Here is a 72,089-nt window from a genome sequence, read left to right as displayed (position 1 = left end):
CGAGCAGGAATTGTCTGCTGCTCGACATGCCGTTGAGACCCTGGCCACCCAAGTCTCCAACCTCACAGAACAGGTTCACCATCTCCGCCTCGATCCACCGGCCACTTCCAGGGCTTTCGAATCTCCGGAGCCCAGAATCAATAACCCGCCGTGTTACTCTGGGGAGCCCACTGAATGCCGCTCGTTCCTCACCCAGTGTGATATTGTGTTTTCTCTCCAGCCCAACACTTACTCCAGGAGCACTGCTCGTGTCGCCTACGTCATATCTCTCCTTACTGGACGGGCTCGTGAGTGGGGCACGGCAATCTGGGAGGCAAGGGCTGAGTGTACTAACCAGTATCAGGACTTTAAGGAGGAGATGATACGGGTTTTTGATCGATCTGTTTTTGGGGAGGAGGCTTCCAGGGCCCTGTCTTCCCTATGTCAAGGTAATCGATCCATAACAGACTACTCTATTGAGTTTCGCACTCTTGTGGCTGGAACGAGCCGGCTTTGCTCGCTCGTTTTCTGGAGGGTCTCCGCGCAGAGGTAAAGGATGAGATTCTCTCCCGGGAGGTTCCTTCCAGCGTGGATTCCTTGATTGAACTCGCTATTCGCATTGAGCGACGGGTTGATCTTCGTCACCGAGCTCGTGGAAAGGAGCTCGCGTTCTCCGTTGCCCCCCTCTCCGCATCACTACCATCTTCCTCTGCCGGCTCGGGTGCTGAGCCTATGCAGCTGGGAGGTATCCGCATCTCGACTAAGGAGAGGGAACGGAGAATCACCAACCGCCTCTGTCTCTATTGCGGTTCTGCTGGTCATTTTGTCACTTCATGTCCAGTAAAAGTCAGAGCTCATCAGTAAGCGGAGGGCTACTGGTGAGCGCTACTACTCCTGTCTCTCCTTCAAGATCCTGCACTACCTTGTCGGTCCATCTACGCTGGACCGGTTCGTCAGCTTCCTGCAGTGCCTTAATAGACTCTGGGGCGGAGGGCTGTTTTATGGACGAGACCTGGGCTCGGGAACATGACATTCCTCTCAGACAGTTAAGGGAGTCCACGGCCTTGTTCGCCCTGGATGGTAGTCCTCTCCCCAGGATTCAGCGTGAGACGCTACCTTTAACCCTCACTGTTTCTGGTAATCATAGCGAAACCATTTCTTTTTAAATTTTTCGTTCACCTTTTACACCTGTTGTTTTGGGCCATCCATGGCTAGTTTGTCATAATCCTTCCATTAATTGGTCTAGTAATTCTATCCTCTCCTGGAACGTCTCTTGTCATGTGAAATGTTTAATGTCTGCTATCCCTCCTGTTTCCTCTGTCTCTTCTTCACAGGAGGAGCCTGGTGATTTGACAGGGGTGCCGGAGGAATATCACGATCTGCGCACGGTGTTCAGTCGGTCCAGGGCCACCTCTCTTCCCCCACACCGGTCGTATGATTGTAGTATTGATCTCCTTCCGGGAACCACTCCCCCCCGGGGTAGACTATACTCTCTGTCGGCTCCCGAACGTAAGGCTCTCGAAGATTATTTGTCTGTAGCTCTTGCCGCCGGTACCATAGTCCCCTCCTCCTCTCCCGCCGGAGCGGGGTTTTTTTTTGTTAAGAAGAAGGACGGGTCCCTGCGCCCCTGCATAGATTATCGAGGGCTGAATGACATAACAGTGAAGAATCGTTATCCGCTTCCTCTTATGTCTTCAGCCTTCGAGATCCTGCAGGGAGCCAGGTTTTTCACTAAGTTGGACCTTCGTAACGCTTACCATCTCGTGCGCATCAGGGAGGGGGACGAGTGGAAGACGGCGTTTAACACTCCGTTAGGGCACTTTGAATACCGGGTTCTTCCTTTCGGTCTCGCTAACGCTCCAGCTGTCTTTCAGGCATTAGTCAATGATGTCCTGAGAGACATGCTGAACATCTTTGTTTTCGTTTACCTTGACGATATCCTGATTTTTTCACCGTCACTCCAGATTCATGTTCAGCACGTTCGACGTGTCCTCCAGCGCCTTTTAGAGAATTGTCTTTTTGTGAAGGCTGAGAAGTGCTCTTTTCATGCCTCCTCCGTCACATTTCTCGGTTCTGTTATTTCCGCTGAAGGCATTAAGATGGATCCCGCTAAGGTCCAAGCTGTCATTGATTGGCCCGTTCCTAAGTCACGCGTCGAGCTGCAGCGCTTTCTCGGCTTCGCGAACTTCTATCGTCGTTTCATCCGTAATTTCGGTCAGGTGGCAGCTCCTCTCACAGCCCTTACTTCTGTCAAGACGTGCTTTAAGTGGTCCGTTTCCGCCCAGGGAGCTTTTGATCTCCTCAAGAATCGTTTTACATCCGCACCTATCCTTGTTACACCTGACGTCACTAGACAGTTCGTTGTCGAGGTTGACGCGTCAGAGGTGGGCGTGGGAGCCATTCTTTCTCAGCGCTCCCTCTCTGACGACAAGGTCCACCCTTGCGCGTATTTTTCTCATCGCCTGTCGCCGTCGGAACGTAACTATGATGTGGGAAACCGCGAACTGCTCGCCATCCGCTTAGCCCTAGGCGAATGGCGACAGTGGTTGGAGGGGGCGACCGTTCCTTTTGTCGTTTGGACTGACCATAGGAACCTTGAGTACATCCGTTCTGCCAAACGACTTAATGCGCGTCAGGCGCGCTGGGCGCTGTTTTTCGCTCGTTTCGAGTTCGTGATTTCTTATCGTCCGGGCTCTAAGAACACCAAGCCTGATGCTTTATCTCGTCTCTTCAGTTCTTCAGTAGCCTCCACTGACCCCGAGGGGATTCTCCCTGAGGGGCGTGTTGTCGGGTTGACTGTCTGGGGAATTGAGAGGCAGGTAAAGCAAGCACTCACTCAAACTCCGTCGCCGCACGCTTGTCCTAGGAACCTTCTTTTCGTTCCCGTTCCTACTCGTCTGGCCGTTCTTCAGTGGGCTCACTCTGCCAAGTTAGCCGGCCATCCTGGCGTTCGGGGTACGCTTGCTTCCATTCGCCAGCGTTTTTGGTGGCCCACCCGGGAGCATGACAGGCGTCGCTTCGTGGCTGCTTGTTCGGTCTGCGCGCAGACTAAGTCCGGTAACTCCCCTCCTGCCGGCCGTCTCAGGCCGCTTCCCATTCCCTCTCGACCGTGGTCTCACATCGCCTTAGATTTTGTCACCGGACTGCCTTCGTCAGCGGGGAAGACTGTTATTCTTACGGTTGTCGACAGGTTCTCTAAGGCGGCTCATTTTATTCCCCTTGCTAAGCTTCCTTCTGCTAAAGAGACGGCACAAATCATCATCGAGAATGTTTTCAGAATTCATGGCCTTCCGTCAGACGTCGTTTCGGACAGAGGTCCGCAATTCACGTCTCAATTTTGGAGGGAGTTTTGCCGTTTGATTGGGGCTTCCGTCAGTCTCTCTTCCGGCTTTCACCCCCAGTCTAACGGTCAAGCAGAACGGGCCAATCAGACTATTGGTTGCATCTTACGCAGTCTTTCCTTTCGCAACCCTGCGTCTTGGTCAGAACAGCTCCCCTGGGCAGAATACGCCCACAACTCGCTTCCTTCGTCTGCGACCGGGCTATCTCCTTTTCAGAGTAGCCTCGGGTACCAGCCTCCGCTGTTCTCATCTCAGTTCGCCGAGTCCAGCGTCCCCTCCGCTCAGGCTTTTGTCCAACGTTGCGAGCGCACCTGGAAGAGGGTCAGGTCTGCACTTTGCCGTTATAGGGCGCAGACTGTGAGAGCTGCTAATAAGCGTAGAACTAAGAGTCCTAGATATTGTCGCGGTCAGAGAGTTTGGCTCTCCACTCAGAACCTTCCCCTTAAGACCGCTTCTCGCAAGTTGACCCCGCGGTTCATTGGTCCGTTCCGTATTTCTCGGATCATTAATCCTGTCGCAGTGCGACTTCTTCTTCCGCGATATCTTCGTCGCGTCCACCCGGTCTTCCATGTCTCCTGTGTCAAGCCCGTTCTTCGCGCCCCCGCTCGTCTTCCCCCCCCCCCCATCCTTGTCGAGGGCGCACCCATCTACAGGGTCCGTAGGATTTTGGACATGCGTCCTCGGGGCCGTGGTCATCAGTACCTAGTAGATTGGGAGGGGTACGGTCCTGAGGAGAGGAGTTGGGTTCCCTCTCGGGACGTGCTGGACCGTGCGCTGATCGATGATTTCCTCCGTTGCCGCCAGGCTTCCTCCTCGAGTGCGCCAGGAGGCGCTCGGTGAGTGGGGGGGTACTGTCATGTATTGTCATGTTGTGTCTTGTTTCTGTCCTTTCCCTTCACCCTGTCTCCCTCTGCTGGTCGTTATTAGGTTACCTTTTCTCCCCCTCTTTCCCCCAGCTGTTCCTTGTCTCCTCCTAACTACCTCGTCACCCCTTTTCCCACCTGTTCCCTTTTTTCCCTCTGATTAGTCCTCTATATCTCTCTCTGTTTTTGTTCCTGTCTTTGTCGGATTCTTGTTTGTGTTTTTCATGCCTGAACCAGACTATCGTCATGTTTGCTGCAACCTTGTCCTGTCCTGTCGGAATCTGCCGGTCCATCTGAGCCTACCTATGTTTTGTTATTAAAGAAGTTCTGTTTACGTTAATTCGCTTTTGGGTCCTCATAACACCTAGCCTATAAATTAAAGTTTACAACGTAGGTGAACAATTCAAGACAAAGATTTGAGGTGACAGACAGTGGCACATGGACAGAAAGAGACACATTCAATACCACCGTACACACTCTTGCCTGCATCTAGTTGATCTAGGGTGTAATCATTAGTCCAGCAGTTTCTAACGAGGACAAAGTCAGGTATGTTTATCCTTGTTTTGATCCGTTTGCTTCTGTCTAAGAAACATTTTTCAACAGAATTGGCGGAATGAATACATCCCTGGTCACACGCAAGCATTTAACTGCCACATACAAACAGCTTGTTGTATTCCTTCTCGCATCTACTCCTTATTTCACCTTTTCCCTTCACTTGTGGACTTCAATGCACAACACATCAGCTGTGTGTGACCAGGCAAAAAAAACTTTCCAAGTCAAACCTTCATATTATAACCACTACCCACAGCCTACATTGTTGTCACCATATTAGCTAAAGTAACATCATAGTCAACATAGCTAATAGACCTAACGCGTCAGGAAACCCGCTACAATCATGCAGTACAGTGTAACATTACAGTCAGTAAGCAGTTTAGCAGTTACACCCCCGGCGGGCCCCGGTGACAATAAATGAGTGAAACCAAAAGTTTACCTTGACTTTGAAGATTTCCAGTGTTGGATAGTCATATCCAGCTAGCTAACATAGCCTCCCTCTTTTTGCACAGGGTGTTTGAGTATGCTAAACTAGCTAGCCGTATTTGCTAGCTAACTAAGTGAAGTGAAAGTGAAAAAAATTAAAAATAATCTCTCTCTCTCTCTCTCTCACTCTCTTGCTCTTCCTTAATTGTTTTATAAATGAATTTGTTAAAAACTGTACAATTATTGTCTTTCTCTCTCTTTGAGTCAACCACTCACCACATTTTATGAACTGCAGTGCTAGCTACACTACATGACTAAAAGTATGTGGACACCTGCTAGTCGAACATCTCATTCCAAAATCATGGGTATTAATATGGAGTTGGCACCCCTTTTGCTGCTATAACAGCCTGCTCTCTTCTGGGAAGGCTTTCCACTAAATGTTGGAACATTGCTGCGGGAACTTGCTTCTATTCAGCCACGAGCATTAGTGAGATCGGGCACGGAAGTTTGCCGATTATGCCTGGCTAGCAGTCAGTGTTCCAATTCATCCCAAAGGTGTTTGATGGGGTTGAGGTCAGGGCACTGTGAAGGCCAGTCAAGTTCCTTCCACACCGATCTCAACAAACCATTTCTGTATAGACCTCGCTTTGTGCAATGGGGCATTGTCATGCTGAAACAGGAAAGAGCCTTCCCCAAACTGTTACCACAAAGTTGGAAGCACATAATCCTCTAGAATGTCATTGTATGCTGTAGCATTAAGATTTATCTTCAATGGAACTAAGGAGCCTAGCCCGAACCCTGAAAAACAGCCCCAGACCATTATTCCTCCTCCACCAAACTTTACAGTTGGCACTATGCATTTAGGCAGGTAGCATTCTCCTGGCATCCGCTAAACCCAGATCCGTTGGACTGCCAGATGGTGAAGTGTGATTCATCACTCCAGAGAACACATTTCCAGTGCTTCAGTGGCTGCGAGGTTCACACCATCCAGCTGACGCTTGGCAATGCGTTTGGTGATCTTAGGCTTATGTGCAGCTGGTCAGACGTGGAAACCCATTTCCTGAAGCTCCTGACGAACAGTTTTTGTGCTGACGTTGCTTCCAGAGGCAGATTGGAAATCACTAGTGAGTGCTGCAACAGACGATTTTCATTCGCTGTGCTTATTCGCTAGCATTCTGAGGTCCCGTTTTGTGAGCTTGTGTGGCCTACTACTTCGTGGCTGACCAGTTGTTGCTCCTAGATGTTTCCACTTCACAATAACAGCACTTACAGTTGAGCTCTTCAGTAAGGACATTCTACTGCCATTGTTTGTCTATGGAGATTGTATGTCTGTGTGCTCTATTTTATACACCTGTCAGCAACGGGTTTGTCTTAAATAGCCAAAACCACTCATTTGAAAGGGTGTCCACATACATTGCAAAACAGTGTGCTTTAATAAATGATTTGGTGACGTGAATATAGTTTGTATAGTTCTTTCTAAAAATATGAACTTTTTTAATGTTTCACCATTTTTTTTATGAAATTCACTGTGGAAGATGGTCCTCCCCTTCCTCCTCTGAGGAGCCTCCACTGCTGTTGACATGTAGAGTAAATGTGAGTCATTGATTATTTATGACATGCTCAGGTATGACCTTAAATTACCATACCTAGGGTTGTTTAATAACATATGACGATCCATACCGTAATGGTCCAACTTCTGCATAAACTTGTAATAACAAATCATGCTTGGGCCATCTCTAAGCTTCAATAAACTTAGAGACTAGTAATCATTTTGGTACTCGATATACAGTGTTTTACCCTTCACTGCACTCACTGCTGCAGTAGCAGCAAATATCCTGATTTCTGTCAGTCCTGATATAATGCTCCCTGGTTGGGAGACAAACTCACAGACACAAGTTGGTGTATGTCTGTAGAGTCACCACAGAGTAAAGTTAGATTGTGTTTGACACCCCTATGTGCTGGGGACATTTGCTGTGTCTCTGTCTGCACAGACCTGCCACCACCATTTTCTAAGAGCCTCTCTCTCCCTCTCTCTCTCTCTCTTTCTCTCTCTCCTTTGACGAGAGGTGCTGTCAGTGATACAGCAGCTGCATTTGACTAATATCCCCAAAAGGAGGGATTTGGGACCGCTAAATTGCATTCCTCTGTAAAAGAGATACATTTTAAAATGTTGTTTACTATAATCTGTTCCTTGCCAGTGTGGTGAATATCGAATGTGTTTATGCATAGAGAGTGAGACAGAGCCTGTTATTGGAGTCGGTGTTGCCCTCACCGTGTTAAATGGATCTGACTAAACCTGTCCCTCTCTGGCGTGTCCCAGATGGCACCCTATTCCCTACGGGCCCTTGTCAAAAGTAATGCACTACATAGAGAATAGGGTGCCATTTGGGAACCTTTTAGGCACATAATGTACCTAAATGAAATCCTGTTTAACTCCCTTTCTGAATATGAATTAGCATCCAACAAATATTATGCTGAATGAAAACAACAAATGCTTTATTTGCTAATGCATCTTCAATATTTAGAGCACTTATTTGACGTATAAGTGATAGGTCTATCCCTGGAAAAAATGGTTCAGCAGGCGGGTATAAAGGAAACAGTCTGTGGTTGAGTCGTGACAACCTGAGCTCTCAGTGTATTAGGACCCTGGCTGTGTCCTAAATGGCTCCCAATTCCCCATGGGCCCTGGCCAGAAGTAGTGCACTATATAGGTTATAAGGTGTCATTTGGGATGCAGCATCATGCCCTCTTCCCGAAAGCCCTATTTCCCCAGAAACCTCTGTTCTGTAATATTGAAGTCTGACTACCTGAAGGGACAATGCGCCCGCACTCTTTTTCAAGCCTCTTCAAAAAGGAGAGAGTCTAGAGGAAATGAGTGTGGCACGATGCTACCTCGCCATCCGAACCAAGCATCTTGTCAAGTTCTCTAGTTCAAAAAAAGACACCGGGGTTCTTCTGTTACAATACCTTTCCCTCGGAAGTTAAAAGTCTTCTTGGTAACCTTCTGTTTCAGATACAGCTTCATCATCCCTCAAGGAGAATTTCACCTGGCCCATTGCACGCTTGTTTGAAAGTCTGTTTATTTCAAAATCAATGTCCAATTCTATTCTTTAGTGTTGTGCCATGTGGTGGGTGAATAGATCAGTACATCTCAGCTCTTTTGCACATGTTCTAAAACATACTTGTTTCCCTTTTGGGGTTAGGCAGACAAAACACGAAGGAAGTGCTCGATTATACCTCCCTCTGATGGTACAGAGTACGAGAAATTCCCAAACTTTTGAAAATGGCTTCATTGTGAGGTAGAATAATCCTATTGCCGTATCACCTCCTTTCCGCCAAGAAGGAAAAAAGGCCATCACTGCAGAACGTGGAACGACTTGTACTAACTTCTATATCGCCTAAGAACTGTCATTTTTTTCCCTAGATAAGATAATGAGATTTCTCTAGAGGAAACCTCACAGTGAACAGCTTGAGAGATGTGATGTGCTTTGACAAGGCAATTTTTTTTCTCAGGCTGTGGGGCATTGTATACGGGAATGGCGGTCTAAACTGAGCTTATCTCAGTGCATCCTCTCTGGGCTCATTGTAACCCAGGACAGGTGTGTTTCTCCGTTCCCCCCCACGGGTAAGAGAGCGCAGGCGGCCACATCAGACGGAGAGAAATGAATCATCAAGAGACTGTGCCTGTCTGACGTGTGGATGTTGTCTCAGCGTGTCGTACAGCAGAATTATCGACAAGCTGCTGTTCCGCAGCATCAGTCAAAGTCGAGAGGGATGCAGTATACGTTTACAGTTTGACAGATGAAAGTTGATTCGGGTTCACTTTTGTATTCTCACATATTTTCTGTAGACAGAATGAATCAGGCAGTGATGTTAGCACAGAAGTACAGTATGGCTCCTGTAATATTTTGCTTGTCTGATCCTGAGACAATGAGGCATGAAAGTTTACATCTCTCCTCCGGAACATTGTAAAGCAGCACTTGTAAAATATTTATTAATTTCAGCTCCCGGACGATGGTTTTGATGTGATAAGATGTACCTTTTGTATGCCTCAAGGATATTCAAATACTTTTGGGTCAGGCATTTGCTATTAGTGTCAACTGAGATTAGAGAGTTTATTTGTGAGGTGAAAATGGATGACTTAGAACTAACACTATTTTAAATAGAATATCTGAGTGGAGAATGTATGAATAGGGATTGACCCTTGACCCTTGACCGTTGACCTGTTGGCCATTGATTATGAGTGTCATATAATTAATATAATGTCAGATTATTGGTTTCCAGGGTCATTTTCCAATTCCCAGTCTCATTCACAGCATCTTTCACGGTTCTCTGGTAATATGAGAAAACATGTCAGAGTGATCGCATCTGTGGACCCCATGCTGCACTCTCTGAGAATATTCAGCTTCTCATCCACAACCTACGTGATAAAAAGAGAGATAGAAATTGAGATAGAGAGGAGGCAGTTGTTTCAAAACTCTAAGCACATTAAAAAAATAGATATATTTTACCAGGCAAGTTGACTAAGAACCCATTCTCATTTACAGAAACAACCTGGAGAATAGTTACAGGGATGAATGAGACAATTGTTAACTGGGGATGATTAGGTGGCCATGATGGTACGAAGGCCAGATTGGAATTTAGCCAGGACACCGGGGTTAACACCCCTACTCTTACAATAAGTGCCATGGGATCTTTAGTGACCACAGAGAGTCAGGACAACCATTGAATGTCCCATCTGAAAAACAGCACCCTACACAGGGCAATGTCCCCAATCACTGCCCTGGGATATATATTTTTTTTTTTAGGCCAGAGGAAAGGGGGCCTTCTACTGGCCCTCCAACACCACTTCCAGCAGCATCTGGTCTCCCATCCGGGGATTGAACAGGACCAACCCTGCTGAGCTTCAGAAGCAAGCAGTGGGATCTTGGTCACCAAAATCTTGGCCACTTTTTTACCAAATTTACTCGGTGTTTCATCTAGAAATATGTGTCACATAGTAACGGATGTTCATATAAAGTATGCACCTTTCACAATGCAATGCTCACATTATTTTAATATGATTATCTTCTCTTTTGCTAAAATAAATGTTACTATTACTTAATCTGACTGCTACTGAATGACCACTTAAACATTTGGTAAACCTTCCATGGAAAATGGTTTGTTTACTACAGATTTTGAAAACTACGTAATGAAAATGTGTTTCTGTAAAGTAGAAAAATAAAATGTATGATATACATACTCGAATGTTCTGCTATGATGATGACTATTTTGATTTTACTTCACAGTAATTTTAAGCTTCTAACAAATCAAATTTGATTGGTCATGTACACAAATTATCAGATGTTAGAGCAGGTGCAGTGAAATTCTTGTATTTCCAGCTCCTACAGTTCACACTGCTTTACTAACATTGCATTGGCAAACACAGTGCTGTAATATACCATTTACATAGCAAACACATATCCTCGGTGAAAACAGGCCACACATTTTGGTATGTGACCCCAGTGGGAATTGAACCCAGAACTCTGGTGTTGCTAGTGCCTTGTGAACTGAGGCACATACAGTACCACTACAAAACAGAAGTACGAAACAATACTGTAAAATACAATACACGATTACAGTACATGTGGAAGGAATAAAACACTCCTTCCGTGGCCTCCAACTACTCCTAAACGCTAGTTAAACTAAATGCATGCATTTCAACCAATCGCTGCCTGCACACTCCCTCCCGAATAGCATCACTACTCTGGACGGTTCTGACTTAGAATATGTGGACAACTACAAATACCTAGGGGTCTGGCCAGACTGTAACTCTCCTTCCAGACTCACATTAAACATCTCCAATCCAAAAATAAATCTAGAGCCGGCTTCCTATTTCGAAACAAAGCCTCCTTCATCAACTCTGCCAAACATACCCTTGTAAAACTGACTATCCTACCGATCCTCGACTTCGATGATGTCATTTACAAAATAGCCTCCAACACTCTACTCAGCAAACTGGATGCAGTCTATCAAAGTCACCAAAGCCTTTTTTTGTCACCAAAGCCCCATATACCCACCACCACTGCAACCTGTATGCTCTCGTCAGCTAGCCCTCGCTGCATATTCGTCGCCAGACCCACTGGCTCCAGGTCATCTATAAGTCTTTGCTAGGTAAAGCTCCGCCTTATCTCAGCTCACTGGTCACCATAACAACACCCACACGTAGCACGCGCTCCAGCAGGTATATCTCACTGGTCATCCCCAAAGCCAACAACTCCTTTGGCCGCCTTTCCTTCCAGTTCTCTGCTGTCAATGACTGGAACGAATTGCAAAAATCGCTGAAGTTGGAGACTTAAATCTCCCTCACTAACTTTAAGCATCAGCTATCTGAGCAGTTTACCGATCGCTGCAGCTGTGCACAGCCCATCTGTAAATAGCCCATCCAATCTACCATCCTCCTACCCATATTGTTTTTATTTACTTTTCTGCTCTTTTGCACACCAGTATTTCTACTTGTACATCATCATCTGTACATCTATCACTCCACTTAATTTGCTAAGTTGGAATTACTTTGCTACTATGGCCTATTTGTTGCCTTACTTCCTCACGCCATTTGCACACACTGTTTATAGACTTTTTCTATTGTGTTATTGACTGTACATTTGTTGATTCCATGTGTGACTCTGTGTTGTTGATTGTGTCACACTGCTTTGCCATTTCTTGGCCAGGTCGCAGTTGTAAATGAGAACTTGTTCTCAACTGGCCTACCTGGTTAAATAAAGGTTAAATTCAAAAATGTAATTTAATATTTTTTTTATTATTACCCATGAGCTCATCACCCTCCTCCAGGCCATGGATGAGGAATACAATGATTTCAATCCAGACCTATGTCAGGCTTGGATTCACCATGCCAAAATGATTTTCCCCAGGTGCATGAACAATTAATATATTTACTGTAATGTCGATGAGAATCTATAGCCAAATGCTCAAGACAGTTTCTTTAATATATTTAATTTGATCACATTGTGAAAGATTTCACACCTGATCACACCTTTGATTACACATGGAATATAAATTATGGAAATCTATTAATGGTAGAGCAAGTGTATTGCCTAATGTGAAAACAGTATAATAGCATAGTACATTTAAAAGGCAATTATGAAACATGTAAATTACTTTTTTTTCTCCTATTGGATTAACTGGTCGCTAAAATGAGTAAATTGAGAAGATATGATTATGTTGTGTTTTGGTGAATTAAACCAAAATGGGTGACTTAGAACCACCACTATTCTAAATAGACTATCTGAGTGGGGAATATATAAATAGAGATTGACCCTTGACCTTTGACCTTTGACCATTGGCCATTGATTATGAGTGTCATATAATTCACATGATGTCAGATTATTGGCTTCCAGGGTCATTTTCCAACTCATAACATTTAATTCCCAGTCTCATTCTCAGCTTCTTTCACACTTCGCTGGTAATGTGAGAAAAAAGTAATAGCATCTGTGGACGGCATGCTGAGCTCTCTGAGAATATGCCATTTCTCATCCACAACCTGAGAAAGAGAGAGAGAGAGATGGAGATGGAGAGAATGAGGATAAGAGACACCGATGGAGTATGGTAATTGAGGTAGTTTAGGGAGAGAGGGACACAGAAGAGATGCACTGACACAGAAGACACATGGATAAAACGTGTGAGATGAAAAAGAGAGAATGTAAGACAAAAGGGCACACACATAGAGGTTTGTTTATGACTGTTTAGTTGTATCACTGTGGAGGTCACAAAGATAAGGCTAGTTTTCATAACTGTGTTGGACAGAGTGATATCCGCTAACGACAGATCCGAAATGCAATGTAGAAGGCTGTTGGGTACATCTTAAACTATTTAGTTACAAACATCTGCTGCTCATTTAGTGGACTTACTGTAAAAAAATTTTTTTTTTAAATCTCACCTTTGTTTATTATCTATTTCACTTGCCAATAAACCCTTTGAATGGATTTGAATATAATTGAGAGAGAGAGGGAGAGAGAGAGAGAGAGAGAGAGAGAAAATAGTGTAGAGATTGATATTAGCACAGAGACCAATACATATTTTATTTGTTCTTGGTGGCCAGATTTGTGTAGAGTAAAAGATAAGTCACATTTCTCTCTCTTTCTCTCTCGCTCTCGGTCTCTCGCTCTCTACTTGTGTGTTCTGGCTGTGGAGTATCAAAGCCTGATCTACCATCCTGGCACCACCATCCCAGATCACATAGACCCACATCACACAATGGGTCAGACCTGGTCTGCTGTATGTTTCATATCTTATCTGTTTTGGAGTAAACACAGACCTAGCTGTGATGTTTGAGCAAGAGCACTCTCCTGTATGACTCAGCTATTGTCCAGAAAGCCAATCAATACTGGTTGTTCAATGGCAAGCCAAGCTCTCCAATTGCTCCCTGCTGAGACATACTACCCAGCTAGCACATAACGTTCTGAGAACCATACGTTTCTTAGAGCTTGGTGAAAGTGTGTTGTCCTATGGTTATTTTGCATAAAACATTCCTCCAATGTTCTGGGAATGGTGCAGGATACACAGCTAGCACATACTGTTCTGAAAACCATACGTTTCTTAGGTGTGAATTTCAGTACTTCAGCATAACATTTTCTACAGGTTACCTTGTGGTTCTATTTAAAGTCATGTTCTCAGGCCATTAAGAGAACTTTCCATAAAAAAGCAACAAAACATTAGTAATGTTCAAAGAACTTGATAAGAATGTTATTTTAAAACACATGCATTCCCGTTCTCAGTATCAACAAAACTCTCTCTATCCTCTATCTCGTTGAGTGTGTTCAGGTGAGTTGTCCGCACCCACTCAATGACCACACCTGATATTAATGAAATGGGGTGTGTTTGAATAGACTAAAATGAACACGTTTGTATGAGTTTAAAAAAACATGGCATGTTAGCTCCATCGTGGTGCCACAGTGGACTAATTCCATGATTAGAAAACAGAAGATAATAGGTTCGAATCTCACAATCAAACAGATGATGTGTTTGCATGATTAATGCCTAAGCAAATTAATTTGTGTGTCCTATCTGTGCTTGGAGTTCAAAACAATGAATCCAAACTATTGCTAGCAGTGTTATTAAAAGTCTTGTGTTCTCAGAACCTATAATTTAATAATAATAATACAGTTTTTCTCAATTGCTAAGACACAATTTCTGAATCCTTGCTCCATTTCCTGAAAACATTCCACACAAAACCTCATCTTCAAGCACTATTTGCATAACCTCTGACTCCTCTGGCAAAATGAAACATTCGCCTCAAAACAGTTTTACCTGTGTTCAAAATCAAACGCTGCTCTCAAATCATAAACAAAGTGATCAAAATGATATACACTCTCAAGCAGTCAGTAAACAATACACCGAAAAATAGAAAACACATTGTTCAAAACATACAATTCTCAGGGAGAAGTACATTTTTTATCAAAAAAAATATTAATATTTTTCCATCATTGTCTTTTGATGAACAAAAACATGTTCTATCATAGTAGCTCAAAATGTATCAGAAATTACTACTCTGCTTTGCTTTTTGGAATTTTGTTTTTTGTTCTTCCTCCTCCTTGTACCCCTATTTTTACAGTACTGTACCCTGCATCTCACAAACTTGTCCTTTGTCTCTGTGATACTGTAATTATTGTTCTTTGTTGATATGAACCTGCAACCAGTCAAAATCTATTGAGCAGTCAGTACTGTTAATAAATGGAAAGCACAATGTTCAGGGCCATACAAGTCATCCATTGTACAGTATATAGCCTACAATGCACTGTACTACAGTATCTATTCTCAGACTTTCTCCTTCCCATCTTCACCAACCTGTTTGCTCTCTGAACTGGTTTATATTGGTTGTGTCACATCATTTGAAACAGGTTAAATACATTTTGAGTGGTTGTGTTCAATCAATGACATATGTTCTCTATTTATATTTGATTGTTGCCACTTGTGTTTACCAGTATGGATGACATGTGCATGAGAGTGCATAATGTGTTTTGAGAATGAGAATGTGTTTGGAGTTTTGCTGAAAAGTCTAAGTGAGATCTGCAAATTGTGTTTTTTCATGTGAAATGGTTTAAGGTATTGACAACAGACTGCATAACTGGCTAAATGAGTCCAGGCAACTGAGAAATCTGTTCAGCTAATGGGTTTTAGTGTTTTAGCAATTGAGAAAAACTGTAATAACCTATAGTTTACGTTAATAAAACCTCCCAGGAAAACCTTCAGGGAACCATAGTAAAAGGTTCTCAGAACCACCCTGCAACTTAAAATTGCAGGGTGGACAGGCTAAATTTTCACTTCCGTTCTCAGAACGATTAAAAAACATTCAGTTTTACCGGTCAGGAAACTTCTGCCTTTGTTCCCAGAACCAATGGAAAACCAAAAACTTACGGTCCCACACAATTTCCAAGGAACCACATGTGCTAGCTGGGTAGTATGTTTACCCAGCATCCCCTTTAGCAAAGGGAGAAAACTGCTCTGTAAACCGCCAACTAAAGCACTCCTTTTCACCAGGGCTCCATCCCAAATGACACTCAAATCAAATCAAATTGTACTGATCACATACACGTGATTAGCAGATGTTATTGTGGGTGTAGCGAAATGCTTGTGATTCTAGCTCTGACTGCAGTAATCTCTACAAGTAATATCTAACAAATTACACAACATATATAATAAACAAATCTAAGTAGGAATGAATTAAGACAATTACTGTTTTTTACAATCACTTTGACACTAATTTTGGAACCTTCATGTCATTTTTCAAAACTCTAGACACAAAACTCACAACCAATGATCAAAATGCACATTTTTCAAAACTCTAACACTTCTTCCAATTGCTTGGCTACAATACAAATAAAGCTAAGATCAATTTGTTCATTGAACTACAGTTTTTTACAATCACTTTGGCACTAATTTCAGAACCTTATTATTATTTTTCAAAACTCTAGACACAAAGCTCAAAATGGTCATCGCTTGTAACACAGGCTGTCCAATGTTCAAAACACTGTACATTAGGTACACCTATCTAGTAGTGGGTAGGACCCCCTTTTGCCTCCACAACAGCCTGAATTATTCACAGTGTTGTACGTTAAGAGATGCCCTTCTGCACACCACTGTTTTAAACAACTGTTATTTGAGCATTTGTGGCCTTACTGTTAGCTTGAATGAGTGGACATTCTCCTCTGACCTCTCTCATTAACAAGGTGTTTTTGCCCACAGAACTGCCGCTCACTGAATGTGTTTTGTTTATCGCACCATTCTCTGTAAACTCTAGGGACTGTAGTGTGTAAAAATCCCAGGAGGGCAGCTGTTTCTGAGATGCTGGAATCACCACGTGTGGCATCAACAATCATACCACGGTCAAAGTTGCTTGGATTACTCATCTTGCCTGTTCTAATGTTTCGTCGAACAACATCTAAAGCTCTCTACTCTATATACTCTATATATTGAGTTGCAGGCAGCCACATGATTCGCTGTTCGAATGTAACCTTCCTTGATGGGCTAAATCAGGTCTGTAGAGCTGATGGCGTGACCTATGTCATTGTGTGGGATAATGTCATGTTCCACCATGCTCAGAATGGTGCAAGCATGGTTTCAGGCCCAACCACAATTTACCACCCTGTACTAACCCCCATACTCTCCTTTCCTAAAACCCGATTGAGGAATTTTTCTCCACATGGAGGTGGAAGGTATATGATAGGCGCCCTCACGAACAAGCCGCCCTTCTCCAGGCCATGGATGACTCATGCAATGACATCACGGCAGACCAGTGTCAGGCCTGGATTCGCCATTCCCAAAGATTCTTCCCAAGATGTTTGGCTAATGAAAACATCCATTGTGATCTGGATCAGAACCTATGGCCAAATCCACAAGACAGGGTTGAGGGAAATATAGAAGTACAGTAATCAATCCTTTGTTTTGCTTTTTACAGTAAGCCAGGTGAGGAAAACTACAGTTGACATTTTACTGTAGTTAAAAAAAAAAAAATTGTAGCTAATTATTTTTGCTTTGATTCAAAGAAACCTATGTTGTGATTTTATTGTATTTCATCAATACATTTCACATTTTCTTCAATGATTCCACTGTGTCTGTAGTATTCTCTTTACTATTCCTTTTACAATGATGTATTTACGTGTAGTAGCATGATGAAACATGTATCACATTCTGCACTACAATATTTAATGATTGTACGAACAACTACACAGTGAAACTATCGATATCTTCTGTGTGGGTGATCTAAATGAATGTTCCTATGGTATTTCATGATAAATTAGTTATTTGAACCAATGATTCTGCAAGTGCAAGGTTTCTTTAAAGATATGAATGCACAATGCAATGTTTTGAACATTGGACAGCCTGTGATGACCGTTTTGAGTTTTGTGTCTGAAATTAGTGCCAAAGTGATTGTAAAAAACTGTAAGACCCTTGTCTATTTGTTGTGCACTACTTTGACCGGGTTCAAAAGTAGTGCACTATATAGGGAATAGGGTGCCATTTGGAATGTAGCCGAGGTGTCTGTGATTTAATCCACGTTTGGTAAATGTCTGAATGGGATGGGGCCGTTTGAAGACGTGAGCTGGCAGTCAGACAGGGCTGGCAGCTGTTTAAACAGTCGACCAGAGAGTGAGGCTCTCTCTCCTTTTGTGAGAGGGGTTGTAGTGTTTGGACGTTTTTTTAAAACAAAGGCTGTGTTGGAGATTAGGAGCTGTGTGTGTGTGTGTGTGTGTGTGTGTGTGTGTGTGTGTGTGTGTGTGTGTGTGTGTGTGTGTGTGTGTGTGTGTGTGTGTGTGTGTGTGTTTGTGTGTGTGTGTGGCTCTGCTCCTCGCTGCCATGAGGGAGAATGGAGGGAAGGAGGATGGGAAAAGTTTTCCCTTAAGATGAATATTTGGGTAAAATGAAAGAGATGACAAATGGCTCAAGCAGCGAGGGGAGTGAGATGACTGGGGATGTTCGAGGAGGACAGATTTATTGAGTGTTAGGAACAGAGTGGTGGTGAGAGTGAGAAGAGTGCTGTTATCAGTACCATGGCCTGCTGGCTGGTGTTAGTTATCCCATCCTCTCATAAAGCCTTGCTATGCTGATTGATACAGGTTTATCTCTGTGTTACCAGTAGGGCTAACGAGGCAAGTCAGTTAAGAACAAATTCTAATTTACAATGACGGCCTACCCCGGCCAAACCCTAACCCAGACAATGCTGGGTCAATTGTGCACCTCTCTATGGGACTCCCGACCAATTGTGATTCAGCCTGGAATCGAACCAGGGTCTGTAGTGATGCCCCTAGCACTGACATTAGACCTCTGCACCCCTCGGGAGCCCCATATATACTCATATCCTCTAGGAGAGAATACGATGCTGTTGATTGACCACACATGAAATGAGCTCTCACCACAGCACACAACATCACATTAGCAAGTGGTAGAATCCTACAGTACATACAGTAACTGAGCTGGCATGGCTATTAGTGTGTGACGGGAATGGTGATTCATTCCCATGATGCCCTTCATGCTAAAAAGAGGAAGCTGATTGGGCATTTGGATGGGCAGGCAGGGCAGGCAGTGAATGGGAGGTCATTTATGAGTTCCCCTGGAAACCCAATTAAGCTGTTGAAGAGAAGACAGGATGATAAAAGGTCATTTTGTTCTGTTTGACCTTATGGAACTCTATAATGGAGAGGGCCCTCCCTCCTTTTCCCTGTCTTTATCTCCTGAACACCCCTCATCCTCTGTTCTCCCTTTGACTCTCTCTCTCTCTCTCTCTCTCTCTCTCTCTCTCTCTCTCTCGATGTATCGCCCTCTTTCTTTCTCTACAAATACGCATCAGCTCTCCCCTACAGACTAATAAATACATTTGAGATAAAGCTTCAAAAAGTTTGCTGCTGGACACCAGTTGCGATGTGAAAGAGCAATGGTAATCCATACATTCTCACTATTAGTGTGTGTGTGTATGCATGTATTTGTGTGTGTGTGTGTGTTGTTTGCCTGCCGCGTGTGTGTGTTTGGGTGTGTGAAAAGCATAATTTCACAGAAGAGGTAATGTCAGACAAACGATGTGGCCGGGGAGAAAAACGCTTATCAGGCACAGTATAGCACTGGAGCAGGAGGCCATAAAGCAAGGGAGGACTAGGAAACAGAAACAAATAAGGAGAGAGAAAGAGAGCAGGAGTAAATAGATAAATGGACCATGGAGAGCAGCCATTACTCATGTTTACAGGTTGGTGACACTAGGGTTTTATTTATCTCTTAACCACAGGGAAATGCTCAATGGTAATGGTGTGTTAGTGAATCGAATTAGACTTGGCTGGCAATGTGAGGCCTTTTGACACACACTTACACACGAGCACACATACACATGTGCAATATGCTTGCACACACACCTACACATCATACAAATGTAACATTTCAGACACACACACACACGCACGCACGCACGCACACACACACACACACACACACACACACACACACACACACACACACACACACACACACACACACACACACACACACACACACACACACACACACACACACACAAAGGCTTTGTATATTCACACACATATGCACACACACACACACACACAAACACACAAACACACAAACACACGTGCACACACATACATGCAAGCACACTAGCATTAATCATTGTCTCTTCTCAGTCTAGTGGGGCAGGGTTAAACAAGATCAATGTTAAATTGTATGTGTTTGCGTGTGCTTGCATGTGTGTCCTGAAAATGAATGTGCTTGCACGTGCATGTGCTAATTTGTGTAAATAGACGGGGGAGTTCTTAACTGCTCTGTTTTTGTTTTCATTGTGTTTAGCCTAATTGTGTTTTGTGGCAGGCTTATGAAGCTAGCGCCCGCAGCTTAATTTATTAGCATGGTTTCTCTAATCCTCTGGATATTCAAATTTGACACCCATAAATATAGACCTATAAATACAGATTCCTCCCTCGTAGTGGCTCCAAAGTCCATGACGAGGACTTTCTTAGCCTGCACAGTATGTCTCACAGTGTCTTAACCACAATCCACTTGTAGTCGCTTGGGCAAATATATATATATCTGTAAATTGTTATCATCGTTTGATCAGAGGTGGATTGTGCTGTCAGACAGTATCTGCTAGTATCTGCTCAATTACTGTAACAGTCTGGCCCTAACTTAACTCAAACTTTTAAATTTTCCTTAGGAATGTAGTGAAGTAAAAGTAAAAGTTGTCAAAAATATAAATACTAAAGTAAAGTACAGATACCCCAAAAAAAGACTTTCAAGTATTTTTACTTAACTACTTTACACAACTGATCTTCTCTCAAAAACAACATGGTTTCTGTGTTTTTATATTACCCTTATGGAGATACTCCCATTCAAATCCTCTACCTTTCTCTACTCTTCCCTAGCTTTAATCCTTTCCTCTGATCCAGAGACCCGAATAGCAAAGCTCACATAAAATCAATGCAGTTGTCTCACTGTGCCTAATTACTGGTGCCTGGATAAGACAATGTACGTGCAGAGGGTGCTTGGTTGTCTGAAGGTGTTGCACAGCTTATACCCAGGCAATATCCCAAGGGTAGGGAGAGTTAGAGAATTTAAAATGGTATTTCCTTACAAAAAAAAACATGTAACATTTGCAATTTCACAAGCAAAATTGCTTTTTTTAAAATGTGAAATAGATGTTTTCACATGTTGAACTTAAATTTCACATTTTAAACCATATTTTCACATCTATTATATTTAGAGTTATTTTAACACCACTTTTTCACACGTAAGGAGAATAACATGTTTTCACATCACATGTAAATTGTAGTTTTAAAATGTTAAACCCGTTCATATGTGAGAATCGTATCAAGTTCACGTTAGGGTTCTATTCAATGAGATCTGCTTTAGCCTACATCTACATAGCAGTTGTTTTGACAGTGTCGGAGGTGAAACTGCGTTATAGCTGTCAAATCCACGAATGGCCACTGGCATTATACCTATAGCGGACATTGCCATTACCAGAAATTCTATGCAGCTGTGTTTACAAGTTCGAACACTGGAATGTGAGACCTCGATAAGGATGATTATTTTGTTGAATTCTTTTTTAATTTGAAGGTAATTATTTCTACATAGCCTACACTTTCTCGTTCTGAACTTCTAACGCAAGTGTGTGGCGGGTGTGGCGGGTGTGGCTTCATGACAATGACTGCAAGAGCAGATGCTCACTGAAATGAAGGCACAGTTCCATGTCCGCCAACGCCAAAACATCTGCTATGCTGGTTGCTGCTATCGCCAGTTAACGCTTGATCTGATTGAGTTTAGGTCTAAAACTTTCACATGTGATTGTGAGATTTTCACAGTTAAAAGTTTTTCACATGTGGAACAGCAAATTATATTTTTTTACACGTGATCTTGCAAATCCACATGTTAAAGTGAACATCGAATATGCAGTTTCACATGACAGAAAACTCCACATTTACTCCAACGTTTGTAAGCAAAGTAAATGTAAACAAGCACTGTAATGCCTAAACACATGGTTAAAACTATCATTTTGATATCATGGATGGTCGGTCTTTGGATCAATAGTGTATTCTATGGATTCCAGGAGCAAGTATGGGCACACTCAATGCGGAAACACAGCACCCTGCATCCCTCTGCTGGTTTGCATTTGAAGCTAAGTAGGGTCAGTCCCTGGATGGAAGACCAGATGTAGCTGGAAATTGTGAAAAATGTCAAGTGAAAAAAAAAACGTAAGGTGGATATTTTTTTTACATGTGAAACTTCACACGTTTCCGAAAAACACTCGTCTGACTCATGTGAAAATGTCATATGTGGAATATACACTACCATTCAAAAGTTTGGGCTCACTTAGAAATGTCCTTGTTTTTGAAAGAGAAGCACATTTCCTTGTCCACTAAAATAACATCAAATTGATCAGAAATACAGTGTAGACATTGTTAATGTTGTAAATGACTATTGTAGCTGGAAACGGCAGATTTATGTTATGGAATACCTACATAGGCTTACAGAGGCCCATTATCTGCAACCATCACTCCTGTGTTCCAGTGGCACGTTGTGTTAGCTAATACAAACACCAGTCTCAATGTCAACAGTGAAGAGGTGACTCTGGGATGCTGGCCTTCTTGGCAGAGCTGCAAAGAAAAAGCAATATATCTCAGACTGGCCAATAGAAAGAAAAGATTAAGATGGACAAAATAACACCGACACTGGACAGAGAAACTCTAGAAGGCCGGCATCCCGGAGTCGCCTCTTCACTGTTGACATTGAGACTGGTGTTTTGCGGGTACTATCTAATGAAGCTGCCAGTTGAGTGAGGACTTGTGAGGCATCTGTTTCTCAAACTAGACACTCTAATGCACTGGGGCCTCCCACTCCTCTTTCTATTATGGTTAGGGCCAGTTTGCGCTGTTCTGTGGAGGGAGTAGTACACAGCGTTGTATGAGATCTACAGTTTCTTGGCAGTTTCTTGGCAATTTCTCGCATGGAATAGTTTTAATTCCTCAGAACTTTCAGAAGAAAGGTCTTTCTTTCTGGCAATTTTGAGCCTGTAATCGAACCCACAAATGCTGATGCTCCAGATACTCAACTAGTCTAAAGAAGGCCAGTTTTATTGCTTCTTAAATCAGTACAACAGTTTTCAGCTGTGCTAACATTACAAAATAGTTTTCTAATGATAAATTAGCCTTTTAAAATTATGAACTTGGATTAGCTAACACAAGAGTGATGGTTGCTGATAAAGGGCATCTGTACGCCTATGTAGATATTCCATAAAAAATCTGCTGTTTCCAGCTACAATAGTCATTTACAACATGAACAATGTCCAAATTGTATTTCTGATCAATTTTATGTTATTTTAATGGACCAAAAAATGTGTTTTCCTTTCAAAAACAAGGACATTTTAAGTGTCCCCAACGGTAGTGTATTTAATTGATAGATTTTCTTTTAAATCACATTGTTCACATGATTTTTCATGTTTTTTTTGTTGTTGTAAGGTTTGGTATTCTGATGACAGTCCAGGTATCTTCCAGTAAGACAGATGTGCTGTTGGAAATCCTGCTACTAATAACAGTATTCGGGATAACAGCACATTTTGTTATTTCGTTTGCTGTGAGCATGTTGGTTTTTGTGCGGACCTGAAGTCCTCACAAGGATAGTAAAATAAGGACAATTTGCCGGTACCCACAAGAGAAAATACTATTTTTGGCTTAGGGGTTATGTTTAGGACAGTGGGGGCTCTTCAGAGGAGGAAGGGGAGGACCATTCTCCTCAATGAATTTAAGAAAAAAAAATGTAAACATTAAAAAGCTAGTTTCTCTCCACCTCTGGGTACATTGACTTCAAAACCAAACCTAGGAGGCTCGTGGTTCTCATCCGCTTCCATAGACCTACGCAGTCATTATGACAACTTGAATGGGAATTGTTTGGTCCCCGCAAGGATAGTAAATCAAAAGTGTGTGTGTGTTTAGTTTTACTATCCTTGTTGGGACCAAACAATTCTCATTCAAGTTGTCAAGGAAAATGTTGCTGTTCCCTACAAGGAAAAACTTCATTTTAGGCTTAGGGGTTAGGTTTAGGAAGACAATTAGGGTTAGGGTTAGAAGTAGTTAGATTTGGGGTAAGGGTTAGGTTTGGGGTTAGGTTAAGGGTTAGAGTTAGGCTTAGGGTTAGAGGTTAGGGAAAATAGGATTTTGTTTGGTCCCTACAAGGATAGTAAAACAAACGTGTGTGTGTGTGTGCGCCAGGAAGGATTGTGTGCATGAGTGTCTGTCAAGTCATCTCTGTTCTATCCCTGGCGTTGTTTCCTTTTTCTTAACACATCCCCTGTCAGCCAGCTGTCCAGGTGGACATTTTGAGTGGTGCTACCTGCAGGCTTGTTGAATTTCCAGTCATTTCATTGGAGTCGGTCCACTCCATTGGTCGAGGATGCTCTGCAGGATGTTATGTACTTCAGAAAAAGTCAAATATGTCCAGAGATCTCTCCAGTAGATAACAGGTATAAAGCTGCTGTGTTTTGAGACAGTGGTTTTATTGGTCTGTGTGAATTTGAGATTGATTTGTAGCGTATTGGGACTAGAGGTCAATTTGATGTAAAAAGTACTATCTTTTTATGGCTACTGTTTGTTTCAGGTACCTTGAGGGCATTATTCAAATGTAACATTTATCCTGGGGGGAGTGTGTTGTGATGTGTTTATGTGTTGTGTTTATCTGTGCATTTGTGTATGTGTGTGTGTGTGTGTGTGTGTGTGTGTGTGTGTGTGTGTGTGTGTGTGTGTGTGTGTGTGTGTGTGTGTGTGTGTGTGTGTGTGTGTGTGTGTGTGTGTGTGTGTGTGTGTGTGTGTGTGTGTGTGTGTGTGTGATTAACAAAGACAGTGTGCCCTGCAATCGATGTGAGGTGAACTGAGGCCATGGTCAACTCTACCTCACTCACATAAAAATTCCGCCAGAATCACATACATCCCTCCTCCATAACCCTGAGGTGCCTGCAGACCCCTGCAGAGTGGAGAGGGATTACCCTTCTCCGGTGGTGTTTCGTACCAGTTTGAGGTGCATCAGTAAGACAGGTATTGATTGGCCAGTTCGATCTGTGATCTGTTTATGCTGAGTGGATCTGCACATCCCCAGAGACCTGTGTGATAGAAACAGATTGCATCCCAAATGGCACCCTATTCCCTATATAATGCATCTACTTTTGACCAAGTATGTCAGCCTGGACTCAGGAGTAGACGTCATATAGTACAAATCCAGGACACTCAAATTAGTGGTATGTGTCATGTTTGGTATCGTATGTATTGAATAATTTGTGGATGTCCATCATCCATTTCGTATGATATATTACGTATTACGATCTGTTGTGGCTAACGTTGGCTAGGTGGCAAACACTAACGTTAGCTAAGTGGCTAACATTAGCTAGGCTAGGGGTTAAGGTTAGGGTTAGGGTTAAGGTTAGGGTTAGGAGTTAGGTTAAAGGGTTAAAGGGCTAAGGTTAGGGTTAGGGGAAGGGTTAGCTAACATGCTAAGTAGTTGCAAAGTAGCTAAAAGTGAATAAGTAGAGTGGTTGCAAATGTGATAATTAGCTAAAATGCTCAAGTTAAGACTCAAACACCCAATCTATGGGTTTCTAGACATTAGCGTTATACAACTACTCATCCACCTCGATCAACCACACTAATTTCATTTTTGCCTTAAGTAACCTTCTGTCTTATGTACCAAACGTACCAGTCTCCTAGATTTTCATTGACTATGTTACGTTTTAATCAATGAGACCAGTAATGCACTACTACTTTCTCTGTAAGAGTAGATTTGCATTGATCTGGTTTATGTGGTTTTTTTGTAATCATTTCTTGGCTGTTTCCATTAGGTTTTGCTTAGCTTTAGGTTTTACATCTAGCCCTAGTCAGAGCTGAAGTATGGGAGGTTCAGCCAAGTTCAAGCTACAATTTAGAGGAGCAAATAGAAAGAAATCTTTACAACCATTGAATCAATATGTTTTGACCATGACAGTTTACAATCTAAGGTAATAGCAAGTAATTGAGTCACCTCAACTTGCTCAACAGCTGCACCATTCATTACCAGATTCAGCTGAGGTCTAGAACTTAGGGAATGATTTGTACCAAATACAATGCTCTTAGATTTAGAGATGTTCAGGACCAGTTAATTACTGGCCACCCATTCGAAAACTGACTGCAAAATTAGGGATAAGCCTCCATCACTGCACTGCAGACAGGCTCCCAGATTGCCATGGTGACTGTCGTGTTGTTGGATGGAAGCTGTCGTTTCGTTTGTTTCCGCTTGAGGAATGTTGCAGCTAGAATTGTTGTGGTGAGGGTTGACATAATTGGCCCTCTGTGTGCCTGCGTGTGTGTGTGTGTGTGTGTGTGTGTGTGTGTGTGTGTGTGTGTGTGTGTGTGTGTGTGTGTGTGTGTGTGTGTGTGTGTGTGTGTGTGTTGTGTGTGTGTGTGTGTGTGTTGTGTGTGTGAGAGAGAGAGAGAGAGAGAGAGAGAGAGAGAGAGAGAGAGAGAGATCTTTTCCTTCCTCCTCCATATGGTGTGTGTGAAGCAGTGGCGGATGGTACCCTTTATGAGGGAGGATGATACATCTTATTTCTATTACAGCATTTTGTATGACTGCCATTCATATTCCATTGCCCCGGCTCACTGTAACATTGATAGGTTTAGGCTACTACATGTACCCATCATGAGGTTGCTACAACCTAGCCTATGAATGAAAGTGAATGAATGAACGTATGTGAACAGGTCAAGAGAATTTTGAGCAATCAAGGTGACAGACTGTGACACATTCAATATCGCCTGCATAGTCTTGCCTGCATCTAGTTGATCTAGGGTGTAATCATTAGTCCAACAGTTGCAAGTGTGAGTTTCTATTGGACAAATTCAGATATGTTTATCCCCATTTCTTTCCATTTGCTTCAGTTTAAGAAACGTTTTTCAACAGAATCGGCAGAATTAATGCACCCCTGATGACACGCAAACACAGTTCCATTTCACAGCAGTGACATAAAAACAGCTGGATCACTTTGCTCATTTTATATATAATTGCTTCTTGCAACTTTCTAAGTGCTCTCTTCCCCTCACATTTTCCCTACGCTTGTGGACTTCAGTGCACAACACATCAGCTGTCTGTAACCAGGTGAAAAACACTTTCCAAGCCAAACCTTCATATCATACACACGGCCTACATTATTGTCATGTTAACATATCTACTATAACTAACGTATTAGTAAACCCACTACAATAATACAGTACAGTGAACAGTCAGCAAGCAGTTTAGCAGTTACACCGGCAGGCTCAGGTGGCAATAAATTAATAAAACTTGAATGAGTTCCAATGTTGGATAGCCATAGTCAGCTAGCTAACATTGCATCCCTCTATGTTTGAGCCGGGTGTTTGGGTAGGCTACACTAGCTAGCTTCATTCGCTAGCTAAGTGAAAATGAAAGTAAAAAAAAATACAACCAACTATAGCTAGCTCTCTCTCTCTCTGTCTCTCTCTCTCTCCTGCTTCTCCTTAATTTTGTAAGAAATTCATTTGTTACAATTTTTTCAACTATTGTCTTTCTCTGTTTGAGTCAACTACTAACCACATTGTATACACTGCAGTGCTAGAGAGCTGTAGCTTATGCTTTCAGTACTAGATTCATTCTCTGATCGTTTGATTGGGTGGACAACATGTCAGTTCATGCTGCAAGAACTCTGATCGGTTGGAGTACATTCTCCGGAAGTTGTCATAATTACTGTGTAAGTCTATGGAAGGGAGAGAACCATGAGCCTCCTAGGTTTTGTATGGAAGTCAATGTACCCAGAGGAGGACTGAAGCAAGCTCTCCACCGTTACACCAAGGTGCTACACTACAGAGTGCTGCTGAGGCTACTGTAGACCTTCATTGCAAAAATGTGTGTTTTAATCAATTATTTGGTGACATGAATATATTTAGTATAGTTTTATTAGTCAAGATTTATCTTAAAATCTTTTTTGATAAAAACTTTTTTTTCACTGAGGAGGGGTCCTACCCTAGTATGAAGTGCATGTTTATGTGTGACATCTCTCCCTTCCTCCCCCTTCTTCACACTCGTGATTCATTCAGACTCACACTGACAGATTGTACACTTCAGCAAGCAATTGTTTAAAAAGGAACTAAACCGGAAAACCAAAAACTTGGTTGAAAACAGCCTATGTGGCATTGGTAGTAATCTATTCTAGTCCCAAAATTGACTGAAAAGTGTAAATAGGGTTACTTTGGTCATAAAGTCAGTATTTTACAATACTAGAATGTCTGAGATTTAGAGGATTCGGGATGTCTCTGCCTTTCTTGGCATATTTGAGGGTTGGGTTTGATTGCAAGTAATTCCAAATAACACGTGGGTGTTAGTTCATAAATTCTCTCTTGGGACGCACACGTACCATGGTAAAATGAGTTCGATGTTGGATATCTCTATGTGGCTAGTTAGTGACCATCAATACATTACACAATGTACATACAGTATTAGTCAAAAGTTTGGACACACCTACAAATAAAGAAAAACCCTTGAATGACTGGTACTGTACATGGGACAATATTCTTACATTTAAAAGTTCCACATTTCAATGGCTTAAAAACCTCAAACCAATTGTAAAAATGTTTCTGTAAAAAATATTGAAAGCATTTAATGAGAAAACTAAAAGGTGTGCAACATGAAAATATTGTCCCGTGTACGCTTGCTAGTTACTTCCAGCCACGAATGAGAGAACGTCTCACTCTGACCATTTTGCTCGCCGTAGCAGAGCTGGTTAGACTGTTAACTAGTTATATCAACCTGGTTTGAGAGAATTTACAATGATTCTGTACGTCATTCCGGGACACTCTATTTAGTATGGTATGTATTCATTTGTGAATATCCATCACCCATTTTGTATGATATGTTATGAATTAAAATTCATATTATGTGTTACAAATTTGCAAAACGTAGAGGTTTTGTGGATGTGGTTGCTCGGCCCGGCACACATCCCTTTGTAGACAAACTAATGTGATGGCCGGTCAATCTCCCTCTCAACACGTCAATCTACTGGAGAAGTGGAATAACTCCCTCCCACTTGGTGACATTAAAGCACAATTTGTAAGTGTGTTTTTATATATGTGTGTGTGTGTGTGTGTGTGTGTGTGTGTGTGTGTGTGTGTGTGTGTGTGTGTGTGTGTGTGTGTGTGTGTGTGTGTGTGTGTGTGCGCATGTGTGTGTGCGCGCGTGTGTGTGGGTGTGCGTGTGTGCGTGGGTGTGGGTGTGTGTATTCAGTGTATCGATGTGTTCAGAAGTTGCGTAATTAACTATAATTCCAATGCAGCTACATTTTTTAAATATAATTATTGTGATTAAAGTACATAGAGTGCCTAGTGTAAGTCTACACATCCCTTTGACAGTCTCCTCATTTTGCTGCCTTAAAATGCTGTGCAAGGTTGGTAGGAATCTTATTCAAAATGATTCACAGCTGTAATGGCTGCCAAAGGTGCTTCCACCAAGTATTAACTTCTGGGGTGTGAAGATATACATCCTCATTTTATATTTCTTAGTGAAATGGAACATTTTCTATAATTATTTATTTCACTGAAATTGTGGAGTAGGTTGTGTAGATCAGTAGGAAAGAAAACAAATGCAATCTCTTTTTCGATGACATTTTAAGGCAGCAAAATGTGAAGACTGTACGAGGGGTGTGTAGACTAGGCACTGTATTCTCTCCATGATCAAAGCCAAGGACTGAAGCTGTGGGAGGAAAGCAGTGATATTGACAGTGAGCCCGACAAACAGACTCGGGGGCAGAGCAGACAAGACAATCTGAAGGGAGACTGTTCTTTAATCTCACTGTGCTCTACGTCACCATGCCAAATATGCTTCCCAAATTGCACCTTATTCCCTATGGTCAAAAGTAGTGTACTGAATAGGGAATAAGGTGCGATTTTTGACGCAAACAAATTATTCATGCTCCTGGTATTTTTACCCAGCTGAGGTGTTATCTCTGGGACAGATCTTTACCTAAATAACCTCTGACACTCCTGAATTAGACATCACAATAAGGAGCAGGAAATGATGGCGCACAGGAAAGGTCTTCAATATCCTTATTATTAGCATGTAGCGAGTTCTGACAGACCTTTGAATCAGACTTTTGAGGACAAATAAGAATGTGTGATGTGCATAGGTCCAGAGTATCTTCTAGCCTGATTTTAAAATCTCAAACACACTACAAGTTAAACATTTTCTTCAACGCAGGAAAGTTCTCCTGGAGCAGGGTGATCAAATGAAGAGCCTACATCTGCATATGAGAGTAATGCGCTCTTGTGTGGTGCATCGATTCGTTCATACAGTATGTCATCTTTGTTGAGTGCATGTGGTCTGTGACCGTGATATTAGAGTGTATTGTAATCATCTTCTGAAGAGGTGTCGATTGAGCTCAGTCCCGGTCACTCTTCCCTTTCCTCTTATTGTAATGAGGCTATTCATTGTTGTAGTATGATTGGGTGACTTGTCCTCTGCTGAGCCAGTGGAAGAAGTGTAGTGTTTAAGAGTGTGAGCAAATAGATACACACACACACACACACACACACACACACACACACACACACACACACACACACACACACACACACACACACACACACACACACACTTACAGACTCTTTATGCTGCTAAATGAAAAGGTTGGATCGTGTGGATCAAGTCAGGCTTTAGCCTAAACTCTGAGTGGGCGAACGCAGTGAGGAATTCATTACCAGAGGCTAGAGATCCCTCCACGCAGGTCGCTTCAGGCGTGCACCTCAAGTAGGGAAAATCGAATTCTCCTGGTCGAATCTCCTCTTTTTGTGGCGTTGGTGGAGAAATTAGTGCTTGGTGGGTGGGTGCCTCTAACTATCATACATCCGTTTGTCTGAACCCTCTATTCACAGTGCTAAATCCCACTGAGGCCTGTGTAGGCTGCGTGCCAAATATCACCCCATTCCCCTTCATAGTGCAATGTTTTTAAACAGAGCCCTAACGGCCATTTGGGACGTAGACATGGACTAATCCTCCCAAAGCCTACGCTGCACTTCTGTCCCTGAGCTCAGGTGACCCTCTCCACTCTTTCTTTTCTCTCTGTTCTCCTCCCTTGCTCTCTCCCTCTTCACTTTTTCCTCTCCATTCGTTCAGATGAGTTAAAGGTTGTGTCCATTTCAAAGCTTCTGTCCTTAAAGTCTGCCTTTGGACTTTATAATGAAGACTGTCACGGATTCCTCCGGAACTTTCATCACACACACCTGTCCCCTATTTCCACTGATTAGTATGTGTATATATGTGCCCTTTGGTTTCCATTGGGGGTTGATTATTGTCACAATGTCCATTGGTGCGTGTGAGTACCTGTGTTTTGGGCTTTCATGCCCTTATGGATTGCGCAGATGATTACGGGTCTCGTCCTGTGCGTTAACCATTGTGCGCGTGTGTATTTATTCGAGGTACTCCTCGCTCTTTTGTTTGGGTTTCAACCCTGTGTTTTTGTTCCATGTTTGCCTTTACACGGCACGCCGTAATTTGGGTACAGTAAAAAAAACGCTATTACGCATTCCTCCCGAATCATTTATACCAGCTCGACAAAGACTTAATTGTGAGAGAAGTCTTGTGACTAATGTATATCCTACTCTACATAATAATCATAATTCCTTTCAGCGACAACGGGCTACAAGTCAATTGAAAGAGAGTGTGTGTGTCTGTATGTCTGTAAGTCTGTTTAGTCAATTTAGCCATGCTGCTTGTCTCTGCCCGTCTGAAGGGGGTGGACACTTCCTCCACTTTTTCACTCCCTATCCTCCGCTTCCTCCACTCCCAAACACCAGCCAATCACCACCAAGGACAAGCCTCTGTAGGGTGCCATTTGGACAAAGACTGTGTTTTCTCTCTGGTATCAGCAAAGTCCATTATCCACTGTGTCGGACTCACTCTGTTCAAAGGAGTTGTGGAACTGTTATAGAAAGTGTTTTGCGCCAGCAGCTATAAGATTAGGCCATCAACAACCTGTTGAATGTAAAAACAAAGGTGTTATGTAAACTAATGAGTAGCAGATTACTATAACATACTGCCCCAATTGTGAATAATAACAACAAGATGTAGATTGCATTTTGACTGTATTTCTTAGCTAAGTAGATGTTCCCTTTGATGGAAACTAGAATATAGACAAAGGAAGTTGCAGGTACACCACATATTATCATCTTAAATATATTTTATTTGTTTAAAACTAAGAGAGGGGAGGGGGTATGTAGTGCATTCAGATGGATTGATTGTATACATGCACAATTCTTTAGAGTGTGGGGGTGATGATGGAAAGATTAGTGTGTGTGTGTGTGTGTGTGTGTGTGTGTGTGTGTGTGTGTGTGTGTGTGTGTGTGTGTGTGTGTTTGACCAGTACGAACACTGTTGCTATAAAACACCCAAAAATCACAGTAATTCCAGTAAAGATTGTGTTTGAAAAAACAGAAATAGTGACACACCGTCCATCAGTTATTTTTCCCTTCCATATCATTGTTTTTCAGTCACATTCCATTTTCCCTCTCTCCATAGTTTGATGTGTGGTCAAAGAGAAGTTAGACTCTGGGGATGTGTCCCAAATAATACCCTATTCCCTACATAGTGCATTACTTTTGACCAGAGACCCCTATGGGCCCTGTTCTAAAGTAGTGCACTAAATAGAGACTAGGGTTCCATTTGGGATGCATGCAAAGTCTGGTCATGATGACCTCAGCGGTCAGCATTCATCCTGCGTAATTTGGCCGGCAGGTTGTCCTCTGGTCGGCCCCCTCCTGAGGGCAGAGGGGTGTGGATGCGGGCGGGGACAGGGGCTGGGGTGGGGGGCAGCTGCAGGTCTCCAGTGGACTGGGTCATGGGTTCAAAGCCCAGTTTCAAGGCCTTGAGCTGCAGCCGAGCTGCAGCCTCTGGACCGGGGGAGGAACTGAGACGCTGCAACTTGAGAGGGAGGTCTCCAGTACTGCAGGCCTTCTCGGAGTGCTGGGAGCTCAGCATCAGAACCTTCCTCTGTAGGTCCTCCTTCCCAGACGAGCTCATCCTCTGAAGCTTACTGGGCAGCCTGGACTGCCCTGCCCGCTCCTCTCGGTCCGTAGTGTTGATGCAGTCCACAGAGAAGACCCGGGCACGTCGGGCGTGCCCGTGGCTCTCGCCCAGCGTGGGGGTGGAGAGGGGTGAAGGCAGGGAGGATTTCTCGTCGTGATCCTTGACGCTGTAGGGTGGGGTGTTGACCTCGAAAGTGCTGTGGAACTGGGAGTAGTCCACCCTGAAGAATCCCTCCTCCAGAGACATGACGGGCAGGAAGCGGTGGCCCCACAACACCTCATCCTCCGTGTACGATGTCCGTGCCTGACACGTCATACCTGAGAGAGAGGGAGAAAGAGAGAGAATTAAAAAGTGAAACTCAGTCTCTAGCATTGACTAGGCAGCACAAACACAGGTGTTAAATAGCCTTGTCATTTTTTATAAATATGATGAAAATATTGTAGAGTTCAGTTAACATCAAACAATAAGGCATGGAAGAAAGAGAAAAATGATGCAGCAACCAACCCCCTCCTGCTTATCTCATCCTCTCCCTCCACCCCCTTCTCTTTTTTTCTCTTCCACTCTCAGCATGTGTGGAAACAATTCAGTCTTTGAATTGTTGTCTGACAGCATGAGAAAAAGCAATTTCCCTGACACAGACCTGCTTTGGCACAGACCTCCCTCACTCTTGCCATAGAGGGGAGATTTAAATACTGGTGCACCCTTAAATCTAGCTGGAAGACGTTTACCGTTCCTCTGATGGCTCATAAAAATGGCCACGGCACTGTTACTCATCGAAAAGTTTCCACTAATAGGTATGGCTGAGGCTGACCCTGAGACAAACAGATATTGCACTCACTGTTTACCTCCCTCTGCCTCTGCAGTGTGTGGGGCCATTGGCTCAAATGAGCTTGATGGAGACAGCTGACTAAAGGAGATATTGGCTGCAAGTCGTTCTAGGCTGGGAGTCATAGCTAGATACTTTTCTTTTCTATATCTAGCTCTGTCTCAATGAAACCACATCCTACCTGATTCTACAGCTGTTATTTTGTATCCATGGCAACCACTAGAGGCCTAAGGTGACACATCCCTTTGATCAGTGTTGTAATGCATTTAGTCATAATTACCAGTTGTTTATTTCTCCTATCAATAGTACTAATAGACTTACTCATATAAATAAGTTTAATCTAGTCTACCATAAACAAAACATGATACTCCTAAGTAAAGAGCAGTAACATTGTAGCAGAAATTGCAGCATCCATACATCAATAAAAAGAAAACATGTAGCACCTGTAGCCAAGGAAAGGGTATTCTGGTATTGCTATCTGCGTGATGTTCTATAGTCCTATATGAAAAGGTGGTTGGTTACATTACATCCTAGTCCTATTTAAAAAGGTCTCTAAGAGTCAGCCAGATAATGACCGAAGCATCATCCTGAGCACAGCCTTCTCTGGGTGCCTCATTAATAAATACATTGGCAACGTCGTCCCAACAGCGACAGTACATACATATCCCAACCAGAAGCCATGGATTAGAGGCAACATACACACTGAGCTAAAGGCTAGAGCTTCCACTTTCAAGGAGCGAGACATTAACCCGGACTCTTATAAGAAATGTCATTATGCCCTTCGACGAACCATCCAACAGGCAAATCGTCAATACAAGACTAAGATCGAAGCCCACTATATCAGCTCTGACCCTCGTCGGATGTGACAGTGCTTGCAAATTATCACAGATTACAGTGATTACAGTGACACGAGCTGACCAGACTAGTTAAATGCCTTCTATGCTCACTTCGAGGCAAGCAACACTGAACCATGCGTGAGAGAACCAGCTGTTCCGGAGGACTGTGTGATCAAACTCTCCTTAGCTGATGTGAGTAAGACCTTTAAAGAGGTTAACATTCACAAGGCCACAGGGCCAGATGGATTACCTGGAGAATGCGCTGATTTCAACCTCTCCCTCACCCAGTCTGTAATACCTACTTGTTTCAAGCAAATAACCATCGTTCCTGTGCCCAAGAATGCTAAGGTAAACTTTATGAATGACTATCCCTCTGTAGCACTCAAATCAAATCAAATCCAATTCTATTGGTCACATACAGATGGTTATCAGATGTTATTGCGAGTGGAGCGAAATGCTTGTGCTTCTAGTTCCAGTGCAGCAATATCTAACAGGTAATATTTAAAAATTCCACAACAAATACCTAATACACATAAATCTAAGTAAAGAATGGAATAAGAATTTGTGCCTCTTTTCTTGAACTCATGGGAAAATCAAAAGAAATCAGCCAAGACCTCAGAAAAAAATTGCAAGCCGAAGAACACCATTCCAACAGTGTCTCACTGGGGTGGCAGCATCATGTTGTCGGGGTGCTTTGCTGCATCATGAGGGAGGAAAATGTATATATTGAAGCAACATCTCAAGACATCAGTCAGGAAGTTAAAGCTCGGTCACAAATTGGTCTTCCAAATGGACAATGACCCCAATCATACTTCCAAAGTTGTGGCAAAATGGCTTAAGGACAACAAAGTCAAGGTATTGGAGTGGCCATCACAAAGCCCTGACCTCAATCCCATGGACAATTTGTGGGCAGAACTGAAAAAGCATGTGTGAGCAAGGAGGCCTACAAACCTGACTCAGTTACACCAGCTCTGTCAGGAGGAATGGGCCAAAATTCACCCAACTTATTGTGGGAAGCTTGTGGAAGGCTACCTGAAACGTTTGACCCAAGTTAAGCAATTTAAAGGCAATGCTACCAAATACTAATTGAGTGTATGTAAACTTCTGACCCACTGGGAATGTGATGAAAGAAATAAAAGCTGAAAGAAATCATTCTCTCTACTATTATTCTGACATTTCACATTCTTAAAATAAAGTGGTGATCCTAATTGACCTAAAACAAATAATTTTTACGAGGATTAAATTTCAGGACTTGTGAAAAACCGAGTTTAAATGTATTTGACAGAGGTGTATGTAAACTTCCGAATTCAACTGTATGTTATGTACTGTATTAAATAATTCAGCACTTTGATGGTGGTCACCAGCATACCAGCATACCATGTCATCCGTGTCCAGCAAAAACATAGCGAATGTAAACTTCCAACTTCAACTGTATGAGATGAGTAATGTGAAATATGTCAACATTATTAAAGTGGCATTATTAAAGCAATTCATGTTCCATTTATTAAAGTGGCGAATTATTTAAAGTCTGTATGTAGGCAGCAGCCTCTCTGTGCTAGTGGTAGCTGTTTAACAGTCTGATGGCCTTGCGATAGAAGTTGTTTTTCAGTCTCTTGGTCCCAGCTTTGATGACCTCGCCTTTTGGATGGTAGCGGGGTGAACAGGCAGTGGCTCGGGTGGTTGTTGTCCTTGATGATATTTTTGGCCTTCATGTGACATCGGTTAATGTAAGTTTCCTGGAGGGTAGGTAGTTTGCCCCCAGTGGTGCGTTGTGCAGACCGCACCACCCTCTGGAGAGCCCTGCTGACAGTATCCTCTCAATTGTGTATCTGTAAAGGTTTGTGAGGTGACAAGCCAAATTTCTTCAGCCTCCTGAGGTTCCTGTGTGGGTGGACCATTTTCATTTGTACACCATGGAACTTAAAACTTTCCACCTTCTCCACTGCTGTCCTGTCGATGTGGATAGGGGGGAGCTCCCTCCGCTGTTTCCTGAAGTCCACGATCATCTCCTTTGTTTTGTTGATGTTGAGCCTTCTCCCTGTAGACTCTCGTCGTTGTTGGTAATCAAGCCTACTAGTGTTGTCTGCAAACTTGATGATTGAGTTGAAGGTGAACAGGGAATACAGGAGGTCGATGAGCACGCACCCTTGTGGGGCCCCAGTGTTAAGGATCAACAAAGGGGAGATGTTGTTTACTACCTTCACCACCTGGGGGTGGCCCTTCAGGAAGTCCAGGACCCAATTGTGCAGGGCAGGGTTGAGACCCAGGGCCTCAAGCTTAATGATGAGCTTGGATGGTACTATAGTGTTGAATGCTTAGCTATAGTCAATAAATAGCATTCTTACATACAGTGCCTTACAAAATGATTCATCCCCCTTGGCGTTTTTCCTATTTTGTTGCATTACAACCTGTAATTTAAATGTATTTTTAATTTGTATTTCATTTTGGCCATCAAAGAAAATGCTATGTCTGGTGCAAACCCAACAACTCTCATCACCCCGAGAACCCTCTCCCCACAGTGAAGCATGGTGGTGGCAGCATCATGCTGTGGGGATGTTTTTCATCAGCAGGGACTGTGAAACTGGTCAGAATTGAAGGAATGGCACTAAATACAGGGAAAATCTTGAGGGAAACCTGTTTCAGTCTTCCAGAGATTTGAGACTGGGACAGAGGTTCACCTTCCAGCAGGACAATGACCCTAAGCATACTGCTAAAGCAACACTTGAGTGCTTTAAGGGGAAACATTTAAATGTTTTGGAATGGTCTAGTCAAAGCCCAGACCTCAATCCAATTGAGAATCTGTGGTATGACTTAAAGATTGCTGTACACCAGTGGAATCCATCCAACTTGAAGGAGCTGGACCAGTTTTGCCTTGAAGAATGGGCCAAAATCCCAGTGGCTAGATATGCCAAGCTCATAGAGACATACCCCAAGAGACTTGCAGCTGTAATTGCTGCAAAAGGTGGCTCTAACAAAGTATTGACTTTGGGGGTGTGAAAAGTTATGCACGCTCAAGTTTTCAGTTTTTTGTTTCACAATAAAAAATATTTTGCATCTTCAAAGTGGTAGGCATGTTGTGTAAATCAAATGTTACAAACACCCCCAAAAATCTATTTTAATTCCAGGTTGTAAAGCAACAAAATAGGGAAAATGCCAAAGGGGGTGAATACTTTCGCAAGCCACTGTAGGTATTCCTCTTGTCCAGATGGAATAGAGCAGTGTGCAGTGTGATGGCGATTGCATCGTTTGTGGACCTATTGGGGCGGTAAGCAAATTGAAGTGGGTCTAGGGTGACAGATAAGTTGGAGGTGATATGATCCTTGACTAGTCTCTCAAAGCACTTCATGATGGCAGAAGTGAGTGCCACGGGGCAATAGTAATTTAGTTCAGTTACCTTTGCATTCTTGGGTACAGGAACAATTATGGCCATCTTATTAAAGGATGTGGGGACAGCAGATTAGGATAGGGAGAGATTGAATATGTCTGTAAACACACCAGCCAGCTGGTCTGTGCATGCTCTGAGGACGCAGCTAGGGATGCTGTCTAGGCCGGCAGCCCTGCGAGGGTTAACATGTTTAAATATCAGACTCATGTCGGCCACAGAGCCCACAGTCCTTGGTAGCGGGCCGCGTCGGTGGCACTGTATTATCCTCGAAGGTGAAGGCAGAGAAGGTGATTAGTTTGTCTGGAAGCAAGACGTTGGTGTTTGCGACGTGGCTGGTTTTCCTTTTGTAGTCCGTGATTGTCTGTAGACCCTGCCACATATGTCCTGTGTCTGAGCCGTTGAATTGCAACTCGACTTTTCTCTATACTGACATCTTTTTTTATTGCCTTGTGTGAGTGAATGACTACTTTATTCTGTCATATTCCCAGTCACCTTGCCATGGTTAAATGCGGTGGTACATGCTTTCAGTTTTCGCAAATGCTGCCATGCACTGAGAATCCAGGTGGCTGTACCGACTCCGACAGCATATCCCAAAAGAGTGATACAGAGTATGTTACAATCCCTGATGTCTCTCTGGAAAGCAACTCGTGCCCTGATTTTGTCAACTTTGTTATCTAGGGACTGGACATTAGCAAGTAATATACTCGGAAGCGGTGGGTGGTGTGCGCGTCTCCGAAGTCCGACTCCCTCTCCTCTGGCGGTGTTGTTTTGGATCGGCCTCTGGAATCAGTTCAAATGCCCTGGGTGGTGCGGACAAACGATCCGCTTCAGGAAAGTTGTATTCCTGGTCGTAGTGCTGGTAAGTTGAAGCCGCTCCAATTTCCAATAGTTCTTCCCGGCTGTATGTAATAACAGCTAAGATTTTCTGGGCTAACAATGTAAGAAATAATACATTTAAAAAAATACTGCAAAGTTTCCTAAGGACTAGAAGTGAGGCAGCCCTCTTTGTCGGTGCCATTTTAACACTCATATCTGGAGCTATGAAATGCTTTGAAAGGCTGGTCATGGCTCACGTTAACATCCTTATTCCAAGCACCCTGGACCCACTCCAATTCGCATACCGTCCCAACAGATCCACAGACGACGCAATCTCTAATGCACTCCACACGGCCATTTCCCACTTGGCCAAAAGGAACACCTATGTGAGACTGCTGTTCATTGACTACAGCTCCGCATTCCACACCACAGTGCCCTCGAAGCACACTATGCTAAGGTACCTGGGACTGAACACCCCCCTCTGCAAATGGATTCTGGACTTCCTGATGGGCCGCCCCTAGCTGGTGAGGGTAGCAACAACACATCTGCCACGCTGACCCACAACAAGGGGGCCCCACAAGGGAGCGTGCTTAGTCCCCTCCTGTACACCCTGTTCTCCCACGACTGCGTGGCCACACACGACTCCAACACCATCATTAAGTTTGCAGACGACACAACGGTGGTAGGCATGACAACCAATGATGAAGAGACAGCCTATAGGGAGGAAGCCAGAGACCTGGCAGTGCGGTGCCAGGACAACAACCTCTCCCTCAAAATCAGTAAGACAAAGGAGCTGATTCTGGACTACAGGAAACGGAGAGCTGAGCATGCCCCCATTCACATCGACGGGGTTGTAGTGGAGTAGGTTGAGCGCTTCAAATTCCATTGTCCACATCACTAAAGGATCTATCATGGTCAAAACACATTCGTGAAGATGGCACGACAATACCTCTTCCCCCTCAAGAGGCTGAAAAGATGGACCCTCAGATCCTCAAAAAGTTATACAGCTGCAACATCAAGAGCATCTTGACTTGCTCCATCACCGCTTGGTATGGCAACTGCTTGGCATCCGACCGCAAGGCATTACAGAGGGTAGTGCATACGGCCCAGTATATCACTGTGGCCAAGCTCCCTGCCATCCACAACCTCTATACCAGGTGGTGTCAGAGGAAGGCCCAAAGAATTGTCAAAGACTGCAGCCACCCAAGTCATAGACTGTTCTCTCTGCTAACGCACGGCAAGTAGTACCAGTGCACCAAGTCTGAAACCAACAGAACCCTGAACAGAATTGAACCCTAAGTCATAAAACTTCTAAACAAGACTGATAAATAATTAATCAAATGGCTTTTTTTGCACTAACTATCTTGCACTGAATCTATGCACATACAGTGGACTCTACCCACACACTCACACACACACCCACACATACAGTATGGCAAAAAAAGTATTTAGTCAGCCACCAATTGTGCAAGTTCTCCCACTTAAAAAGATGAGAGAAGCCTGTAATTTTCATCATAGGTACACTTCAACTATGACAGACAAAATGAGAAAAAAAATCCAGAAAATCACATTGTAGGATTTTTAATGAATTTATTTGCAAATTATGGTGGAAAATAAGTATTTGGTCAATAACACAAGTTTATCTCAATACTTTGTTATATACCCTTTGTTGGCAATGACAGAGGTCAAACGTTTTCTGTAAGTCTTCACAAGGTTTTCACGCACTGTTGCTGGTATTTCGGCCCATTCTTCCATGCAGATCTCCTCTAGAGCAGTGATGTTTTGGGGCTGTTGTTGGGCAACACGGACTTTCAATTCCCTCCAAAGATCTTCTATGGGGTTGAGATCTGGAGACTGGCTAGGCCACTCCAGGACCTTGAAATGCTTCTTATGAAGCCAGTCCTTCGTTGCCCGGGGGGTGTGTTTGGGATCATTGTCATGCTGAAAGACCCAGCCACGTTTTATCTTCAATGCCCTTGCTGATGGAAGGAGGTTTTCACTTAAAATCTCACGATACATGGCCCCATTCATTCTTTCCTTTACACGGATCAGTCGTCCTGGTCCCTATTGCAGAAAAACAGCCCCAAAGCATGATGTTTCCACCCCCATGCTTCACAGTAGGTATGGTGTTCTTTGGATGCAACTCAGCATTCTTTGTCCTCCAAACACGACGAGTTGAGTTTTTACCAAAAAGTTATATTTTGGTTTCATCTGACCATATGACATTCTCCCAATCTTCTTCTGGATCATCCAAATGCTCTCTAGCTAACTTCAGACGGGCCTGGACATGTACTGGCTTAAGCAGGGGGACACGTCTGGCACTGCAGGATTTGAGTCCCTGGCGGCGTAGTGTGTTACTGATGGTAGGCTTTGTTACTTTGGTCCCAGCTCTCTGCAGGTCATTCACTAGGTCCCCCCATATGGTTCTGGGATTTTTGCCCACCGTTCTTGTGATCATTTTGACACCACGGGCTAAGATCTTGTGTGGAGCCCCAGATCGAGGGAGATTATCAGTGGTCTTGTATGTCTTCCATTTCCTAATAATTGCTCCCACAGTTGATTTCTTCAAACCAAGCTGCTTACCTATTGCAGATTCAGTCTTCCCAGCCTGGTGCAGGTCTACAATTTTGTTTCTGGTGTCCTTTGACAGCTCTTTGGTCTTGGCCAGAGTGGAGTTTGGAGTGTGACTGTTTGAGGTTGTGGACAGGTGTCTTTTATACTGATAACAAGTTCAAACAGGTGCCATTAATACAGGTAACGAGTCGAGGACAGAGGAGCCTCTTAAAGAAGAAGTTACAGGTCTGTGAGAGCCAGAAATCTTGCTTGTTGTAGGTGACCAAATACTTATTTTCCACCATAATATGCAAATAAATTCATAAAAAATCCTACAATGTGATTTTCTGGATTTTTTTTCTAATTTTGTCTGTCATAGTTGAAGTGTACCTATGATGAAAATTACAGGCCTCTCTCATCTTTTTAAGTGGGAGAACTTGCACAATTGGTGGCTGACTAAATACTTTTTTGCCCCACTGTACACACGCTGCTGTTAATGCCTATTACAGTGCCTTCGTAAAGTAGTCAGGCCCCTTGACTTTTTCCACATTTCGTTACATTACAGCCTGAGACTAAAATGGATTAAATAAATAAAAGTATCGTTAGCAATACCTCATAATGACAAAGCAAAAACAGTTTTTTAGACATTTTTTCAAATGTATTAAAAATAATTATTTACATTAGTATTCAGACCCTTTGAATACAACCCGTGAGTTGTTTCTACAACTTGATTGGAGTCCACCTGTGGCAAATTCAATTGATTGGACATGATTTGGAAAGGCACACACCTGTCTCTATAAGGTCTCACAGTTGACAGTGCAATCAGGCCTGTATGGTAGAGTGACCAGACCGGAACCACTCTTCAGTAAAAGGCACATGACAGCCCGCTTGGTGTTTGCCAAAAGGCACCTAAAGACTCTCAGACAATGAGAAACAAGATTCTCTGGTCTGATGAAACTAAGATTCAACTCTTTGCCTGAATTCCAAGCTTCACGTCTGGAAGAAACCTGGCACCATCCCTACGGTGAAGCATGGTGGTGGCAGCATCATGCTGTGGAGATGTTTTTCAGAGGCAGGGACTGGGACACTTGTGAGGATCGAGGCAAAATGAACGGAGCAAAGTACAGAGAGATCCGTGATGAAAACCTGCTCCAGAGCGCTCAGGACCTCAGACTGGGGCGAAGGTTCACCTACCAACAAGACAACAGTATTTAGCCATGTTATTTCTACTCGTTTTTTAAACATTGTGTATTATTTTGATCTTTAACTCTGCATTGCTGGAAAAGGACATATAAGTAAGCATTTCACTGTAAGTCTACACTTGTTATCTACGAAGCATACAATTGTATTTTATTTTTTATTTGATTTGACAAGCCAGGTTTTTATTTGACCTCATCTCTTGTAAAATAGCCACTTATGAGACCTGTAATTGCTCTGTTCATTTTTAAAATTAACCTTTATTTAACTAGGCAAGTCAGTTAAGAACAAATTCGTATATATAATGAAGGCCTACCAGGGAACAGTGGGTTAACTGCCTTGTTCAGGGGAAGAACAACATCTTTTTTTTACCTTGTCAGCTCAGGGATTCAATCCAGCAACCTTTCGGTTACTGGCCCAACCTGTCGCCCCAAACAGAGTTGGCTGACTGCAGAAAGAGAAACTGATCCTTTCTCTGACATTTGACTGACACAGTAATATCACTACCAAGGGGTTATCACAACCTAAACCTAAGGTTATACCCAAACCCTTGACAATCCTCAAACCAAAGCTGAAATGAATTAAAGTTATTTTACATTTCTGCATATAGAATAATTTGCTATAATTTATTATTGATGGTGGATACATGACTGGGAAGGTATACAGGTGCAGCAGGAAGTGATGTGGCTTCAGGGCCCGGCGTTCCTGCCAGTTCGCCCAATCATCATCCAGGTGTCCTGAGTTACACTGACAGTATGTTATGTTTTGTGGGTCTTGAATGAAAATCAAAGCAGCTGAGCAAGTGAGCAAACAGCTGGTGGACAGAGAGCGACGTGTCCATGCAGAGAGCTTTTTGTTAAGCCTCCATTGGCACTAATCAAATGGACCATTTCCATAATACAATGCCTCTTCTTCTCCGAGCGACTTCTCAATCCTACCACTGGCTCTCTTCATCTAACACACACACACACACACACACACACACACACACACACACACACACACACACACACACACACACACACACACACACACACACACACACACACACCTGTCAGAAAGCTGTGACAACTAGGCCTACATAACACACATCTCTAGTTGAACAGGAGCTGATGCACAGTCATAGTGTGGTAGTAGAGAGACCCCATAACCATCCAATCAGACACCAGAAAGTTGCAAAGGCTGTCCGTTGGTGACAGAAGGTTTCTCAAATGGCAGGACAATGCTCTGTCTGTCTCTCAGTGGATGATATGGATGTCTTTCTCTGGGGAGTAAGGGATGTCACATTGTGCAAGGGACCACCCAGGTGACTCCAAGGCCACCTCATTCATACAGAGCAGACACCCTCATCTGCCCCCTGCTTTGCTCCTCAGCTCAGAGAACCACAGTCCTGCTGAGAGAGAAAGAGAGAGGGGGGGGGGGGGGGGGGGGGGGGCTAAAGGGGGTTAAACGTTCGGCTGCAGCCTGCCTTAATGACATTATCAACAGAGCACAGACCATGTTGCCTGCCTGCCTGCCTGCCTGCCTGCCTGCTCATCCCTCCCTCCTCCTCTAAGCCTATTCATTCTTCTGCCCAGGACAATGAGAACAGGGGATGGGAGAAGAACCGAGGAGAGATGAAAGGAAAAAGAGAAGGCAACAGAGAAATAAATAAATGATGCCAGAGAAGACAAAGACTTTGTTATTTAGGTATGAAAATTAGGATGAGGAATCGTATTGTTCGATGTAGAGGACAGAAAAGCACTTGTGTTGCCGTAGGTGACCCAGCACACCTGCAGCCTGCCTGTAGATCAGTACAGCTGTTGTGTTCAGCGTCTCTTACAGTTACAGAATTATCCCAGAATTAACCCTGCATCCTGCCCAGTGAGAAATACAGTAAAACTTCAGCTGAACCCCCAGCTTATTTATCTTAGTGACATTCACATCTATGACCCTGTCGATGAAAACCATCCCGCAGTAATAAAACGTCCCTCGTAATTCAATCAGGAAGCCATTCCCTGGTGCTGTCCTCAATACCCAAAGTCCACCTCTTCACTGCTCGCTCTGTTTACCACTGAACGCATCCTAATATCTGCTACATTCTTACAGGGTTTGGGAGATTAAGAGAGATGTGTTAGTCTGACTCTATCTCCAGAATCTGGATGGAGATATTGCATGGGGATATGTGGCAGGTTGACATGAAGAGGTAAGACTGGTAAGCACATAAGAATACAGTTGAATTTGAGTTCAGAGGATAGAGGTGCGAGAGAGGGATAAGATAATAGCAAGCTAAAGGGTGGAGATAGGGAACGAGCAACCCACTGAATGGAAAGAGGTGGAGAAGAAAAGGATCGGGAAAGGACTCAAGAGTGGAAGGATAATCAAATAAAGGCCCAGTGCACTCAAAATTCATTTTCTCCCTGTGTTTTATATCATATTGTACAACAGCTGATGAAACTGCCACTGTAAATATGTGATTATTTTTTTTTTACCAATGTTATGACCTTTCAATCAGCAGGTTTGAATGGGCGGGAGTTTTGGCTTTCCATCGTGAAACTTGCTTGAGAAATAGGTTTTAGGCCCAACATTTTTGTTGCTATTTTGAATGTAAATCTATTACAGTAAGATACTTAATTGTTACGCAGAAATGATTTGAAATTGACATAAAAATGGCTACATTGGGCCTTTGAAAAGGAGGAGCCTCTTTAGGAAGAAGAGAGTAAGGGGTTAAAAAGAGGATAAAGGGTAGTGAAAGAATAGTCCATTAAAAATGAGGAGAGGGTAGGAAGAAGAGAGTAACGGGTTAACAGGAGGAGAGAAGGTAGTAGTTCGTCACCTGTGGTCTCCACAATGCCCTCCAGGATGACAACAATCTCAAACTGCTCGTTCATGAGGGATCGCTGGGACAGGTCAAAGAAAGGGCTCTTAGGATTGATCTCATGGCAGATGGTGAGAGGTGACACTAGGAAGAGCTGGTCCGCACCCGTCCCAAAACCCACATCCAGCTCACACTGGTCCAGGGGTAGGAACTCTCCCTCCGGGGTCTGACGAGACTGGGAGAGAGGGTGGGAGAGAGAGGGAGGGGGAGGAGAGAAAGGAGAAATAGGGGGGTGGGGGGGAGAGAGCGAAAGAGAGAGAGTTTTTTTATAGAATTTAAACTGTAGACTTGCATTTTTCCACTCTACCATGGCCTCTATTGGAGTCACTCTGCAGTGCTATTAAGATGATTGTAGATAACAGTGTGACTGGAGCAGAGTAGCCTGGAGCCTATCAATCTTCTCTACACCACCACATGCTGTTTGTCTTGTTGTTCATTTCCTATTTTCTTCCCTTCAGGAGGTGGGTGAGTGGACAGCACATAAACCAAAACAAAGTAGGCAGCCAAAAGTAATATAGGAACATTTCAGGACATGGGGGTGCATACATTGATATATGATAGAACATTTATGTTTTAGGTGCCATGGCCTCCAGCACAACGTACCTCCTTTCTCTTATCACCCAGCACACCATCCCATCCCCCTCCCCTTATCTCCAACCCAGGGAAGCACCACACATCTGTGCTAGGAAAAAGCCACTAAACTTTGCTAGTTTCCCCGCTCTCCAAGGTGAGACACGCACACATACATACACTCCTTCTCTCTATTTTGTCCCGTACCACGTGGGAGCACCAGAGGGCATTCCTTCCTCTAAATATTCAAGGCTGAAAGTTGAGCGAGGCAAAGGTCGAGTCATGCGTCCTCCGAAACATGACCCACCAAACTCTGCTCCTTAACACCCGCCCACTTAACCGATGTGTGGGAGGAAACACCGTTCACCTGACAACTTAAGTCAGCCTGCAGGCGCCAGGCCCGTCACGAGAGGTCGCTAGAGCGCGATGAGCCAAGTCAAGCCCCCCCCCCCCCCCCCCCCCCGGCCAAACCCTCCCCTAACCCGGACGACGCTGGGCCAATTGTACACCGCCCTATGGAACTCCCAGTCACGGCCGGTTGTGGGATAGAACCCGGGTCGGGTCAGTGGCAAGCCTGGCCCTTCACATTAATTTGCAGTGGATTAGATGAGGAGGTGGTGAGAAATCCCTGTTTGGACAGACCCAGCCTGCGGCGTGCTAACTGGTGCAGAAGCATTTCATTGCCCAGATGAAGACAGGGCACAGCGCTGGGCTCTCAGCTGCCTGAGCTAAGCTGAGCTGGGCTCCTCTCTTTAACTCTCTCTGTCTCTTTCATTCTCTCTCCCTCTTTCTGAAGCCTTCTCTAATAGTTATCTCTCTCTGTGTCTCCCTCCGCCTCCCCTCTCTTTTTTCCTTATACCCCTCTCTGTATCTCTCTCTATCTGTAAGTCTGTGCACAATGCAGCTGCTGGGATTTTCCGTGAGGAAAATAAGAGGGTTAATGAACATGAATGGGCCAATCAGCAAAAGCCATAACAAAGCCAGCTCCCCACCACTGTTTCTGTAAAAACAAACTGAGGGATAGGGCTGGATTCACTCTCAAATTCATAGACAGAGCTATTGATGCAGGGACTGACCATCCATGATATTAAAATGATAGTTTTAACCATAACTATACAGTGTTTTTTTTACATTTATTTCGTTTACAAACGTTGGAGTAAAACAATCTTATATTTTAGGTTCTGATGGGGTACGATAGTTAAACTAAGCTAATCAGTTATATTCTTCAAGACTCAAGGGGAATACGTAATTAATTTATGTCCAAAAATGGATATAGCAACTGCTGATTGGCCATTTAAGACATGCTGTTTGTCAGAAATGTAGGTTTTGTGTTTCAAATCGAAGGACAAATGAGTGTGGAGAGTTGCAGAATTGTTTCTATTCCCACTGTTTTGGAGTGTTATTATTCACATTGAAGGTCACAATCTTAATTTTCATTTATGTTTTTCAGGTTTTTTCACATTCTTTCTCTCTCTGCACAGTAAGTCTCCAAAACTGAGGGAAAGATTGTTACTGCAGTTTTCTCATCTCTGTTTCTTATCTCAACCTTCCTGATAATTGGGACGATGTGTCAGCCTCACCACCTACACACACCTCACCTCTAACACTTCTCTACCGCACACGCACACGCACACGCACACACACACACACACCCTGCACACTGCACCCCCACACAGTCCCACTCCTCCACTCAACACACTGCTGTTGCTGTTTTAGGATCCTCTTATCCTGCCTCCTACTTGCTATATGAATCTCAAGAGCATTTCCAGTACTTCCAGACCAAACCATAGAACCTGTAGTGAGTGGGCAGTAATTTTTGACATGTGTATGTACAGTATATTATACAGTGCCTTGCGAAAGTATTCGGCCCCCTTGAACTTTGCGACCTTTTGCCACATTTCAGGCTTCAAACATAAAGATATAAAACTGAATCAACAACAAGTGGGACACAATCATGAAGTGGAACGACATTTATTGGATATTTCAAACTTTTTTAACAAATCAAAAACTGAAAAATTGGGCGTGCAAAATTATTCAGCCGCTTTACTTTTAGTGCAGCAAACTCTCTCCAGAGGTTCAGTGAGGATCTCTGAATGATCCAATGTTGACCTAAATGACTAATGATGATAAATACAATCCACCTGTGTGTAATCAAGTCTCCGTATAAATGCACCTGCACTGTGATAGTCTCAGAGTCTCAAACCTGGTGACCTCCGCCACCTCTCTCCGCTTCAACCCCACCTCCGAGATCCTGGCCATCGCCTCCAGGGCTGACGACGAGGCTGCCCGATTGGTCAGTCTCTCTCTCTCTCACACACACCTAATGTTGTCTTTGTCATCATTACAGCTACACCTGGTCTCTTGTAAAATAAGAGGTTTTATCGCAGCATGACTTGGGTAGTAATAAAGTTTGAATTGATTTAAAATGAAGTAAAACCATGTCACTCTTTCACTGTCATCAAGTGTCATGTGTCTACCCTTCTCATTTCAGGTTCATATCCCCAGCTTCACAGTGTTCTCCAACTTCCCCATGTTCCAGAGGAAAACCATATACAGAGCCCAGCGCCTGGACTTCTCCCCAAACAGCGGCTTCTTCTCCATGGCCAACAACAAGGGCCATGCCCCTCTCTTCAGGTGAGTCTCTTGTTTTTCCTTTTTTTGTGTGTATATTTTTCTCAGACTGCAGAAAATAAAAACATCATCATTGATACAAATAAATATACAAAATATCAGAATTATAATTTGGTTTAATTTTCTCAACTACATTTCAGGTTGTTGCATTACAAAAACTTTTGATGAAGAGCATCCCAAGCAGGCTCGTAATCAACATCAAGACACCAAGCTCCCTCAATACAACTACCATTGTCTTCAAGAAGATATTTTACAATGAAAAAGACTTGAATTGAGATATCGGTTATGCTTATTACATCTATGAAAGTGTCACAGCAAGATACCATGTCTTCGTTATCCTGTTTTTTCCCCCCCTTCAAATTTGAGTAATTACATTTTTTTTAAGTGTTCTGTTTTCAAAATGCACATCCTGTATATTTATTTCTGTCTACTTTAGGGTTTTACAAATTGTTTGTCTAATGGATCAAATAAAACTTAATTTCCTTGATACTTGGCTATTTTTTTTCTTTCTGTTTCTAGATATCTTGGCGAACAATAACATGATAGATTGACTATAATGCTTAAACTAGTATAGAAAAGCTGTCAAACTTGTATGCACTATAGCCCCATTAGTCTATTCTCTGTTGCCCTGAGAATCTGTTTGCTACCACTGTGAATTCCATCTTGACCAAAGCTGATAGTGTTAATTCCGCATTTTGTTGTTACAGCCTAAATTCTAAATGGATTTTTTTTTTGTTGCCAATCTACACACAATACCCCATAATGACAAAGTGAAAACATGTTTTTGAAATTTTTGCAAATGTATTGAAAATTAAATGCAGCAATATCTCATTTACATAAGTACTCTGCCTAGAGCTGGACCTCTGACCAAACTGATGAAAAAAGTCAAGGGGTATGAATACTTTCTGAAGGAACAGCCTATCTGACCCAGTTTATCAGCAGAACAAGACCAAGGCCAGAAAGGCACATCAGAAAGGGAAGCTAATATCAACCCTTACTTTGCATTCATGCTTACATTATGGCTCAAGAACAGTTATTGATGGTGCTATTTGCACTGTGAAATTGCATGTTTTTTTGTTTTACTACACCGAAGGGACCTACCTCCCTGCTGAGCCACAGCTTTGAGAGAAACACCTACACATACACCTACAGACCTCAAATGAATGACAGTCACAGCACCATGTGTTACATACTTTAGATCCTCATTTATGACGTCAGTCAGGATAGGCAGCATTCCAACACCTACATTTCTCATTAGTAAAAGCACTGTGTCCTCCCCAAGGCGCCGTTGTCGTTTGTATCTGCATTCAGCCAAATCATATCTCTCCTTGTGTTTAAGTGCGTTTTTATCACATTTATTGTTTTGGTCTGTCCTGAGGTATTTCTGTAATATAATAGGCTGGAGAAATGCCTTTATGATGAATGAACCTTAACACCAAACAAACAAAAGTGTTTTCCCCTGTAGTCCCCCTAATGCAGAAACTAACAAACTATAACGGGTGGGAAGTACTGAAACAAATAATGAGCCTCATCAGCATTTTACTTTGTTTTTGTTCTCATGAGGGTGTCTTGAGAGTCAATAAGTATATTTGCCCTGCAGGTCAGACATGGAACATAGCTGCAATTGTGAAATTAATGGTAATTTGTGTAAATATAGGTTTAGGATCAACACAGGTTCTGTCTATTCTCTGGTCTGTCTGACTAATTTACAGATTGCGATTTCAGCAGCAGGTTGCAGCTGTGTAGTTGATGAATCTCTGAAAATAATCACAAACTCCTTGATCTGTCTCTTATGAATATATGTGCTAGTAGCAAAATGATCTACAGTATTTAGCAATATCTTCTTACACAGTATGTCTCTTTTTCACACGCATTTTAGAAATACAGTGCCTTTAAAAAGTATTCACACCCCTTGACTTTTTCCACATTTTGTTGTGTTACAAAGTGGGATTAAAAATGATTTAATTGTCATATTTTGTCAATGATCTACACAAAATATACTCTTAACTGGCACAAAAATTCTACTTTTTTTATATTAATGGAAAATAAAATACTAATATATTTTGATTAGGTAAGTATTCAACCCCCTGAGTCGATGCATGTTAGAATCAACTTTGGCAGCGATTACAGCTCTGAGTCTTTCTGGGTAAGTCTCTTAGAGCTTTACAAAGCTTTACAAACCAGGATTGTACAATATTTGCCCATTTGTTATTTTAAAAATTAATCAAGCTCTGTCAGGTTGGTTGTTGATCATTGCTAGATAGCATTTTTCAAGTCTTGCCATAGAAGATGTTCCTAATGTTTGGTATACTCAGTGTATATTTGGCCTTGTGTTTCAGGTTCCTGGTCTTCCTGAAAGGTGGATTTGTCTCCCAGTGTCTGTTGGAAAGCAGACTGAACCAGGTTCTCCTTTAGGACTTTGCCTGTGCTTAGCCCTATTCTTTTTATTTTTATCCTTAAAAAAAAAAACTCCCTACTCTCTGCCGATGACAAGCATACCCATAACATGATGCAGCCACCACCATGCTTGAAAATATGATGAGTGTGACTCAATGATGCATTGTGTTGGATTTGCCCCAAACATACTGTATATATCTCACTTCTAGTCCTTGGGCCCATGACATCAAGAGCGTCTTACATGGAGCATTAACAATGTGCTTTTGACGTGCCAATGTCCCTAAGTACAATTTGGCCTTCTTGGCAGAGTTGCAAAGAAAAAGCCATATCTTAGACTGGCCAATAGAAAGAAAATATTAAGATGGGCAAAAGAACACAGACACTGGACATAGGAACAGCATCCCAGAGTCGCCTCTTCACTATTGACGTTGAGACTGGTGTTTTGCGGGTACTATTTAATGAATCTGCCAGTTAAGGACTAAGGACTTGTGAGGTGTCTGTTTCTCAAACTAGACACTCTAATGTACTTGTCCTCTTGCTCAGTTGTGCACTGGGGCCTCCCACTCCTCTTTCTATTCTGGTTAGAACCAGTTTGTGCTGTTCTGTGAAGGGAGTAGTATACAGCGTGTACGAGATCTTCAGTTTCTTGGCTATTTCTCGCATGGAATTGCCTTCATTTCTCAGAACAAGAATAGACATGAGTTTCAGAAGAAAGTTATTTGTTTCTGGCCATTTTGAGCCTGTAATCGAACCCACAAATGCTGATGCTCCAGATACTCAACTAGTCTAAAGAAGGCCAGATGTATTGCTTCTTAAATCAGTACAACAGTTTTCAGCTGTGCTAACATAATTGCAAAAGGGTTTTCTAATGATAAATTAGCCTTTTAAAATGATAAACTTGGATTAACTAACACAACGTGCCATTGGAACACAGTAGTGATGGGTGCTGATAATGGGCCTCTGTACGTCCTATGTACGTAGGTATTCCATAGAAAATCAGCCGTTTCCAGCTACAATAGCCATTTACAACATGAACAATGTCTACATTGTATTTCTGATCAATTTTATGTTATTTTAATGAACAAAAAATGTGCTTTTCTTTAAAAAACAAGGACATTTCTAAGTGACCCCAAATGTTTTAACGGTAGTGTATGTATGTATACATACATTTCTATTTTCCAATGGGGCTATACATTTGGGTGAGGTTTTATTCACGCATGAGTAGCCTCGTTTCACTGTCAAAAATGCAATTAAACTATCTAGCGTTCATCGTAATTGTCACGACTTCCCCCGAAGGTAGCTCCTCTCCCTGTTCGGGCGGTGCTCGGCGGTCATCGTCACCGGCCTACTAGCTGCCACCGATCCAAACAATGTGAAATTCAGGTAGCCTAGTCAAATAATTAACATCCAATCACATTTCTTGTTTGTTTCACAATAACAAATATTTTGCATCTTAAAAGTGATAGGCATGTTGTGTAAATTAAATTATATTAATAATAAGAAGAATAATAATACATTTTTAATTTTAATTCCAGGGTTGTAAGGCAACAAAATAGGAAAAATGCCTAGGGGGTGAATACTTTTTCAAGCCACTGTACATTCCCGAAACGGACAACACAAACAACTGGATTTGTTATTCCTTTCATGCCCTGCCTCCAGTCCACTTACCGATATCTGAACAAGAGAGCCTCATCGAAATTGCAACAAGCGGTTCTGTGAAAATGTAATTTAATCAGAAGCCACTGCCAGATTTCTGGATTGGGCTGTGCTCAGAGTTTCTTGCAACCACGTACCTATGTGAGAGTGGATTCCCGGCCCTCACTAGCATAAAAACTAAATACAGGCACAGACTGTGTGTGGAAAATTATTTAAGACTGAGACTCTCTCCAAATAAACCGAACATTGCAGAGTTATGTGCTTCCTTTCAAGCACACCCTTCTCATTAACCTGTGGTGAGTTAGTCACAATTTTTGATGAACAAATAAGCCATTATATGTAAGATGGCTAAATAAAGAGAAAATGATTGATTATCACTATATTATTATCTAACACAACTGATTACCACACAAGATTACTGATTACCACACAAGAATAAAATGGTTAAATATTCTAAACATATGTTTGAGACTACATTGTAGCAGTCTACCGGCTATGTTAGAATTACAGTTAGTCTGAACGTCTGAGCTCCAGGCTACTGCATTTTGAGTTTAATCCTCACATACAGTATATAATTTAGTCATTGTGCTGCCACAGAATGAATTTTGAGCAAGGCCTCAAAAAAGCTTTTACATACCAGAGGTGGGAGAAAATGTCTATATATTATTGAAACAATGTTGCAATTGTATGTGAGAATGCTAACAGGTGTGGTTCCTGTGTAGGCTACAGACAAGTGCTATCCAGGTCTGAAACATTTGCTCTATGTCTAGTTTAAGATGCATAAAGTAAGGTGGAATCCCAAATTCAAGGTTCCAATACTTCGATGGGACCCCTCCCCAGATCCCAACAAGTTTTCACTACAAGTCCTGTTCGTTTGCAGTGAGTACAAGTACAAGTACTCACTGTTTAGTGTGCTGGCCCATGTAATAATTCCTTGAAATGTGTTATCTACAGGACCCCCCCCCCCCCACAGCCTCTCTGCGTACTGTTCAAAATGTTCTCTTGTGCCCTGCCTACAAGCCAGGAACCTAGTCCAGTCCGCATGAGATGGACCCCGAAGAGCGAGCAAGTTTGTTTTTCACTTAGAGTTGAAAGCAAAAGTAATTGCCATACATCTCGCATTTCAAGAATATACGCATTGTACTGGGTCTTCACCCGTTCTCACCATGGTGGAAATGGTCCAATATCATTTAAGTGAGAGATGGTCTCACTGCATATTATTACCCTGCGCAACATGAGACTGCTTCTGCATTGTTTGTAAATGTCCTAATGACTGAAATAGGAGCAGCTGCTGCCCTAAATGGACTCGCTAGTCTATGAGGAGTGCGACAGCAGCTAGGAGTTTGAATATGAGGGCAGCATAACATGCGTTTTGGAGTGTGGCTGGACTCTCCTCAGTTGTCTGTAAAGCCAACACCATTATCGGTATCTGAAACGTTACGAGTGCCTGAATGCTCCAATGTCTTGACACTCTTTTTTTAACACTTTACATTGCGGCTTCAAAAGCGTCAGCTCTTACTCTAAATAATGTTGTCCGAAAATAATTATGACCATTCTTATCTTTCTTGATCAGCTTTCGAGCCAGCTCATGAATACAAGATTTGCTTAACTCAAAAAGGTCTATATCCTTATCCATACTGAACAAAAATATAATATTCAAGGGTTATTCTTACTTTTTACTATTACTAATTGTGAAGATATCGAAACTATGAAATAACACATATGGAATCATGTAGTAACCAAAAAAGTATTAAACAAATCAAAATATATTTCAGATTCTTCAAGGTAGCCACCCTTTGCCTTGACAACAGCTTTGCACACTCTACGCATTCTCTCAACCAGATTCATGAGGTAGTCACCTGGAATGCATTTCAATTAACAAGTGTGCCTTGTTAAAAGTTAATTTGTGGATTTTCTTAATGTGTTTGAGACAATCAGTTGTGTTGTGACAAGGTAGGGGTGGTATACAGAAGTTAGCCCTATTTGGTAAAAGACCAAGTCCAAGAACAGCTCAAATAATCCAAGAAAAATTACAGTCCATCATTACTTTAAGACATGAAGGTCAGTCAATCCCCAAAATTTCAAGAACTTTGAAAGTTTCTCCAAGTGCAGTTGCAAAAACCATCAAGCGCTATGATGAAACTGGCTCTCATGAGGTCCGCCACAGGACAGGAAGACTGAGTTACATCTGCTGCAGAGAATGTCACGCCCTGGTCTTAGTATTTTGTGTTTTCTTTATTATTTTGGTCAGGCCAGGGTGTGACATGGGTTTTTGTATGTGGTGTGTTTTGTCCTGGGGTTTTGTTAGGTATTGGGTTTGTGGCTTAGTAGGGTTATCTACCATAGTCTATGGCTGTCTAGAGTGGTTCTCAATCAGAGGCAGGTGTTTATTGTTGTCTCTGATTGGGAACCATATTTAGGCAGCCATATTCTTTGAGTGTTTTGTGGGTGATTGTTCCTGTCTCTGTGTTTGTTTGTTCACCAGATAGGCTGTTTAGGTTTTCTCACGTTTGTTGTTTTGTATTATGTTCATGTTTGAGTTTTTCCTTTATTAAAGAACATGAACACCAACTACGCTGCATTTTGGTCTGATCCTTGCTACACCTCCTCATCAGAGGAGGAGATAGAAGAAAACCGTTACAGAATCACCCACCACAACAGGACCAAGCGGCGTGGTGACAGGCAGCGGCAGGAGGAGCAGCGATCACAGGACTTCTGGACTTGGGAGGAGATATTGGACGGAAAAGGACCCTGGGCACAGCCTGGAGAATATCGCCGCCCGAAAGAAGAACTGGAGGCGGCGAAAGCGGAGAGGCGCTGGTATGAGGAGGCAGCACGGCGACGCGGATGGAAGCCCGAGAGTCAGCCCCAAAAATGTATTGGGCGGGGCTCAGAGGGAGTATGGCTACGCCAGGTAGGAGACCTGCGCAAACTTCCTGTGCTTACCGGGGCGCTAGAGAGACCGGGCAGGCACCGTGTTATGCTGTGGTGCGCACGGTGTCTCCAGTGCGTATCGGCCGGGCTAGAGTAAGCATCGAGCCAAGTGTCATGAAGCCGGCTCTACGCATCTGGTCTCCAGTGCGTCTCCTTGGGCCAGCTTACATGGCACCAGCCTTGCGCTCGGTGTCTCCGGTTCGCCTGCATAACCCAGTGCGGGCTATTCCACCTCGCCGCACTGGCAGGGCGACCGGGAGCATTCAACCAGGTAAGGTTGGGCAGGCTCGGTGCTCAAGAGCTCCACGCATCAGCCCTCCGGTGGCAGCTCCCCGCACCTGGCTTCCTGTGCGTGTTCTCGGCCCAGTACCACCAGTGCCAGCACCACGCATCAGGCCTACAGTGCGCCTCGCCTGTCCAGCGCTGCCAGAGCCTTCCTCCTCTCCAGCGCTGCCGGAGTCTCCCGCCTATCTAGCGCTGCCAGAGCCTTCCTCCTCTACAGCGCTGCCGGAGTCTCCCGCCTGTTCAGCGCAGTCAGAGCCTTCCTCCTCTACAGCGCTGCCGGAGTCTCCTGCCTGTTTAGCGCTGCCAGAGCCTTCTGCTTCTACAGCGCTGCCGGAGTCTCCCGCCTGTCCGGAGCTGCCAGTCTGCAAGGAGCTGCCAGTCTGCAAGGAGCTGCCAGAGCTGCCAGTCTGCAGGATGCCGCCAGAGCTGCATGATGTCTCCAGAGCTGCCAGTCTGCCTGGATGCCGCCAGAGCTGCCAGTCTGCAAGATGCCGCCAGAGCTGCCAGTCTGCAAGATGCCGCAGCCAGAGCCGCCAGTCAGCATGGAGCGGCCAGAGCCGCCAGTCAGCATGGAGCGGCCAGAGCCGCCAGTCAGCATGGAGCGGCCAGAGCCGCCAGTCAGCATGGAGCGGCCAGAGCCGCCAGTCAGCATGGAGCGGCCAGAGCCGCCAGTCAGCATGGAGCGGCCAGTGCCGCCAGTCAGCATGGAGCGGCCAGTGCCGCCAGTCAGCATGGAGCGGCCAGTGCCGCCAGTCAGCATGGAGCGGCCAGAGCCGCCAGTCAGCATGGAGCGGCCAGAGCCGCCAGTCAGCATGGAGCGGCCAGTGCCGCCAGTCAGCATGGAGCGGCCAGTGCCGCCAGTCAGCATGGAGCGGCCAGTGCCGCCAGTCAGCATGGAGCGGCCAGTGCCGCCAGTCAGCATGGAGCGGCCAGTGTCGCCAGTCAGCATGGAGCAGCCAGTCAGCATGGAGCAGCCAGTCAGCATGGAGCAGCCAGTCAGCATGGAGCAGCCAGAGCTGCCAGTCAGCCAGGATCTTCCAGATCCGCCAGTCAGCCAGGATCCGCCATTCAGCCAGGATCCGCCATTCAGCCAGGATCCGCCATTCAGCCAGGATCCGCCATTCAGCCAGGATCCGCCAGTCAGCCAGGATCTGCCAGAACTGCCAGCCAGCCAGGATCTGCCAGAACCACCAGCCAGCCAGGATCTGCCAGAGCCAACTACCTGCCTGAGCTTCCTCTCAGTGCTGAGCTTCCTCTCAGTGCTGAGCTTCCCCTCAGTCCCGAGTTACCCCTCAGTCCCGAGTTACCCCTCAGTCCCGAGCTGCCCCTCAGTCCAGTGGGGCCCTTGGTGAGGACTACTAGGCCAAGGTCGGCGATGAGGGTCGCCTATCTAAGGACGCGAAGAAAAGGGACTAAGACTTGGTTGGAGTGGGGTCCACGTCCTGAGCCGGAGCCGCCACCGTGGACAGACGCCCACCCGGACCCTCCCCTATGGGTTTAGTTGTGCGGTCGGGAGTCCGCACCTTGGGGGGGGGGGGGGGGGGGGGTTCTGTCACGCCCTGGTCTTTAGTATTTTGTGTTTTCTTTATTATTTTGGTCAGGCCAGGGTGTGACATGGGGTGTGTTTTGTGGTGTGTTTTGTCCTGGGGTTTTGTTAGGTATTGGGTTTGTGGCTTAGTAGGGTTATCTACCATGGTCTATGGCTGTCTAGAGTGGTTCTCAATCAGAGGCAGGTGTTTATCGTTGTCTCTGATTGGGAACCATATTTAGGCAGCCATATTCTTTGAGTGTTTTGTGGGTGATTGTTCCTGTCTCTGTGTTTGTTTGTTCACCAGATAGGCTGTTTAGGTTTTCTCACGTTTGTTGTTTTGTATTATGTTCATGTTTGAGTTTTTCCTTTATTGAAGAACATGAACACCAACTACGCCGCATTTTGGTCCGATCCTTGCTACACCTCCTCATCAGAGGAGGAGATAGAAGAAAACCGTCACAGAGAATAAGTTCATAAGAGCTACCAACCTCAGAAACAACAGCACAAATAAATATTTCACAGAGTTCAAGTAACAGACATGTCTCAACATCTAATTTTCAGAGGAGACTGCTTGAATCAGGCCTTCATGGTCAAATTGCTGCAAAGAAACCACTACTAAAGCAATGCCAAGAAACACGAGCAATGGACATTAGGCTGGTGGAAATCTGTCCTTTGGTCTGATGAGTCCAAATATAAGATTTTTGGTTCCAAACACCATGTCTTTGTGAGATGCAGTGTAGGTAAACGTATGCATGCATGGTTCCCATCATGAAGCATGGAGGAGGAGGTGTGGTGGTGCTGTGCAGGTGACACTGTCTGTGATTTATTTAGAATTCAAGGCACACTTAACCAGCATGGCTACCACAGCATTCTGCAGTGATATGCCATCCCATCTGTTTTTCACTTAGTGGGACTATCATTTGTTTTTCTACAGGAGTATGACCCAACACACCTCCAGGCTGTGTAAGGGCTATTTGACCAAGAAGGAGAGTGATGGAGTGCTGCATCAGATGACCTGACATCCACAATTTGTTTTATAATTTTTTGGTTACTACATGATGCCATATGTGTTATTTCATAGTTTTGATGTCTTCACTAATATTCTACAATGATGAAAATAGTAAGAATAAAGTAAAACCCTTGAATGAGTAGGTGTGTCCAAACTTTTGACTGGTACTGTAGATCATACAGTTAGCTCAGAAGACAAAGCATGAACAAAGAAATGTCCATTAGGCCAGAGGCCTAGAAACCTAGGAAATAAGAATTGATCATACAATCCTTCCTCCATGGAAGGGATACAGGATAAGAGTGAGAACAAATGCAATTAATTTTTAACATCTGATGTAACCTTCACAACTCAAAACCAACCCCCATTGGCCAATGAAACGATATCAAGTTAACCATGTAATCTGACCACCAAGGCCCAATCTCTACAGGGTGTCACAGCATCTAATACCTTGTGTGGAGGATGAGACCAACGTAAACAAGACAGAATTCATGAGAAGACAAAATAAATTTCATAAGAGTAATTCAGAGTTCACCCTGTACAGATTCAAGAAAAAAACATAGATCATCCATCCATATAGGTAGCATCAGAGTTATCCTCAGTGAACACGTTTTAGATAGATACCAGACAATATTATTCTATCACATTCAATAGTCAGTCCTCTGGTTACTGTAACAGAGAGATACATTTTGGCCCCTCAGAGGGGGATGGGCTGACTAGTCCTTCGGCATTGTCCTTTTGTTCCTGGACCATTTTCCATGCAGTGCCGGGTGACAGAGAACACATAAATTAGGGTCGAGCCTACAAATCCACAAACAGATCTCCTTCTCAAAGGGCTAATATCTAGAGCCCAGAGTTTTTCCTAGTCAGTTCACAACGCCAGGAAAAACTCATTGCCCTCAAGGTTAAATGTGTCCTAATGATTTCCAGTCTTTGGCCCAATCAGGAGGCTTCTCAATCCTGTGTGTAAAGGTAACCTAGCAATTAAGGGCGTTGGATCAGTAACCAAGAGGTTGCTGGTTTGAAACCCAGAGCAGATTAGATTTTTAAAAATCTGTTGATGTGCCCTTTAGCAAGGCACTTAACTCGAATTGCTCCTGTAAGTTGCTCTGTCAAGCCTGGTCTGATACTGACCTTCCCATGACATTGGCCTGTGGTCTAGTCCTCTGAGGTGCCAAACAGGGGATGATGCATCAGTAAACATCCTCTGGGATGCCAGGAAATATCACCACTGTCTTACTATACACTGAATCTCAATGAGCAGCACGGTGGGGTTTGTGTTATGAAAAACTCATCTCTCTCTGCGTTTAGAGGGGATATTGTTCATGTCTACTGTCAGGTGTTTACAGCCCCAGTGAATACTGTACATGTGTTCGCTATTGTTCTTGTGTGTGTGGTTTAGCACCAAATTGGTTCTGGGCACTACCGCTTTTTACTTGATGTCTGTGTCGGTTAAGATTAAAAAGACGGATGACTGTATCGCAAACGCTGACAAGCAAATCTTCCTGTGCCTGTGGCACTCTCCTCCACTCTCTTTGTGAAGTGGAAGAATCAGAGATAGCTGTTGGTGCACAGTCTTTCTCTCTACATCTCTGTCTCTGTTCAAACAAACACGCCAACCTTCCCACTGACATAACCAGACAGACAGGACATTTTAACTCATCAATTCTAGATGCTTTTGAGAAGAAAGCAGCACCAAACTGCTGGTCTGATACATAATGTTCTGAGAACCAGATGTTTCTTAGAGATTGGTGAGGTCCTGGTTGTCCTACAGTGTATTGTTATTTTGCACACAACTTTGCCACAACTTTCTGGGAATGGTGCACGATGGTTGTACGGCTTGGAACATTCGCAGCACATTTAAAGAACTTGACCCAAAAACATAATTTTCTTGCTATTTCATTACTTAAATAGAACGTTTCCCAGAAGTTCAAACATGGTTACATTGCATTTCAATTTTGGAATGTGATGGCAATGTTGTTCAACTGGTTTGACATTGGAAATGTTCTCAAATAGTTCAGATAATGTTAAGAAACAACGTTCTTCTGTGGGAATTTCGGTACTTCAGTGTAATGTCTCCTACAGGTTTCCTCGCGGTTCTATTTAAAGTCATGTTCTCAAATTGTTCCGAGAACGGTAAGAAAACTTCCCATAAAAACCACAAGAACACTTTAGTAACATTCAGAGAACATTCTAAGAATGTTACTTATTTGTGTCTGTTTTTTGTTTTACTTGTGGGGACCATCCTTGTGGGGACCAGAAGTCCTCCCAAGGATAGTAAAACAAGGAATATTCAGAAAGGTGGGAACATTTCGCTGGTCCCCACGAGGAAAAAGGCTATTTTAGGCTTAGCGGTTAGGTTTAGGGTTGGAGGAGGCATATCAATCCTTTGTGTAAAGGTAGCCTAGTGATTAAGGGCGTTGGACCAGTAACCAAGCGGGTTCGAATCTCAGAGCTGATTAGATTTTTAAAAATCTGATCTGTTCTGTCCTGATACTGACCTTCCCATGACATTGGCCTGTGGTCTAGTCCTCTGAGGTGCCAAACAGGGGGATGATGCATCAGTACACATCCTCTGGGATGCCAGGAAATATCACCACTGTCTTACTATACACTGAATCTCAATGAGCAGCACGGTGGGGTTTGTGTTATGATAAACTCATCTCTCTCTGCGTTTAGAGGGGATATTGTTCATGTCTACTGTCAGGTGTTTACAGCCCAGTGAATACTGGACATGTGTTGGCCTTTGTTCTTCTGTGTGTGGTTTAGCCCAAATTGGTTCTGGGCGCTACCGCTTTTTACTTGCTGTCTGGTTTGGGTAACAATTAAGGTTACGATTAGGGTTAGAGGTTAGGTTTAGCATTAGGGTTAGGAGTTAGGGTTAGGTTTAGCATTAGGATTAGGAGTTAGGTTAAGAGTAAGCGTACAGGTTAGGGAAAATAGGATTTTGAATGGGAATCAATTGTTTGGTAAAACAAACGTGTGTGTGTGTGTGTGTGTGTGTGTGTGCGTGCGTGTTTCCAGTAACTACTCTAAACAACCACCCATTTATACACATTTCAAAACGCCTTTCAGTCCTTTTTTGTCCACCCAGTGAATTTTCTTCTTTGGAGTCTTATCTCCGCAGTGAGTGACTCGTGGCTGACGACAGGCGCTAAATGAAATTGATTAGGCCTAAAGAGGCCTGGTCATCCGAGTCATCTCCACACTCCATGCCTGGGTCTTTCCAAAGCTCTCATTAATCGGGGGCAGGCCGAGCGGCAGGCAGGCGACGGTGCATGTGTTGATTAGGTACTGGAGTGGTCCCCGGTTCACTGGCTGCTGAGGAAATGAAAGAGGTTGTTTGGAAGCGCTTCACAAGAGGAGGAGACGCAGGGAAAACGGAAATCACTGTTTTCTTGGAAATAAAAGAATCCACTCTGAAATTCAAATAGGCTGTTCTGTAATGCTAAACTGGAGGCTAGTTAGCTCTCTCTGTCTCTTGTCTTGAACCGTGTTTTAATGTGCAGTGTAATGCTCATAGACTGTGACAGGAACGGTTGAATAGGACTCCGGTCACAATTGCCATGGCCAAAATAGGGCTTAATGTAACAGTGCTGCCAGAGCCCACCCACTAGTTCACTGAAAACCTGAGAGGGATTCACATTGAAGAACCGGTAACAAGAGCCTGGCCTAATGTGGCTCTGTGAGTACACTGTACTGTAACCTCCAGCTGTTGAGTAACATCATGGTTTACAGTCAAATGCTCTTGCTTTATTTTTGTCTCCAGGGTATCTCCACCGACACACCATGTCCATCTGCGTTCCGCCTTCCACATTCCACTTCTGTATCACTCACGGGTCACATGGTCTCTGGCAGTGATATAAGGAATAAAACACACTCTGCCACACACCTCAAACACACACATCACGCGTGGCTTCCTTTATTGCCTCGGATAACAATGTGGGATGAGAGGCCAGGTGGTAGTGTTAACCCTTCCACTGCCTTGGATGGGATGATGTAGTGGTGTGCGTGTGTGTGTGTGTGTGTGTGTGTGTGTGTGTGTGTGTGTGTGTGTGTGTGTGTGTGTGCACCCATATTTAGGCTCTGAGGATCAATGTCTGCAAGTCCAACCTTAAACCCTCTGTAGATTTCACAGCTTTTCACAGCCCACACTTAGAACTGCATCTCCCAGTGCTAGTAGCTGCCTGCCTGTCTAGTCTATACCACATCGCCCACATTGACACAGTTTGCTACATAATTCATGGACATTCTGGGGGTTGATCATTTCTTTGTAAGGAAAAATACATTCTGAAATTTCAAAGTGGAAATTACAAATCTCTCTCTCTCTCTGTCTCTTCCTCTCTCTCTCTCTCTCTCTCTCTGTCTCTTCCTCTCTCTCTCTCTGCCTCTCTCTCTCTGTCTCTCGCTCTCTCTCTCTCTCTCTCTCTCTGTCTCTTCCTCTCTCTCTCTCTTCCTCTGTCTCTCTCTCTCTCTTCCTCTCTCTCTGTCTCTTTCTAGCTCTCTTTTTCTCTCTCTCTCTGTATTTTATATTACAGCCTTTTCTCTTCTCTTTCTCCATTCAGCTGTGCCTCTCTCATATTTTGGTGTGAGAGCGAGGAGCGTTCCAGCAGGATGCACTAGAAAGCTTACAGAGTCTGCCTGGCCCTGCCAGCACCAGCTCTGGGTTTGGATGGCTGTTGGCTGTGACAGCTCTGATTGGTCTGTTTCTGTGCCCTGTGAGATGGAGCATTGCCCTTCTGCTCTCTGCTCTCCTCTAGTAATCAGCCACGCCACTTCAGCAGCGCTGCATTACGCGAGGCTACACCACGCTAGTCAATACAACACTTTCCAAAAAAACAAACAAGTAGCCTAGCTACCAATGATCAAGCTGGCATTCGTCTAGGACTGGACTGTCGCTTGGCTCAGCCAGCTCACAGTGCCAGTCAAATCATCCAGCAAAAGTCTTATAAAATAAATCTTTGCGTAGGCCTGTATTCTCGGTTACTGCCTGCAGAATTGGCCCCGCTGCTTTTTGGATGTGGGTTCTGTGGCTGGCTGTGCGATTGGTGGGTTTGATTGAAGTGAGCGGTCCTGGCTGGAATGAGATGTGGACTGTGACTGACAGACGTGGGCACAAGGACCAGATGCCTTAACTACACCATGTTGTAAACCCAAACAGTAGTCCTGCCAATACTGCCTGCCCATCTTCTCCTCTGTCATTTATGAGCTTCTAAATGAGCAGCTGTCACTGCCACACACACACACACACACACCTATGTACACACATTCTGCACAGTCCTACAGTATGTATGTTTGTATGTATGTATGTATGTATGTATGTATATGTATGTATGTATGTATGTATATGTATGTATGTATGAATGATGGGACTTAACTGAAGAATGAATACAGGAGTTCATCAGGACTTTGCTTTTCTCCAACCGATGTGTGCTCTATATAAATATACGGTGTATATTTATGAACATATGGCAAGTCAATACCTGAATGGAAGGTGGAAAGGACTATTTAAAAAGCTGTACAGTTTGTGAGTTGGGAAACAGGTGGAAGAGGGGCACGTTTCAACAGCAGCACCATCATCCCTCTACTAGTACTGCACTGACAAAATATACACATTTATTTACTTACAAAATAGCATGATTCCTGTGAAGAAATGTTTTATTCTTCATGACTATAATTCATGTTAACTTTTACAACTGTTTTAATACGATTAATTTTATGAGTCATTTGTTTTCAGATGTGTTTTCCCAAAACTAGGAGGCTTATTTGTACATTTTTGTTCCGGATAAAGGGTCTTTGAAGTGAAAGTAGCACAGGGCTGTGCTGTGAAGCCTGACAGCAGAGCAACGATACGAAAGAGCCCAGAGCACAGTGTGGGTTGTATGGATGGTAACTCAAAGAGAGAGCAGGAGAGGAGGAGGGGGATGTTGTTTTATTCTTTCATCCCCCCCCCCCCCCCCCCCCCCTTTGTAGTCAGAGAGAAAAAGTGAGTGTGGGTTTCTTACTCGTGCTCAAAACGCCTGCCTGCGCTTCACATATTTCATGGCGCAATCTCGGTGTTTGCCTCTCCTAGCCTAACCACTGGGCAAACACTGGGCACACGCTGGTTGAATCAAAGTTGTTTCCACGTTGAATGGACGTTGAACAGACGTCTGTGCCCCGTCCTCCTTTTTCCTCTCAAAATACACCCACCCTATAGGGGAGCTTTATATTGTGAAGGCGCCTGGGTCTGTGCTTGAGCCCTATTCAATTATAACACAGTCTAAACGAATCAACAAACTAGCCCTCCAGTAAATGACCAGCCATTTGGAGAACCGTGCACACCTTGTCACAGGTGTGGTGCACGCCTCCAGCTGCTGTATATGGTCTGCCTGGGAGGCTGAGGTTCATCCCAGAGAAACACCCTTCTTGGGGCTATCTAATGTGTCTGTTCTGACTGTGTGCCTAGGAGGCTGTTCTCTTTGGAGACTGCCTGGCTGTGGCTGTAGAGTGGTGGGGTTCTCCCTGAATCTCTCTCTCTCAGCCACACTGGATGCATGTATTATTAAGTTGACCCGAGGTATGTTCAATGTGCTGATGTGTTCGCAGTGGGGGAAGAAGGGTGTGTGTGTGTGTGTTCCCAGAACCAATGTTATTGCCTCTCTTTGGTTTCATATCAGAGTGTCTCTACAAAGTCCTATTCAAATCAGACTGTACAAAAAAAAAAAATGTTTAACCTAACTAGGCAAGTCAGTATTTTCATTGACAGCCTAGGAACAGTGGGTTAACTGCCTGTTCAGGGGCAGAACAACAGATTTGTACCTTGTCAGCTCGGGGGTTTGAACTTGCAACCTTCTGGTTACTAGTCCACCGCTCTAACCACTAGGCTAACCTGCGTGAGAGTGAAGATAAAAGGTGTTTCCACATGCACTATAAATATGATTTATTCCTTTACTCCAGGGTCTTAAGTCCAGGGCCACTTCTGACCTGACATCATGCTTGATCGGGGTGAGCAGCATGTATGGCTGATGATGATTTGTTTCTTTTTTTATTTTTTATTTTACCTTTATTTAACCAGGCAAGTCAGTTAAGAACAAATTCTTATTTTCAATGACGGCCTGGGAACAGTGGGTTAACTGCCTGTTCAGGGGCAGAACGACAGATTTGTACCTTGTCAGCTCAGGGGTTTGAACTCGCAACCTTCCGGTTACTAGTCCAACGCTCTAACCACTAGGCTACCCTGCCGCCACCCTGTGTGTTTCATGGCTGGAGTTTTAACTGTCAAACGCCAGCCTGAGAGCCCAGATCTCTGTCAGAGCAGCTCACTGATACACTACCATGTCCTGCAGTTAAACCACCTGCTCTTCTAAATGTCACTGGCTGAAGGGTGACTGATGTCGGACACGCTGTAGCTGCGCCACTGAAGACCTCTCTCTCTCTCTCTCTCTCTCTCTCTCAGTTGCCCCCTCTCTTTCTCTCTCTCTCTCTCTCTCTCTGTTGCCCCCTCTCTTTCTCTCTCTCTGTCTCTCCCACCTCTCTCTCTTTCTCTCTCTCTCTCAGTTGCCCCCTCTCTTTCTCTCTCTCTCTCTCTCTCTCTCCCCCTCTCTCTCTCTCTCTCTCTCTCTCCCTCTCTCTCTCTCTCTCTCTCTCTCTCTTTCTCAACTGCCCCCTCTCTTTATTTCTCTCCCTCTCCCTCTCTCTCTCCCTCTCTTTCTCAGCTGCCCCCTCTCTTTCTCTCTCTCTCAACCCATCTCTGTCTCTCACTCTCTTATCAGACCCTGTCTTGGACATGTCTATCGCTCACCCGAAATACAATCTTAAGCCATTTTGTTGTTTAACAAGGCACAAACTGTGGACTAAGACCTGCTTATAATTAAGCTTAGAAAAATAAGATTAATGAAAATCTCTGATATGCAACTGCTATCATAGTGCAGAGAGACTCCTATAGGTTTGCTCTATTCAACGTGATTACATGTATTACATTTTCTTCTGCTCTTATGTTTGCCACTTTCATGTTGAATTGATTGTTTGTCACAGCATTGTAGGACCCCAAATGCAGACGGGGTGATGGAGAAGCACATACTGTATAGGTTATGTGAAACAATGAATGCGAATATAATACATGCTAATTAGTTACGCACATTAAATATGACATTAGCACACAACATCTTGGCATTTTATGCCTGGGAGTTTAATTTCCCCCTACCGCCAAAGGCTTTTAGTAGAGAACTATCCCCGTGGGTCATTTTATGATCAGTTGCCTAAATACCCCGGTGATGCTTGTTTACTTTACCTTTATGAGTTTGCACCTGATCTGCGCAGACACCATATGGCTGTTTCGCAGGTTGCCCACGCGGAACATGAGGCACAGTTTCCCGTCGCGCTGCGAGATCACTGAGTCCTGGCTAAACATAAGCGTCTCTGCGCGCTTCTTAGGCTGGGACATTTTAATGAACATGCAGCCGATCAGAAAGGCGTCCACGATAGACCCCAGCAGCGACTGGAACAAGAAGAGAATGATGCCCTCTGGACATTTCTCCGTTATGTAGCGGTAGCCGTAGCCGATGGTGGCCTCGGTCTCTATGAAGAATAGGAAAGCGGAGGGGAAGTTGTAAACGTTGGCAACGCAGGGGGTGTAGGACGAGTCGTGACCATGGTTTATGTCTCCTCTGATGTAGGCGATGATCCACCACATAGAAGCCATGACCAGCCATGCTACTGTATAGGTCAGAACAAAGATGAGTAAGTTCCATCGCCACTTGAGGTCCACCAAGGTGGTGAAGAGGTCGGAGATGTATCGGCTGGTCTCCCCGCCGAGGTTCCCGTGCTGCACGTTGCAACGACCGTTCTTCTCCACGAACCGCTGGCGTTTCTTTTTGACAGGTGCGGTAAAAGCGGTGGTGTCTCGGTTTGTATTCACTACCTGATAGTCCTCCCCAAATTTCCTCCGTAGCGCAGCCATAACTTTATCAGAGTATGAAAAAAATCACTTGCAGTTTTGATCCATTACTTTGTTGTCTTTGTTTCACAAAGACTTGTTATCTGTAGCGCGTAAAGGTCTCCATGGCCAATAACGCGCTGCGCACGGATCTGGGTATCCTCCTCTAAACAGTGCACTCTTTACAAAAGCTTTTAACCTACTCTCACAGGCTTTAGTTTAACATTTTCCACGAAAAGATATGATGGGTTGGGTGTGCCATAAGGAGGTGATGGTTATTCACTCGCTGTCCCTCTGCTTTCGATTAAAGTGAGAGTGCCCTCGGAGTAGACTGTCTCCCGAACAGACATGACCACACTGAGAGTTAGCGAGAGACCGTGTGGTGTGTGTGTGTGTGTGTGTGTGTGCAAGAGAGAGAGAGAGGGGGGTTATTCAATATAATTTATCAGCAGATTTTTTTTAAATATTCAAATTAAATATATATATGTCATTCAAAAACAGTATTCCTTGTGGAGAGGTAGGCCTGCGGAGAGGATCATTACCAAAAACAACCACTTGATTAGGCTACGGTAGCCTAATGAAACTCGGGATGGTTGGACCCCATTCAGTTTCCCCGCTACCTGCTCTGAAGTCAGGCAATGCCACCTTGCGGACAGAAAACGCACGTACAGTCGTATGAGCGTAGCGCAGGGGTCAGTGATTTATTTAGTGGGCCTATACTTTTCTTTGAGGCCGTCTATTAAAACAGTCAAGTAAAAACAGTGTTTATTCATTTACTCCAATTTGCTTTGCAGCAACTTTCATGTGCACTCTATTTCTACACAGCTCCAAATTCAACCCCCTTGCTAATGTAGTTGCTCTTCTTTAGTTTCCTGTGGAGAGGCTGTTATTGATTCAAACATACTACAGGCCCTTTTCAGACATGTCCCAGAGGACATCTTTAAAACAGTGGGCAGATTCGACCTTGGCACTTGCTGCTAATCAGCCCAGCACAAAGGAATGTATTGTAACTGTAGAAGATGGCTGAATCCTGTGCATAGTTATGCTATATTGTTCATTCCAGTTAGTCCGATTCTGCATTGATTGAACTTCATAACCATCTATATGTCTCCTATATCTGTCTGTCTGTCTGTCTGTCTGTCTGTCTGTCTGTCTGTCTGTCTGTCTGTCTGTCTGTCTGTCTGTCTGTCTGTCTGTCTGTCTGTCTGTCTGTCTGTCTGTCTGTCTGTCTGTCTGTCTGTCTGTCTGTCTGTCTGTCTGTCTGTCTGTCTGTCTGTCTGTCTGTCTGTCTGTCTGTCTGTCCATTCCACATGGTCACTGATGTCCAGGTCATTTTATCTACACTGAGTATACAAATCATCCAGAACATAGACCACACCAGGTGAATCCAGGTGAAAGCTAAGACCACTTCAATCCACTTCAATTACTGTAGATGAAGGGGAGGAGACAGGTTCAAGGAGGATGTTTAAGCCTTGAGACAAGTATTGCGTATGTGTGCCATTCAGAGGGTGAAGTGAATGGGAAAGACAAAAGATCGACAGTAAGTGCCTTTGAATTGGGTATGATAATAGGTGCCGGGCACACCAGTTTGTGTGAACTGCAACGCTACTGGGTTTTTCACACTCAACAATTTCCCCTGTGAATCAAAGATGGTCCACCACCCAAAGGACATCCAGCCAATTTAACACAACTGTGGGAAGCTTTGAAGTCAACATGAGACGGCATCCATGTGGAACGCTTTAGACACCCTGCAGAGTCCATGCCTCGACAAATTAAGGCTGTTCTGAGGGGCAAAGAGGGGTGTTCTTAACGTTTTGTACAATCAGTTTATATCAAAACAATTATATACTGTATCACAATGGGGCTGTGTAATCGTTTGGTTTAGGCTATTTATAGGCCCAACTTATTCTGGCTTTACCTTGTGTTTATAGAGAGAGAGAGAGTAGTGTGGCTGATGACATAGGTCCGTTCAGCAGAGCAGTTGGATCAAATACATTATCTGTTGCCACCTATAGTACCCGTCAAAGTTTGGACACACCTACTTATTCAAGGTTTATTCTTTTTTTTATTTTTTATTATTTTCTATATTGTAGAATAATAGTGAAGACAGCAAAACTATGAAATAACACATATGGAATCATGTAGTAACCAAAAAAGTATTAAACAAATATATTTTTGATTCTTCAAAGTAGCCATCCTTTGCCTTGATGACAGCTTTGCACACTCTTGGCATTTTCTCAACCAGCTTCACCTGGAATGCTTTTCCAACAGTCTTGAAGGAGTTCCCGCATATGCTGAACACTTGTTAGCTGCTTTTCGTTCACTCTACGGTCCAAATCATCCCAAATCATCTCAATTGGGTTGAGGTTGGGTGATTGTGGAGGCCAAGTCATCTGATGCTGCACTCCATCACCCTTCTTCTTAGTCAAATAGCCCTTACACAGGAGGTCTGTTTTTGGTCATTGTCCTGTTGAAAAACAAATGATAGTCCCACTAATAACCAGATGGAATGGCGTAGCGTTGCACAATGGTGTGGTAGACATTCTGGTTTAGTGTGCCTTGAATTCTAAATAAATCACTGACAGTGTCACCAGCAAAGCACCCCCAGACCATCACACCTCCTCCTCCATGCTTCACGGTGGGAACCACACATGCAGAGATAATCCATTCACCTACTCTGCATCTCACAAAGACACGCCGGTTTGAACTAAAAATCTTGAATTTGGACTCACCAGTCCAAAGGACAGATTTCCACCGGTCTAATGTCCATTGCTCGTGTTTCTTGGCCCAAGCAAGTCTCTTCTTATTATTGGTGTCCTTTAGTAGTGGTTTCTTTGCAGAAATTTGACCATGAAGGCCTGATTCACCCTCTCCTCTGAACAGTTGATGATGAGATGTGTCTGTTACTTGAACTCTGTGAAGCATTTACTTCGGCTGCAATTTCTGAGGCTGGTAACTAATGAGTTTATCCTCTGCAGCAGACGTAACTCTGGGTCTTCCTTTCCTGTGGCGGTCCTCATGGGAGCCAGTTTCATCATAGAGCTTGATGGTTTTTGTAACTGCACTTGAAGAAACTTAAGTTCTTGACATTTTCAGGATTAACTGGTGGACTGTCATTTCTCTTTGCTTACTTGAGCTGTTCTTTCCATAATATGGACTTGGTCTTTTACCAAATATGACTATCTTCTGTATACAACCCTGCCTTGTCACAACACAACTGATTGGCTCAACCACATCAAGAATGAAAGAAATTCCACAAATGAACTTTTAACATTTTTCTCAGTCGCTTTGGTGCATTTTTCACATCATCCCTAACATGTGCAAAATAATAAGTGCATTTCTCAGAACAATTTGTACAAACTGCAATATACAATAGATATGTTTCTAAAGCTAGTCAGTCACTATAAATCCTTAGTACATCTCTCAAAAGAAAATATTCATGCCAATGATCATGTCAGTGTCATCAGAATGATAAGTCATTGAGTCATTGTTCACGAACAAGGTCGTCAAAATGTTTAGGCATGTTGTCAATGTAACTGTGTACTTTGACAGTATTACCTGATGTAAACTTAGGCTACAGTTTGGATGACAGTTACTGTTTTGAAAATGCACAAGGCTGCACGTCTATGGCATATATCAATTTCAACAGTACTATTTACATATTACTGTATGTGGGTTATTGATTGAAAGAGACTGGACAACTCAAGGGGCACAAAGGGAAAAAAAGTAAATTAGAAAGAAACACAGGAAACCACTCCTAAGGCACAACTTTGCCCGCAGCACTGTTGTGCGGTCTCTACACATCCAGACGTTCCTGTCTGTCGGCCAACATATTCTCATCCACATCACACCGGATATTTTCCCTTCCAATGCAACGTGGAAAGAATCTTTTGGAATGCCTTATCCATCCTCTGCAGGCGTCTACTGTGATGTCCTCACATGCTGCATCCATTGCAGCCAGCAGGGTCATCTGTGTGTGTGGCTGACGATCGTACACCTTCCACCTCCATGCTGAAAATAACTCCTCAATTGGGTTAAGGAATGGTGAATAAGGTGGGAGGAATTCTATGAGCATCCTCGGGTGGGTCACAAACCATTGCCTTATGATGTTTGATCGATGGAAACTCACATTATCACAAATGACCGCATACTTTGGCAAATCCTCTCTAAACAGACCCCTCTCATCATCAGGGATGAGAGCCCTGTAGATAGTCTCTAAAAAGTTGAGTAGATGCTGGGTGTTGTATGGCCCTATAAGGGGGATATGGGTTAGGACACCATGCTCCGAAATAGCAGCACACATTTTTTATTTATTTATTTTATTTCACCTTTATTTAACCAGGTAGGCAAGTTGAGAACAAGTTCTCATTTACAATTGCGACCTGGCCAAGATAAAACAAAGCAGTTCGACACATACAACGACACAGAGTTACACATGGAGTAAAACAAACATACAGTCAATAATACAGTATAAACAAGTCTATATACGATGTGAGCAAATGAGGTGAGATAAGGGAGGTAAAGGCAAAAAGGCCATGGTGGCAAAGTAAATACAATATAGCAAGTAAAACACTGGAATGGTAGATTTGCAATGGGAGAATGTGCAAAGTAGAAATAAAAATAATGGGGTGCAAAGGAGCAAAATAAATAAATAAATAAAATACAGTAGGGAAAGAGGTAGTTGTTTGGGCTAAATTATAGGTGGGCTATGTACAGGTGCAGTAATCTGTGAGCTGCTCTGACAGTTGGTGCTTAAAGCTAGTGAGGGAGATAAGTGTTTCCAGTTTCAGAGATTTTTGTAGTTCGTTCCAGTCATTGGCAGCAGAGAACTGGAAGGAGAGGCGGCCAAAGAAAGAATTGGTTTTGGGGGTGACTAGAGAGATATACCTGCTGGAGCGTGTGGTACAGGTGGGAGATGCAATGGTGACCAGCGAGCTGAGATA

At 43.6% G+C, this 72,089-nt stretch overlaps 2 protein-coding genes across 2 annotated transcripts; one reads left to right on the top strand and one right to left on the bottom strand.

Moving 5' to 3' along the window:
• Positions 1 to 31,819: 31,819 nt before the first annotated feature.
• LOC110538131 (G protein-activated inward rectifier potassium channel 1-like) lies at positions 31,820 to 67,535 on the bottom strand. Its single transcript, XM_021624744.2, has 3 exons — positions 66,502 to 67,535; positions 45,178 to 45,394; positions 31,820 to 33,066 (listed from the first exon to the last, which is right to left on the bottom strand). Exons 1-3 carry the CDS (start codon positions 67,168 to 67,170, stop codon positions 32,420 to 32,422), a joined length of 1,533 nt encoding a protein of 510 aa, XP_021480419.1. The 5' UTR covers positions 67,171 to 67,535; the 3' UTR covers positions 31,820 to 32,419.
• LOC110538132 (U3 small nucleolar RNA-associated protein 18 homolog) lies at positions 47,942 to 48,907 on the top strand. The gene is made up of 3 exons (XM_021624746.2): positions 47,942 to 48,082; positions 48,281 to 48,423; positions 48,561 to 48,907. The coding sequence occupies exons 1-3, from the start codon at positions 47,957 to 47,959 to the stop codon at positions 48,583 to 48,585; spliced, it is 294 nt and encodes a 97-aa protein (XP_021480421.1). The 5' UTR covers positions 47,942 to 47,956; the 3' UTR covers positions 48,586 to 48,907.
• Positions 67,536 to 72,089: the final 4,554 nt, after the last annotated feature.

Source organism: Oncorhynchus mykiss, chromosome 12 (assembly GCF_013265735.2).
Source record: "Oncorhynchus mykiss isolate Arlee chromosome 12, USDA_OmykA_1.1, whole genome shotgun sequence".
NCBI classification, from domain to species: Eukaryota; Metazoa; Chordata; class Actinopteri; order Salmoniformes; family Salmonidae; genus Oncorhynchus; species Oncorhynchus mykiss.
The sequence above is the reverse complement of the archived record's forward strand: the minus strand, read 5'-3'. Positions and strand labels throughout refer to the sequence as shown.

Bases quoted from the DNA above. Each gene is read 5' to 3' on its own strand.
- LOC110538132 (XM_021624746.2), top strand. From the start codon at position 47,957: ATGCACCTGCACTGTGATAGTCTCAGAGTCTCAAACCTGGTGACCTCC. The intron at 48,083-48,280 runs GTCAGTCTCTCT...TTCTCATTTCAG, and splicing joins ACGACGAGGCTGCCCGATTG to GTTCATATCCCCAGCTTCAC. The intron at 48,424-48,560 runs GTGAGTCTCTTG...ACTACATTTCAG, and splicing joins GGCCATGCCCCTCTCTTCAG to GTTGTTGCATTACAAAAACT.
- LOC110538131 (XM_021624744.2), bottom strand. From the start codon at position 67,170: ATGGCTGCGCTACGGAGGAAATTTGGGGAGGACTATCAGGTAGTGAAT. The intron at 45,395-66,501 runs GTAAAGTAAACA...CCTCTCTCCCAG, and splicing joins TCAGGTGCAAACTCATAAAG to TCTCGTCAGACCCCGGAGGG. The intron at 33,067-45,177 runs GTGACGAACTAC...CCTCTCTCTCAG, and splicing joins GGGCATTGTGGAGACCACAG to GTATGACGTGTCAGGCACGG.